A 60,948-nucleotide genomic window follows, 5' to 3' on the forward strand; every position below is an offset into this window, starting at 1 on the left:
TTATAAAAATAAAACAAACCATGTTTATGCATCTTATGTGCAGAAATCCAAAACCTTGTCCTTAAAGCTGTTTCAGGGTTTCAGAAAATTAAATAAATAAGTAGTCTCTACTTTAGCAAAACTGTTCCAATGTGGATTAATCTGGAACTGAATGTCACATTTAATCCTGCCAAGGTTTGGCAGGGCTCCAGGCAGAGAAAGATTTGCATTCCATCAAGAAAAGCAGCTTTGGGGGCTTAGGAACTAAAAGTCTTAGTGAGGCCCCACTTGAGTAGCTAGACAGTATTATTCCTCTGTGTGGGCTCCCAGAGCAAAAATGAGATGATGGTCACCCAGTCTGAGTCCCAAAGGTTGCTCCCCACCACATATACTCTCAACCTACCCTCATCATCCTTCAGGCAACGTTACTGCTAGAAACACCACCAGCTTGTGCAGCAACACGACTCAATTTATTCTGTGTGAAGATGTGACACATGATTAAAGATAAAAATGAGATTCAGTTCCTGCTTTCTGAGAGTTAGTGGACATAACCTTAAAATTGAAGCCAAAAGACCTGGGTTTAACACCAACCTCTGCCCTTCGAGGGCTCCATGATTTGGGCAAGTCAAATTGCTCCTCTGAACCTTTGTTTCTTCATGGGTAAATGACACAAAGATACTTGTCCCTGTGTATCCCACAGGGGACCCTTTGCGAGTCGTTATTAAAATGCAGTTTCCCACACTATTTGGACTACTATGGAACATGTAGTCCAAAAAAGCTTTAAACCCAATTTAAATGAGTATTTTAGTATATATCACAAAAAATAAAAATATGGCATAAAGTGTTTATAATCTTTCCCCTACATTACCTTGAATGCGTGAGTGGAAGCAGGATTCTGAATCCTTTGTGGTGTTTAGCCAAGGACCAAGAGAATGGCTATAAAAGATAAGAGGTTATCCTGGCCAGAGCTTCTGCGAGAGACCAGAAAAGGAACTGTAGCCTGTGAAAGGGGGTGCAGGAGAAGGCTATGATGGCAGAACTGCAATGAAACAATCCTAAGGATTTTGTGAGACCTTTGTTGTGTATTGTGTTCCCCACATGCTGGCCCTCTAAAAGACTTAATTATAAGTCTTATGTCAATCTGAGATGCTCTTGGAGTTTAAATTATATTTCTTTTGATTCCTCAAGTGACAAAACTGGACCTTGACACCAAGGCAAGCAGGCCCAGAAAACTTTTGATTGCATGTACTTAAAATAAAAATTAATGTGTTGAAAGCTGGGGCTCCTATGTACATACATGTAGGTCCAATAATAATAATAAAAACAATTTCTGACATTTATGTATACTTTATAATTTCCAAAACATTTTCACCCATCCAATATATTTTCATTCTATATATTAAGCAAAGTAGAAACTCTGTTCCATCTTCAGAGTTCAGTACTGAACAGAAAAGTCACTTTCCCTAAGCAGAGTTAACTGTAAGGTTTCCATGTCTAATTAAAACAGATAAGGGAAGCTGTGAGGTGTTTCACTGATGCGACAATGCTGGATAATTCCACCACCTAGTGAGATAAGGATGACTCTGACTTCAGTTACCATGGTCATGTTTCTGCAGTGACATGGTCCCATATAGACATGAATGTATGTTTATCCTTATTCATAAATATATACACGCAAGTATATTTCAGTTAACTAAATATAGTCCTATCTTGTTAGAGAGAGTGGTTTTGTCTCATGAGCTCTTGCTCTTCCAGCATCCGAGGATGATCAGTAAATGATCATCCTGTGTTCACAGGCTGTTAGATGAAAGTAAGCCTACATCTTATTAGCCACGTCTTCACACTAAGGTGAATAAGTTAAGGGAAAGTTGGGACTAGCCCTGTAGATAACTAGAGCTTTTATCCAGCCTTAAAAACAAGGCCTAGTCCCACCCCTGGTCCCCAGCCATGTCTGGGCCTCTGTAACAGGGCTCTTGCCAGCACGTCCCTCCCCACTCTCCAGAGAATAAAGTTTCTCTCATTACCTAAAGCTATTACCCTCCTTCCCATACACACGTACTTATGACACAGTCACATCTGAGCTCTGGCCCTCACTCTGTCTACATCAGCCTAATTTGTCTTTAAGTCACTCTTTGGTTTCTCAATGTGCCTTGAGAGAGCACAACAGCAGAGGCCAGTGTTTGTAAAGGCAATACAGTTATTGTAAGGAGAAAAAGGGAAAGGTTTAGGGTGTGACAGGGGACTGAAATCAGAATTGGCCGTAGGCTGTGTGCCCTTAGAATATAGAGGAATAAACATTATGGTCCCTGCAGACAGGCCAAGAAGGTATAGCTGGAAGCAGCGGGTGATGGACTAAGGCCCCAGACTGGAAATGGAATCTAAAATCACACTTACGTGAATGGTAGCCTATCCTCCCAGCTAGGATGGTGACTGACAAACTCTCATTATGTGTAGCCAGTTCTTGTCACTCCCTTAAAGTAAAGAGATTATAAAAGAAGAGCAAGAGAATCAACTGGGCAGAACTGGCACCACATATTGGGTGGAACCAAGTACAGAATGTGGTTGAGTACAAAATACAAACAATATTTTCCGTGTCTGTAGAAAAGTTGTTACAATTTGGGTCAGTGGAATAAGCAACCCTATTGGGTGAGAGTGTGACCTTCAGCTCCCCACACCTGGTGAGGATACCGTTTCCTTCTGCTCTCCTCGGAGTCTCCTACCCCCCAGTGTGGCAGGCACAGGATCTGAAAGCTCAGTCTCAGCTCCTTCCACTGCAACTCATAGTCACCTTCCAAATGAAAAGGCTTCTGCTCTAAATTACCCCCAGCCTCTGCGAGTGTTTGACTATGAGAGTCACTGCTCCTTGCTCTAATCCTGCATGTAGCAGGGACCACAAGAGAAGTGTCACCCACCAGCAGTGAGAGTGATGATGCTCTGTGCCACCAACTTCAGTATCATTTTTATATTTAAGGGAACATAGGAAGCTGGCATTATTTCTCAAGCTCCTCTCAAAAGAAAAGAAAATCTAGTAATTCTCTTATTAATCAGGGCAACAGGCTAATCATGGAATTTACCGAAATGACACTAGAATTGTCATTTATGAGAGACTGGTATTCTATGTGACCATATCAAACAAAGGAACTGGATAATTTTCAAATGTTTATTTGTTTTAGGGCTAGGCCAAGATCTAGAAAATATATAAGTGAAAACTCAGACCCATCTGAACTTGACATTTTTAGTTGATCTAATGACTGATTTCTATTCAATCCGCTAATTAAGAGACAGCAAAGAATTCAAAGTAATAAGGTTTCTTGTCTTTCAGAATGATTACAAGATTTCCAGACAATGTATTGAAAGGTATACAAATGGAGGCAGGCTTGGAAATGAGATAAAATAAGGGTGCTTGAAAGCCAAATTCAGATGTCGCACGACAATGTTTGGGTTAATAGCAGGGATGGAAAACAAAACAGCTCCTTGTGACCATACCAGTCTAAGAAAACAGCCAGGTCACAGGACTTATTTCAGCAGGCCCCGGAGCAATCAACAGCTGGGAATGTGCTGGGAACTTGGGAAGGAGCATCCTGGTGACACTGAAAGCTTAGCATGGGGGAGGTAAAGAGAGCCCCTGTGCTGCCCACCCAACTACAGAAATGGGATATCTGAGGAGAGGTCCGAATAGAAAAGTTGTCTTGATATGGTGGCACCTCTGCCTACCTCAAATTCTCTTACCCAAAAAGCCCCAAGCCCTCTCTGTTCCCCAGCCTCCCTGAGCCTGGCATCCAGGATTCACACTCAGAGAGGTCATGTATGTAGTATGGAGGAAAGCACGTGTGCTTTGGAAGCAGAGAGCCCTGTGTTCAGAATCCAGTAGTGCCTCTTTCTAGCTGTGACATTGATGAAGCCTCTCAATCTCTCTGAGTCAGACTGTCCTCATCTGTGAGGGAATCAGTGACATCCACTTTACAGAGGACCTAAAACAACCTAGCACTCAATAAATAGCCTTAGCTATTTGAATCTTCTCCTGTCTCAGGTGGCTCTCAAATCTCCTAGGCTATTTCAGTGCCCCTGCCACCCTGCGGGTACTGAGGAGTGGTTTGGGGTTCATTCCTCTCCTTCCCCTTATACGTACCCATTATGGCCCAAATGGTTGTTAAAGAATCACTTTCTGTTCACACTGGCCTCAAATCTCCCACACAAAGCTCCAGGGGCTGTGCGCACAGCTCAAGGAGTTTTCCCAAGATCCACCTCTGACCCTCTGTTTCAAACTTTCTGACTAACACCTGTTTGTATTTCCTAGGTTCTAGCCACTGCCACTATCTCAAATCTCAAATCTCCTGTTTCCTCCCTCGATCCCTCCGTCTCTTCTTTTTTTCTTTTTAAATTATCTTCCTTTCTTCAGTTTTGAATTATCTTCCTTTCTTCCTTCTTTGTCTCATTCTTCCTCCCTTTTTCCCTCTCTCCTTCTCTCTCTCTTTCTCCCTCTTTCTCTCACCCTCCCTCTCTCTCCTTGCCTTGTTTCTTCCAGTCAATGACTGTTTGCATGGCTTATCAAAATTTGATTTCATTTTACTCCCAAAGACATAGACATCACCCAATTTCCTTACTCCCAAATTCTTCACTTGGAGTCCTAAGAAGTCTTGCATTCAGTCAGACCCTGCTCCCTTACCACTAGACACTATAAGAGTTGACCATTGTAGTGGACATTTGATTTACTAAAGAAGGTAGGGGAGACCTTAGACATCTGCCTGCTCCAGTTCTAACTCACCAGCCCTCCCTTCAACCCCATAAACCAATTCACATCCCTCCAGTGCATCCTCTTCTGTTTAAGTTACCAGAATAGGCTCCTACTGCTTTCAACCAAAGAAGTCTCACTGCGTGAGCTAGAGAAGACAAAATACCCAGGTCAACAGGGAACAGGAGACATTGGCCCTAGGAGAACCCTATCTGACACTATTCCAGTTGCCCCAGTAAGAAATGATTAGTGTCTAGGCTAAGGCAGGAGGGGATGTATTAAAAAGCTAATGGGAAGGCAAGGACACTAGGATTGGATATGGAAGAGGAGCTCACCACCAGGATCCTGGTCAGGGTATTGCATGCAAGGGGGGCCCTAGCAAAGAAAACAGGTGTGGGAAAGGGAGATGACATGATCTTTTACAGGCACAGAAGGACAATCCACCTGCAGAGTATACAGGAAAAGACATTCAGGAGGCGATGGGTTGAATAATTCTGTAAGTCACCGCAAGAACAAATTATTCCCCAAAGATGTTAAGATGTTCCTGCCTGGCCTTCTGGAGAGCAGATCCCTAGTAGGGAACTTCAGGGCTGATGGTAGACATTGAATTAGAGTGAGATCGTAGAAACCCTAGAGGAGAAGTCTGAAAGCCTGGCCCCAGTATGGCTTCACACCGCCCTGTATCCTCAAAGGCAAGCCACTTACTGCTTCTAAGCATCAATCTGCCCATCTGTAGAATGGGGAGAGAATGCCTTCCTCACACCCCCATCATCCCATCAGGGGAATCATGAGTGTTAGAGGGCTTATCGGCCACTTACAGGAGTGGAGATTGAAACTGCAGCCAAGGCAGGTTGTAGGTGAGGATCGACCGCTTTAGTTCAGGATCAAGTCTGCAGGGATAAAGAGGAAGAAACTGAGGGCCCTGACACAGGCTTCTGTCACACCATTTTATTGGGTGTGGCCTACCCTGAGCAACCTAGCACAGACTACTTCTTTCTATTCTCAACCTAATGTGAAAGCCTCACTAAATATTTGCTCTGGCCTTCAAGTCTTTTGGATCCACTATTTTCCTCTCCAGATTTTCAGATTTAAATCCAAGCTGAGGAAAGTCTTGTTAAAGGCAGGTTTGTGCTGGTCCCTGGGATGGGACTGGGAATCAGACATGTTCAGGAGAGCAGCAAAGGCTCGTAGAGAACCAGGGATTTTCCCTTCTGAGGCTGATAGCCTGAGGCTGAAAAAAAGACTTCTCTGTGTCTGGGGGACTATGCAGTTCCCAGGCCCACACATAGCACGTGGGACTCTGTAGAAGTCACAGAACATGCAATAAAACAGGTGGCACCTATTCCTTCAGCCACTGGAAAAGATAGCAATTGACTAGACCAAAGTGAAGGCTGCAGGCATTCCACATGAATAAGAGGAATGATTGAACCCTGTCATCCCTGGAATGGTAGTGTTTCATGTGTGGTGTCCCATGTTCAGAACTACAGGAAATATCTTAGAAAATGGATGCATGTAACTCAGAACCAGCCTGAGCATCCCCCACAAGAACAATGGGTTCTTTGGTGATCAGGGACCAGTCTTAGGAGCATTGGCAGCCTAAGAGCTGTCAATGGTTTCTGGAACACTGAGGCTGAGAAACCCCAAATCACAACAGCAGCCGAACAAAAGAAAAGAGAGACTATCTAAACCAGAAGAGGGCAGCAGTCACTACACTGGACCACTGCACAGTTAGAGCTCAGTCCACATAGTCAATGCCCACTTACTTGACCTTTGACCTTGGAAAACTGACTTTGCCTTTCCCAGGCTCAGTTTTCTTCTCTCCTTAGGACTGAGATGTGTATAAATATTAACAAAGTGCTGACGCATGGTAAATGCTCAATAAGTCATAGCTTTTATTTTTCTGAGACATTATATTCTCTTCCTTTGTTTTTCCTCTCTAGAGGTATGGCCTTGCCCCACAACCTGCATCCCACACAGGAGCAAAAGCCTGAATAGATGAGGCTCTCTTCTCACCATTCTCAATGACCAGCTGGACTTACATAAGCACTTTATCTTTCCGAGGATGAGTTTCTCATCTGTCAGCAAGTGATGAAAATAGATGATGTGGAGGGCTGCTTCTTCTAAAAATCTATGGAACAGAAAATTCAGCATTACATGATTGTCGATACATGCTCATGTGCTTGTGTAGTCTCAGTGTACCAGGAGTTGCCCAGATGCTTTCATGGACAGATAACAGGAAGGGTTGCCTTAGCAATTTAGTGTTATTATTTAGATATTCCTACGATAAAGTCAGCTTCAGAATCTAAATTGCAACAGACTTCAGGCTGAACAACTCAGTTTAAGAGAGGAAGTCCTAGACACTCATTTCTGAAAAAAAATTTAAATAAACAAATTGTTCAAATAACATTAATGGAGATTTTATCCTACCCTGTTATTAGTATTTTGAAATGTTCAGAATAGAACAAAACTCAAAACATCCCTCAGTATCACTTCATTGTCATTTAGTCTTGCTCATTGATGATATTCACATTTCCATTAAAGCGTTCTTGCAATTCTTCTCCATGTTATCTTCCTCAATTTATGTTGTCTGCTTCTCTCTTTGGCTCTGTGACACATTCTGAAATTCAGTCTTTGTAAGAGTCTGTCTTGGGAAGCTTGATAAATAGTATTGGGCAAATCCATGGAGACATAGGCTCACATCATGAGACTGCTAGTAAGAATATACAATGGGGTAAAGACAGTCTCTTCAATAAATGGTATTGGAAAAACTGGACAGATACATGCAAGAAAATGAAACTAGACCGCTATCTTATACCATATAGAAAAATAAATTCAAAGTGAATTAAAGATTTAAATGTAAGACCTAAAACCATAAAATACCTAGAAGGCAGGAAATTCTGTGACATACCTCTTAGTAATATTTTTTGAGGCTATGTCTCCTCAGGCAAGAAAAACTAAAAAAAAAAAAACAAAGCTAATGAGACTGCTGTTTAACACAAGCATCAGCACATTTCACATGGCTCGGAGGAGGGCTCCCTTGCCACTCTTTCGTCCTAACACTGGCAGGTCCCACCATTTAAAAGACAACTTAGAATTATGTGCCCACAGCAAACAGAGAAGCTATGGGAGAAGATAGCTAAAAGTCAGCCTCTGTGGTTTTTACTGATGTAACATACCTAATTCCAACTCAGGAACTTCAATTCTCCAACACCAACTGGGAATTCAACAGCTTGTTTCAATTCTGATAGTAACTACCCAGAGCTAGGACAGACCACACAGATTGAGGGTTCAGTCTCACAAAACTGTCCCCACTTCAAATGCCAGCTGCAAATGGACTCCTCAGACAACCTTCACTTCTACCTAGCTGGCCAAAAATTCAAGGTTCCCAGAACTCTTCCTCATGTTTGATAATTTGCTGAGAAGATTCACAAAATGCAAGAAAGTGACTCTATTTATAAGTACAGTTTTATTATAAAGGATACGAATGAACAGCCAAATGGAAGAGATTCATAGGGAAAGGTATGGATTTAAAGTGTATAGAGCCTCCATACCAATTTCAGGGCATGCCACCTTCCCTGGACCTGGATGTGTTCAGCAGCCTGGAAGCTCTAATAACATCCTTGTTTCAGAGTTTTTAATTCATTTTTTGTTGTTGTTGTTGTTGTTGTTGTTAAGGTGGGCATGATTTATTAAATCATAGTCTTTGATGACTGAAGTCAATCTCCAGCCTCTCTCTCTTCCCAGGAGCTGGGGTGGGGGGTGCTGGGGAGGTGGTGTTGCCGAAAGTCCTAATCCTCTGGCAACCAGCTTCCATCCCAAAGTTCTCTAGGATCCTGCCTAGGGTCACCTCATCAGCAGGTATAGTCTAAAGGGGCTCATTTCGGTAATAAGAGGCACTCCCATCACTCAGGAAATTCCAAGGATTTTAAGACCTCTGTTCCAGGAACCAGGGACAAAGATCAAATACCTATTTTTTATTATACCACATCACCTGGTTGACTGAGAGAGGCTCTCACACTCCTTGAGCATCAGATTTTTGATTTGCAAACATCCTAAGACACCCCCCATCCTACCTAAAAGGTAGGCTGTGAGCATCCAGGAGAGTGTGAAAGGTGTCAAACAGGTGTGAGTTAAAACTCTTCACACACTGAGATTCTATTTCACATCCACTAGTGTTGCTAAAATCAGAACAGCCAGAGCATTCTCTTTCATGGCTGATAGGAGTATAGGTTGGCACACCCAAAAAGAGAATTGTTTGTTAGTTTCTATTAAGTTAAACATCCATCTACCCTATAACTCAGTCATTCCACTCTTGAATATTTACCACAAAAAATAAAAACCTATTTCTACAAAAGAGAATTGAATGTTCAGAGCAGCTTTCCTCTTAATGGTCAAAAAGAAAAGAAAAAAGAAAAAAAAAAAGAATGAACTACTTATACAAAAATTCAAATGGCTAAATCTTAAAATTTTAAGAAACCAGACACAAAAGTGTACATACATTATGGTTTCACTTATATTAAATCTAAAATTGTCAAAACTAATTTAGAGACAGAAGTAAGAACATGGTTGTTAGGTGATTGATTGGAGACGGATATTAGGAAGTTGTCTTGCAGACTCTTTGTTTTGTTTGCAGTGGTCATTATAGAATATGCATTGTTGACATAAGAAATGTTCAAACCTGTAGAGTATTTTAATGAGTTTATTTGAGCCAAACTGACAATTGCCAGGAAGCAAAATCTCAACAGACTGAGAAAATGCTCTGGAGAATGGTAGTTTTACAGCTTATTTTATACTTTAGAATCAAAGGAGGAGTTATAAGGGGGGTTACATGGCATCCATTGTTGGTAGAGTAAGGGGATGGAAGAAAGAAAAACAAGGAAATCTCTAGGATTGGATAAAAAGTAAAATGAAAAAACACATACTTCTTTTACATTGGTGGGTATAGGATAGTTAATAATTAACATTTACAGCACACAGAGATGGTATTCCAAGAACAAGATAATAGTGAGGTGTTCTACACGCTTGTTCTTGGTTCAGGGTGTGTGCCCTGCAGGGTCTAGAAAAAGGGATTATTCTGACATTTCAAAAGTATATTATCTTTTATGTAAAAAGATAACAGACAGGCTTACTTAAAGTAAAGAATTACCTTTGTCAAGGAAGCTACAGGCCCAGGATATGACTACCTATCATAACTCACTTTTAGTTAAATCTTTTTATGTTCAGACAATCCTGTGTGATTACATTCAGTTTCTGAGTTTGCGAAGACCACCATGCAGGCCACCCCTGAGCCTGTCAGGTTTAGTATGTGGCCTGTTTTTCATCTACAATATGATTATCAAAATTCTCCAAACTGAAAGCTTAAAATCTTTCACTTTGATCAAAACAATTTTTAAAAGCCCTCTCAGTAAGGATCATGGGACTAAGAACTGTATAGAGGTCTCTGGAAGAAAGAGGGGCTCCTGGGCTATAAAGGACAAATCCTGTCTAATCTTACAGGCTCAACTCTGAATTTCAGAGTCGAATTAGTTGTCCGAGACTTGCTTAGGGAGGGTTCCAATGCCTACGTGAACACGATTCTAACTGTATCTCTCCCTGAAGCCTACAGAGGAAGTGTCTATTAATAGTATTCCCTGAGTCATAATTCTTGCTTGTCTTCCCCAGTTATGAGCTCCCAAACCAGAAACTTTCAGGACACAGCAAAGTGCGTCATTCGTCTCTGTATCTTTCATACTTGGCTGGGCAAGCAGACCATAGGTGCGCTATAAATTATAAATTGTACTAAATTGCTAAATACCAAGGTCGGTTATGGATGACTCAGAAAACCCAACCTTGGTGCTAAAGGATCCAAATTGTCAACATGCATTAACTATACTAATCATATAATTATGCAGTTTCTACAGTCCGAGGTGGTAGGGGTAGAATAGTTTTCTCTTCATGCCATACACCAAAGAGACAGCGAGTGCAGACCACTAACTCAGAAGCTGTTTTCTAAGGAGGGCGGAGAAATGGGGCAGTCTCTCTGCCTCTCTCTGTGTGTATGTGTCTTTTTTTTTTTTTTTTTTTTTTTACACTTTCAGCACTTGGTCTTCCTAGGTGGTCTCCCATCCAAGTACTAACCAGGCCTGCCTGACCCTGCTTAGCTTCCAAGATCAAACAAGATTGGGCATGTTCAGGGTGGCATGGCCATAGACTCTCTCTCTGTCTCTCTCTAATGTTTTTTTCCATGCTGATGGGAAAAATCGCATACGTATTTTCTAAAGAGATCTATTAGGGGGAAAAAGAAAAAGCCACATGAAGTCTTTCACTCCATCCTCCTCACTTCCGCTTTCTCCAGCTTTCTTTCACACTGAAGCATAGGCTGTAGATAGAAGGGGTTTTATAACTTCTGCTTCAGACACATCCCTTAGGTAGGTCAGATTGAAATAACTTCATCTGTCTGAGCAAAGGGAGCAACACGTTAAAATCTCAAACTGTTTAGCCCTGTGCTCAGCCTCTTACTATTCAGAAATAGTAGTAGCTATGGTGATGATGACAGTGAGGTAAGGACAAGTAGAGATACAAATAAAGTTTTTCAATAGCATAGGAAATGAATGGCAAGTCTATCTGGATGGTCAGGGAAAGGCCCGTAGGATGAAGGGATGTTTAAGCTGGTGGGCAGAGGAAGAGACACAATGTAGAGGGTCAGAAAAATGTCTGGGCCAACTGAAAAGGGTGTGTGAGGTTGCCTGAGGGTTCAGAGCCCCTTTTGGAGAACAGTGGATTGGCCAAGAATCCAGAATCCTGGACCAAGAATCAGTTCACATTTGAGCTTGTACCAGCATTGTTGCTATGAACAGTTTTCAAGGCAAGCTACATTTTTGTTTTTATTACCCTCCCAGGAAGAGGTTCCTTCCCTTTTCAATGCCACATATTTGAAAGGAATATCAGAGATAAAGGACAACTGATTGCAAATAAAAATTCTTTCACAGTGATCTCTACAATGACAGACATAAATCTTATCAATTCCTTGGACTTCTCATATTGAAAAACCACAGAATGATTTCAAATGGCATTTCATCAAATTCCAGGGGCTTTTCAAAGCCACCTGCACTTTGTTTTTCATAAATGAAAAGGGTTCATGGATTAAAGATTGAATATTGAGTATCAATTCCATGGATAGCTTTCTCTAGACTGATATTTCAGGATGGTTTCTCCTTCAGGTTCTGACTCTGGAATATGCATCTAGCACTTACTTCCATCTGGATCCAAATCAGACTGCAGCTTTCCCAAGTGTGCACAACCCCCTCCTTATGAGCTAAGGAAATGATTTCTCTTCAGAGAGTCTATTCTAGCTGAGCTCTTTAGGTGAGCATGAAGGTTACTGGGGTCTGTTCTGACTCTATAAATGACACAGGAATCCTCCAGGAGACTGACTTCACTAGAAGGGGATAAGGGAAGCAGATCTTTCCATCTCCCTTCTTTTTCTTCCACTCATTAATTTCTCTGGCCTCTTCCAACTTCCTGCACTCTCGAAACACAGCTCATTCTGATGTGTACATCATTCTGATGTTCTCAGGACTTCTTTTGTTTGGTTAGTTTTGGTTTTTGTCTTTAATATTCTTTCCTTTTGAAGAGGAGATCTGGAGTCCCATGTTTCCTTCTGGAAAGCAGTCAACTGAAGCCAGATGATGTGTATGCTGAGCAGCAGGAGGGCTGTCAGACAAAACTCAGGCCTCAGGCTGTTCAAGCCACTCCAGGATGCGGACACAGAACAGAGTCCTTGACTTTATGTTTTGCGAGAATGAAGGTGGAAATGAAATTGGTGGTCAGATAATCTAGAACCCCACACAGAGAGTGTCCCTGGACTACATGCCCTGTGCTGGCCCACAGCTGGGGGTTGGCACTGGCTGCTGCAAATATGTCATATTACAATTGGGAAGGAATCACTGGAGTTGGAAGGAACTAGAGAACTGCAAGACAGGACCACTTTTTATAAGACATGAGATTCTGAACAGGAAACGAGAGTAGGACAAGACCGACTAGGCAGGACTTGTCATCAGAAACCAGAGAAGAAGCCATGTGCAAGCCAATGAGATTCAACTCCAAAGTCAATGGCCCTTTGTTACACTCTCAGTCAAGATGGAGAACAGCTGGGGTCAACTCATTTTGTCCTATGAGAGTTGATTGTTGATTGTTAAATTTTCAGGTCTTTTAAGAACTAGTTGTTAAACAAAGCCATCATTAAAAATTAAATTATATCCAAGTAAATAAATTACATAGTGAAATGTAATAAATATTAAAACTCATCATGGTCTAATTAATTTATTACATTTTACTCTTTTTTTCTGCTCTTGAAGTCATTTAGCATCCATTAAATTTGCACAAAGGAAATACCATGTAACAGTGTGTGCTATTGCATGTCTTTTCCAATTGTGCACTCAGGAACATCATGTGGTACCTTGAAATAAGCCATGGTGTGAATATTTACATGAAAAGAAGGCAAACACTACAAATAATGGCTTTTTCCCTAGACTGCTACTGTTAAATGTTAACCAGCCACCACACTATTGTTTCAGAACCTGTTGAGGGTCAACATATCCTTCAGGAACTATTGAAATTTGTGGGGAGTGACCCCCTCTAACTGTGTTGTGGCATCTAGAAGAGTAAGAGGAAGTAAGAGAGGCAGGGAGATTAGCTAGCGGTCACACAGAGGATAAACAGGCACGCCCTGGGGTTGACTACAGCCATAGGGGAGTAATAAAGAGGCAGATGAGTGAAAAAGAGGCCAGGGAAGTAAGAATGGCAGGGCTTATGTTGACTAGGAAGGGCTGAAGGGGAACTAGAAGCAAAAGTTAGCTCTGAGGTTTTAAGCCTGAATGATTAGTAGATGCTGATGTTATCAGCCAAGTTAAAAGTCTCAGAGGAGGCTTTAACAGAGGACCGGGATTGAGAAAAGATGAGTCTCTTTGCGCTATTTTGAAGTGGAAGTAACTGGTGGTGTCCCATGACCCTGAATACAGTTTTTCAACTAAGCAGAGATTAGAGAAAAGATGTCCATGTCCTTGGCTAGCAGCTCATCCCCCTGCTCAGCAAGTTTTCAACTGTGTTTTACAATCTCAGGGTGTCAGAGCTGAAAGGATGTTTGTGATCCTCAGACTCTCTCACTTCATTGTACAGATGAGATCACCATAGCCAGGGGTTTATGAGAAATATGCCGGCCACACAATCCTGACATGCCAAAAATAGGGGTGGGGCCAGGGTCTATTAGGGGTAGCACTTTCCAGTTCAGTAGGGGACCACTTGATTTGAAGTTAACATTAATAGGACTGTTGTGCTGGAGATGGGGTGACAAGTGAAGGTGAATTGGCAATTCCAGGGAGTTCTGGGATGGGGAGGAGGCATTAAAAGGAGAAGGCTGCTGAAAGGGGAATGCTGCTCAGCCTGAAGCAACTTTTACCTCTTCTCCAAATGTGCCTAGGCTCTGGGTCTTGACCATCCTGGGAAGGACAGCATGACTTTCTCATTCTGGCCCAGGACTAGGAAGGCAGAATAGCCTAGGTTCATTGGCAATAAAGAAAAAGAAGAGGGAACACCTGTCCAGGTACTGAGGGTTCTGGGACAGGGTCTAGGTAAAGTAAGGCAGGAGGCCAGAAAGAGTCCCAGACAAGAAAATGGGTGACTCCAAAGCAGAGGCTCCACAGCCATCAAGAGAGGCCCCTATTGTCCGGAGTGTAGCTCTTCTGAGACTATTATCCTGGTTTGGAGCATGAAAGTCCCCCATGTATATAGGGTCCAACTTGTCAATCAGGCAGCATGTGCATTGGAGAACATAGGGAACTAGACCCAGGAGGACAAGGTATATGTTCCGTGTCTGTTCCCTGCCAGCTCAAGACCAGCCTCAAATGAATAGTGTCATGTGCTTCTTTGTTTGGTATAAATGCCTTTTGTGTGCCAGGCATTGGGAATACTAGAGTAAGCAGCCCCACAAAGTCCCTGTCATAAGAGAATGTATATGCCAGTGAATGGTAAGCAGACATACAAATGAGAATACGTGTGGATGTAGCTATGATGAAACTAAAGAAGAATAATAGACTTGGGAAAATTCCATGTGCCCTTGTTAGCTCATTTATGAAATGGTGCTGATGCTGCCCCCAGCTCCACCCCAGGAGAGGACCATGGTGAAGCACAGGTAGGGCCTGCTAGAGTCTCAGGAAGACAGAGTGAGTGAGCTGAATTCAACCACAGATGCTGCTTCTCTCTTTTTAAATTGTAGTAAAATATACTTAAAATTTACTATTTTAACTATTTTAAGTGGTATTAAGTATACACACACTGTGGTACAATCATTACCACCACCCTTCTCTAAATATTTCTCATCATCCCAAACAGAAACTCTTCATCCATTAAACAGTAATTCCCCATTCTCTATGCTCTCTATTTTACTTTTGTCTGTATAAATCTATGTATTCTAGACACCTCATATAAATAGAATCATATAGTATCTGTCCTTTTGTGTCTGACTCATTTCACTTAGCTTCACATAGAAGTAGAATTTCTGGATCATAAGGTAATTCTATGTTTATCTTTTTGAAGGACTTCCAAGCTGTTTTCCAAAGTGATTGTACATTTTTCACTCCCACCAGCAACTGTACAAGGGTTCCAATTTCTCCACATCCTCGCCAATGACCATTATTTTTAATTTTTCTAGTAATAGCCATCCAAATGTATGTGAAGTAGTCTTTAGCTTTTTTCGATGTAATCACAATGAAATACTGTCAGATTGCATCCTGTGTGTGTTAATTACATGCCTCCATTGTTCTGTATACACCAGCATATTAGTCAATATCTCATGGACGATTTAAGGAATTGTCAAAGGTAATCTCAACAAATTTATAACTACCTCTGTGTTTCTTTCCATAGAAATAGAGATGACAGAGGACTGGCAGCCTGTCTGGAAAGCCTGGTAATGTGTCATGTGCAGACCTAGGAAGTCTAAAAGTCACTCCTGGCACTTTTCTTCCCTCTTCTACCCACCACAAACCAGTCTCAGAGAAGGACAGCAAGGGCGAGGGCAGTGGCAGTTCACTCAGGCATCACATTTATATTTATGGGCCATTGCTCCTTTTCAAAATGACTGGAACCAAGGCGGGTGGATAAAGAACAGCAGAAAATAATATAGGATCTGTAAACTGTCCCTAGCCAGACTCACCTGGTCTCCCACATCTGATCCTCAATGTATCTCAACTTCAATTAATAAATAACATGTGTCCTGGAGCAGGACATATTCACATGTGTAATGTATGTGTCAAAATCCAAGCAAGTTCTAATCAGAGGCCAACACTACAGATGTATAGCCCACCTAATTCATACACTGACACTCCGTGGTCTGAAAAATCAATGGGTAAGGAGGTGCTTTCCTGGCTAAAGTTACTTACACATCGTCGGATTTAGAACTCTTATAGAGGAGCACTTTTAGGGACTTCAGCAAGAACTAAGTGGAGATTGAGCAAAGATATGTGTCATTGGCTAGTAGTTCATCCCCTATTCAGGAAATTTTCATTTTGTTTTGCAATCTCAGGGTGTTTACAAGATAAGCATGCCCAAGGCCTGTCCCTTTAGTTGGCTTTGTGGACCTCACACTCCCACGAAGGCCCTTTAAGAGCAGTACCTGCTGTTCCTTAAATAAATGACTTATTTTGAGATTGTTGACAAATCCAGTGAAAGAAGCTGACACTTGAGTCTATCTGATCCATTTAGCAAGAACAAAGCATTTCCATGCCAATGCGTGGGCTCCAACATGAGACTCTCTTCAGTGGAATTATGAATATATCATTGTGCTGTGGTAGTCCCAAGGAGAGAAGTCAAACATGCTCATCACTCCACGCACATTATTTCGTCCTCACTTATTAGGTCCTGGCAGGCATCAGTCTCATTTTATGTTGGAGATGGTACTTTGTTTTCCTTGCTGTAGGGGCTACAGAAGGCATCCACTATCTGTGCTCTGTTGTGATTCGCAGTCCAAGGACTACAGCTGAAAGTGCACAGTACCCATAAGAAAGATATCATTTTCACAGGCTTCAATTTGCTAAAGAGGTCCAGGTTGAGAGGGAGCTGGGAAATTTGCAGAAGTGAGCACGAAGGAGAATTTCTCCTGAGTCTGGGCATGAGTTGGATTTCTTTCAGCAAGAAGCAGCAGCTATATCTTATTCTGTGCAATCTCACAGAGGTAAAAGTCCCTGTGTCAGCTTTGGCTGACAAACATCCTAAAACTCAGTGACTTAAAACACAACCACTTCTGATCTCACAATTCTGCAGTTTGGCTACATGGCTTTCTCTTCTGTTGCTGGGTCAGGCGGTCTGGGATGACCTCAGCTAGAACAGTTTTTCTCTATTCCTGTATTCCAGCAGAGTGGCTAGACTTGTTCCAGTGGTAGTTGGGTGGTGTCAGAGCAACAGAGAGAAAGAGAACGCACAGAAGCATATGAGGACTTGAGGCTCACAGGTGGCCCACCTTCACTTCCACCATGTGCTATTGGCCAAAGCAAGGCACAAGCCAGCCCAAATTCAAGGGGAAGGAAAGGAGTTACAAAGAGTGAGGACACAAGAGGGAGTGAAGGGTGTGGCCATTCTTATGCTCTACCACCAGCCTCATGACATGATACAGGTGATTCAGAAACACATGCTTTTAAGAATCCTATGGGTTGAACAAAACAATTCAGGGTAAAAAATATGTGGAATGAATGCCAGAGGGCCTCTTCTGAGTGTTTGGGCCATTTAAATCTCCTGAGACTTTTGTCAGCTCTGTGGAGAGATAGGTTCTCCAACTGGACAGAACATGTCTTCCTCCAGCTTAGTCATTAGAAGCTGGAGCAGCTATCTACTTTTAAAAAAATGTGGCAATTCTTATACTTGAGGGTTATAGACTAAAATCTGTACTGGCTCAAAATAAATGAAGTGACCTAGCAAGGATCAGAGAGACAAAATAACTTGCCTAGGATCACACAGCTAGTAAGAAGCCAAACCCTGAGTAGCCTGCCAACCCTCCCTTTATCAACCACATGACATAATATTCTGGGTGCCTATAGCTGAAGGAAAACAGTATGTCATTTTTGGTAGCCATGAAATGAAGCCTGGGGCTGACACCTGCAGAGAGAATAGCTTGTGAGATGGCTTGGTTGTCCATCAAGAAACCAAAAGTCCTAGGAGCTGGGCTTCTAGACACTGCTGCTTCATCCTCTTTCCCCAGACAGGAGCCTGGAAGGTACGTGTGTTGTCACACTTGCAATCACTAGTCCTTCATCTGAGGAGTAGTCAGATTTTCTGTTCCTTAGTTTCCACACATTACACAGAACAGAGCAGAAAGAGAAGAAAAATGAGAGAAATCATTTTGCAATCCATCAAAATATGAGTACTAGATTTTCATTCATCGATGACTGAAAAAAGAACTCTGACTAAAGCCAACATCAGATCAGTATCAGTCATTTCAGGGACACTTCCCAGGTCTCATATATTTGGGGCCCAAGCCTTTCTTCTGCTACAGGTTTCCTTGCTGGACACAAATAAGAGCCAGTTTAACAGAGGACAAAGGAAACTTCACCGAGCACTGCCATACACCAAGGCTAAACCATCTTGCTTTTCATCTTGCAATTAAACAGTGAGGTCCCCAGCCCACAGACAATGGGCCAAGCTGAGCCTCAAAAATTGTACACAGCCAGCAAGAGACAATACTGCTCCTATTAGACCTGGGTTTCAACTTGGCTGCACCTTAGTGGAATTACCTGAGGATTCCCGACTCCTACAATGCCCAGCTGGCCTCCCCAGGGACTGGTTTATGTCACTTAGCAGCTGCTCTTTTTTAGTTTGTTTCCCAGTTGATTTTAATGTGCAGTTGGGGTCAGTGGTTCTCTACATTACTTGCACATTAGCTTTAAAACAGGTACTGAGCCTCGGTCCCTCCCACAGATATTCTGACTAAAGTGGTCTGAGGTATTATCGGGCATCCTCCCCAGGTGATTTCTATGAGCACTCAAGTATAAGGCCTAATGTCTTAGATGACACTTCAGGAAAGAGTGAGGCTGGGTTTCTCAAAAAGGTCAAAGGACCCCGTCGCCTGGGCGCTTGTTACCCCACTGGGTTCTACCCACACCATTCTCCGGGGTCAGGATCTGTGGTTTCACCTGCCCCTCAAATACCTACACACACAGAGAACCTTGCAGCCTGTGCTCTGAAGCCCAGGCCAGTCTGTGTCTTGCACTAGAGCTGTCTCAGAGACTCCTTCCCTGCTAACCTAACTTCCCGCATCCCTGTCTGAGCTGTGAGCCCAGCTGGCTTCCCAGAAAACTCTGCCAGAGGCTTTTCAGTTCCTCATGGTCGATTTTCTGGGTGATTTTACTTTTGCAGGGCATTAGCAGCCTGACTTCAGAGGAAATTGAGCTTCTACTCTGGTAGGCTCCAGAGTGTCTTGGAAGCCCTGCCAGCCTAAGAAGCATCCCTCAATGGCTGAGCACAATGAAAAGAATGGCAGCCTAAAGCCGCCCTGAGGGACCAGTTCAGAACAAAAAATGAGGCAGGGAGGACAGCTATTCTGGAACAAGGGATCTCATCAGAGTTACCTGCAGGGCTGATTAAACCCCAGATTGCTGGGTCCCATCGAGGAGCATTCTTTGAGAACTACTGGCCCGAAGGCTACTACTTTCTACTTTTCCTACAGTTGCAGCTCTTCCTGTGAGGATTCTTTGAAAAGCTAAGTAAAATACCACAACTTCTGCTGCTCAGGTTCCCCACCCTAATATTCTATGGGAGTCAGAGTATTCAAAGGGAGAACGGACAGTGTAGCAGGCAGAATAATGCCCCCAACAATGTTCATGTCCTAATCTCTAGGACCTGTGAATGTTACTTTACATGGAAAAGGGGGATTAAGGTTGCAAATGGAATTAAGTTGCTAATGAGCTGACCTTAAGGGAAACATCCTGAATTATGCAGGGGGCCAATGTAATCACAGTGGAGCTACTTTCCCATTTGAGAGAGAATGAAGATGAAAGATGGAGAGATTCAAAGGTAAGAGAGACTCAACTACACTTGTGGCTTTGAAGATGGAAAAAACGGGGCCACAAACTAAGAAATATGGGCGAGGTTAGGATCTGTGGTTTCACTTGCCCCTCAAAAGCTGGGAACAGCTTCAGCTGACAGCCAGCAAGGAAAAGGGACTCTCAGTTCCACGGCCACAAGGAATGGAATTCTGCCACCAACCTGAATAAGCAAGGAAAGGTCCTTCCCCAGGGTCTCTAGAAAGGACCACAGCCCTGGAAGCACCTGGCTTTTAACTCAGTGATACCTGTGTAGGACTTCTGACCTCCAAAACTGTGAGATAATATATTTGTGTCATTTTAAGCCACTAAATCTATAGGAATTTTTTTCCAGGAACAAAAGGAAAATAATACAGAGAGGATGGAAGTAATAACTTTCAGACTTCCTGGTCCCCCACAAGTTAGTTTCCTGTTTCCTCTGGGCTTTTCACACTTCCCTGAAAGAGCCTTTCAACTGCCTGCCTAGGGACACAGGTCTGCCTGCTGCTGTTCTAGAGTCAGGGCGCAGAAAGGGCTGAAGAGCCCACAGTACAGCATTTGACTTTAATCCATATCTTCTGTCCTCTGCTTTGTCTAGGCTCCCAGGGCCTTACACATTGCCATTAAGTTCATCTCAAGAATAAACTTCTGATCTTCACTGATAAGGGAGAACAGGAAGGGCAGGGAGGAGAGGGGGGTGGGGTCCCCAGATGCAGTGGTGTGGGGGAAGGTCTTGAGGGTCCATCTGCCCTATTTATAGACTTTTAAATATGCCCCTTATTTTTATCCAAAAGCCTGACCCCTGCTCGTTGGTTTTTGGTGTCCCTGGGTACTGAGCCCCTTAAGGATTTGTAGAAGGAAGCACTTATCACTAACAGGAAAAATCCACTGCAGGTGAGTAGCTCAAACCTTCCCATGTTCTGCAAAGTCAGTTGTACTCCTCCATCCTCCTTCACTTGAATTCCCCTGTTGCCCCTTATCGTGCTTCCTTGGAGTGAACACTGTTTATATTCTCATCCTCTATTTGGGTGGGAGGAGACAAATGCTTATTACTAAATCAATACATTCATCCAGAAGCCCGTGTGATTTCAAAGATAAACGTCTTTTTCCAGTTATATTAAAAATATATACATATAATATATATGTTCTATATATACACACACATATATAATTAGGTTACAGATTAGCAATTGGGTGAAGATGGGTGAATAAACCGAGCCAAATTAATAAAACATGATTTTAGCAATTAGAGAAGTTACAAATGACTTTGGATGACTTCTGAACAAAATTCACAAACAGGATTTGCATTTTTTTTGGACACAGACTTAAACATCTTTCAAGAATGAATTTAAAACAAAGAGTCAAAATGTTCACAGACACTTATCATTTAAAGCACTGACATGAAGCAGGAAATTGCAGCTTCCCCTTCTAATTTCACACTAGCCCTAACATTCCAAGGTGTGTATGGTTTTCTGTGAGAGCACTCATCACTCACAGAGACCCTCATGAAGGAGCCTGTGTTCTTTCCACTGGGCCCCTCTTGGGGCTCTGATTGATGAGGAAATCCCTTCCTCACAGGAACAGCAGAGAAGGACCCTGTGCACGGAGACTCAAGACCTTTGACAAATATATTTTTCCTCCATATGCTGCAGTCCATTTCTTGGAACATTGGGGATTTCATCTTCTACATGTCGCAAACCTAGACAGGTATCTAGTCTCACCATGTCCCCTAAGAGGACTGATGTCAGAGACCAATTTTACAGAAATCTGTGGTCATCAAGAGGGCCAATTTTCCTATGTTTAATGTTTAAAACTCCCTGTGGCCACACACCATAAATCTGTGTCTTGACAGATCATCTCAAGAGACCAAGCTGCACCCCATCTGTTCAATGAGGCTTGCTCAGCAAAGCAGTTTGTGCCTGTGTCAGGCCCTTTCCAAACATGGCAATCCCTTACTTCTCAGTCTTCTCTCTCAAGGCACATTAATTGAAATGGAGTTCAGGGCTATAAAAACTTCAGCCTCAGGGATTCAGAAGGATCTCAAAAATCCAACTGCCACATTATAAACACAGAAAAATCAATGCCCTAGAAGCATGTTCAAGCTCACACTGACATTTAGAGGCAAGTTCGCTGTGCCCCCAGATCACCTGGCCTGAAGACAATTGCACCACTCCCTCTGCTGGAACCAGGGTAGCAAAATGACAGCAGCCAAAGCTCTTATCTAAGGTGTAGGGGTACAAGCCCAGACAGCTAGGTAGCCCCTCCTGCCCCCATTCCAACCCAGGCCAATGCTCTGCCTCCCTGTGAGTTAAAGATACACAGGAAAATTGTTAACACAAGCCAATATACTAACACAGGTCCTGCACAGATTCTGGGTAGCCCCTGTACCATAAGGGAGAAAATGTGGATTACACTGAACTCATGAGTTTGCCTGAAAATGTATCCACTGCTCCCCATTACTCTATTGGATATGTGGCTTTGCCTATCTCTTCCGTTTTGGGAAAATAGATCCCAAAGAACTAAAATATAAATAAAGCATCTCCTTGGATAAACCTCCATCATTCATTCAAGCTCCACCCTCCCTGAGTCCATTAATTGTACCAACTATTCAGAGAGACCAACATTAGCTTAGAGAATTCAAATATATACAATGTGGTGGATGCTGAGGCACTAGGAGGAAAGGTAATTAATTCTGTGTTGATCAAAAACTGTGGTGCCAGAGGGGAACTAGACTTATCAGGGGAGTTGGGGTAATCATTGCATAAGTGATATAGATGTCTAACCACTTTGCTATACACCTGAAACTAATATAAAATAATATTTAATGTCAACCATACTTGAATAAATAATTGAAAAAATAAAAAGTTTGAAAAAAAACCAGACGAGGAAGTTCTACTCACCTAGACTTTGAATAATAAGCATAATGGTGATGAGGAAGAGAGAACACTGGAAAAGAAAACAAGATACTAGAGAGAACAACACGAGGAAAGGCAACATGAAAGTATGTGTCTGGTTGGGATGAGTCTGAGAGCCCAGGCAGCCTAGAGAAAGAGAAGGGAAGAGATGAAGACTGGAGAGGTGGAGAGGTGGAGAGGTGGAGTGGGGCAGATCACACAGGGCCTGGGATTCTAAGCTAAGGAATTCAGACTTTCCTCTTTAGGCAGTGGGAAATCTTTGAAAGTATTTAGCTGGATGTAACTCGTAAAGATCTGCGATCTCCAAAGAACAACTTAGGCACACTATGAAGGGTTGACTGGAGAAGGGGTGAAATTGAAGGCTGAAAGATCTGGTTGTGGTAGTGATCTGAACAAGAAACAGTGAGGGCTAAACTCAAAGAAGTCTAGGGATAGCATACAAAAGGAGATGAAATGCAATTATAACATAGAATTGGCAGAAATAGAGAAAGAAGACCACACAAAATGTGGTAGTCAAAATCAATTTTGTTGTTTCTAGCTTTGGTGACTAGGGTAATAATTAGGCTAGTAGCCAGGATGTAAAACTCAGGGTGGGGGGTGGAAAGAATTGAGCTTAAGTTCAATTCTGGACATAAGGAGTTTGAAACAGATGCTCAATACACAGGTGGAAATCTAGCTCTGTAGCGAGGAAAAGGGGGCTGGAACCAAAGGGTTTCACCGAGAATGAGCCTCATACTGGTAATACACAAATTGTGGACTTAGAGAATAACCAGAAAGAGAGTGAGTGAAGAAAAGAGTGTTACAAATGATATACTAGTTAGCTATTGCTGAGTAACAGATTACCTGAAAACTTTGCAACCTGAAATAAATTTAGCTAGGTGGGTCTGGCTGAGGGTTTCTAGTAAGATTGTAGTCAAGTTGTCAGCTGAGGTTGCAGTCATCTGAGTTCAACTGGGATGGGAGGATCCACTTTTGAGCTCACACAAATAGGTGCTGTTGGCAGAAAGTGTTAGTTCCTCACTACACGGGTCTCTCAGTAGGTTTCCTCAAGACATGGCAACTGGCTTCCCTTCAGAGAAAGTAGCCTAACATGGGGATTGATATACTACCACTGGCTTCCCTTCAGAGAAAGTAGCCTAACATGGGGATTGATATACTACCACTTCTGCTATATGCAGTCACACAGACCAACCCTGTACAATGTGGGAGGAAACCACACAAAGTGTGAATGCCAGGAGGGGGCATCATTGAAACCATTTGGAGGCAGCCAACCACAAGAGCACCACTAAAAAATCAACAAAGACAGAGGAGTCAATAAAGGACACACAGAAGAAAGAAAGAATGTAAGCCCTGATGAATGTGGAATGATTAACAAAGAATAATATCACAGGGATATTTCTAGAAGTAAGGAGCAGTTAAGTTTCAAATGCTAAAAAGTCCAAGAAATGGAGCCAAACAAGCTGAATGAGGACAGAAATTAGGCCACTGGATCTGGCGGTCAGCTGCCAGGCCAACATGGTCACAGTGATGTGGAAGCAGGTAGAAATCACATTTTAGTAAATGAATAAATGAACAGAAATGAAGAAATAATGGAAGAGAGTGATAAATTCAGGCCTCTTTCAAAAGTCTAGATAGTAAAGGGAAGGGAGACTGTGATTTGCAGAGGAAAGCAGTATGTTGCAGACAAAGCTTTGCTCTTGGCTATAAATGAGTAGAGGAAAGAAGTGGAAGGAAACGTTGGAAGACATTGGTCCCAGGATACATACAAGGACAGAGATTGAAAGCACATTAGAAGGAAAGAACAGATGAGGGGGAAGGTGCAGTTAGGAGGAACACAGAGGGTTTGGAGGGCACAAGCCTGAGTCTTCATTTTCTTCTGAATATGCTGAGATGAGGGGTAAGGTGACATGGGGATCCAGAGGGGTCAAAGGCTGAAGGCTTAGATCAGCTCAAGGTATTTGTTTCCAGGGCCCAAAACTTACTTTGAGTTATGCCCGTGAGCTTCCTACTATTTGTTCAAGTTTCCTCACCCCCAACAGATGAAGATTAGCATATACCCACATTGCACCTTTTCCTGCCTTCTCAAGCCATCCTGGGCATCTGGAATTTTTGTGCTGCTATTAATGGTACACAATTTATGGCCATCCCATAAGGCAAGCAGTGTCTGTGAAGCATCCATTTATAGCAACACGCAGAAGATCTAGGCAAGGCCAGGGAGAGCTGCGGCTCATTCTTTGTGGGCATGCATTCCATGAACCACCATCAGAAGACAGTGGAGAGCTCCTCCGAGTCCACCACTGCCTCCTTGAGTCTAGGAGCTATGAAAAACCAACACCCAGTTTGTACTTGAAGTTCTCCTGGATGATCTGCCCCAGAGCTACTGGGATGGTCTCTTGTCACTGGGCAGATTTATGATGGAGGCACCTAGAAAACTAAAGGGTCCAACAGAGTGGGCAGAGCAGAGGCTGCTGGACTCACGGTCCCCTCATTTCTATTTAGTGTGAGCTTGAACAAATGCATTTAACCAAGTATGGCTCTGCTTCTTCATCTGTAAATGTGAATACAGAGAAGAATAGGGGTGTATATCTAGCACGCATGGTACTTGGAATCCAGTTATCGTTGAGCAAACACTAATTACGATAATTGTCACTGACATCACTAGTTTTTACAGCCCTGGGGACAGGATATTTTATTACCAAGTGGTTTAGATTACAGTAAATTTATTGAGTCAACCTACCTTCCTATGGCTATAGCACAGAGACTCTGTCTGGATGGTGTACTACAAAATGAAATAATACAGTAAATAAAGCTGTGAGTAAGCCCTGTTATCCCAAAGAACAGCCCTTGTTCTCCATGAGGTTGGGGCTGGGCTGTGCCCCTCAATTTGGAGTGTTATGGCTCAATGGGTGGAATCCTATAGTAACAAAACCTACATAGGATTGGCCACAGTGCACTCAGTTTTCTGTATTCAGTTATAATATCAGCTCCCATTTCCTAACATCTGCTCTAAACTGGTACTTTTGATACAGTATTTCTAACTCAGTAAGACACCTTATAAAACCATTTTACAGATGATGAGGTAAAGACTAAGAGAAAGTAAGGGATGTTCCAGGCCACAGGACTGTTAACTACAAGTTAAGCCTGCCCCTCTTTCCTCTCCCCACACTGCTTCTCTGCCCTGGCCTGGCATCAGGAGATCATGGTAGAAAACCCGAGCTCCCTTCTTTTGTCTTCTAGGTGGTATCCCTGGCACTTTTAAGAGAACTTGTCTGAATTCTTTCAGGAATCATAACCATCTAGAATCACAGACTCCGAGGTCTGAGTCATCCAGTCAGAATTACCCACAGTGCCAGCCCCCTCCCCCACCTCTACATACTTATAGAACTCCTGGGAGCTCACAACCTCCCACAACAGCCCATCCTATCAATAGGGAAGAGATCGTTAGAACCGCTTCCCCTTTTTTGAGCTAACAGTTTCCCCTCATAACTTCTCCTCACTATTGTAAGTTTGGACTCTTCAGGATGCACTATTGTAAGTTTGGACTCTTCAGGATATTGTACTTTCTGTGTGTCATATCCATCCACGCCACCCTCACCGTCTAGAGCAGCATGGCCCCTGGCACCCTGCTTCCTGTACCACTGTAATCTGAGACTCCTCTTTTGTCACTCAAAGTGCTTTTCTACCCTCTTCATGCAGCCATCCACAGTTCTCTCTTTTTCCTTCCATCCTTCCTCCATCTCAGCTTTTTACAAGCTTCCTGGGCATCCACAGATTTCTCTAAGAAATGCCCCTCCCTTCTTCCCCTGGACCCATTAGTGACTGCAAGGTCAGACTTGCATGTCTGAGAGCTTCACCACCTACTCAGTCAGCTTCTATTTTAGGGTCTCTGGCCCCTGGTTCTTGGCAATCTCTTCTCTGAATTCTGAGAGGTCTGAGTAATTTGTCTGCACAGCCAGATGTCTCCTTTCCCCAGAGAGCTCCACAAATGACTGAATGGTAGTAAGAGGAGTTGTGAACTCTGCTGGAGTTTTTGCCGGTTCTTCAAAAGGGGCCCTTTCTGGGATTCCTCATTGTTTTTGCAGTGAGCCCTACTCTCCTTCCACCATCAGACCCATACTGCCCTCTTCCATCCACTTAAGGGGCAGTGCAAGTGAAGTAGGAGCACCCTCAGGTGTTAAAAAACATCCCTAATCCTCAGCCTCTTTAGTTTTCAGTCTCCCCCCCACCCCCTGCCCCGCTCCTATCTTGGGCACAGTGCATAGGAAAGAGCTTTCTGAGGAAAAGACTTTGGCAGAATTCAGTTCAGGCACCACCCACCAAGAAATGCATTCAACCGTAATGACACTTAAGTCAACCAGCTTAACAATAAGGAACAGGTAAATTAGCAGCTCCATAACCACATCTAATGTCTGGTGTTGCTCCCCATCTCACTGGGCAGACTCCATGTACTGGTCATGCCCTTTGTCTTTGCCTCCTCATCCCCTTATTCTGGGATAGCTGCCCCTCTAAACACAGGGGAATCCAAAGGGAGGAGCACAGCCTGTCCTCAAGCCCCTTATTAAAAGTAAGGGATACTTTCTCATATGTGACCAACACATGACCTTCTGGGCTATTTGACAAGAATTGGGTCTCACCATTATTCCTAAACCAAAGTCACTAGTAAGGGGAGACTATAAACAGGACAAGTGAGCAGAACAGACCCCACCACCCAAGACCTGGAAGGGCTCCATGCCTTCGGAGCCTGCAGGATTCAGGTACACAACAAAAGCAGCTGCTATAAGCAAGGGTGAAGCAAATGATACCGGGGGCCAGCCAGAGATTCCCAAGGAACTCAGAGAGAACAGCTTCCTACAGGAAGTAGAGCCACAGGCTGCTGACAATTGGCCCCCAACAGCTCCATCTGTGCAGCAGAGACCCAGGCCACAAAATTTGGTGGAGCGGGTTTAGGTGTTAAGATCTATGAACAATTTGAAAGTTTGAAGTTGATAAACACAGCCTGCTGTTAAACACAATCAGCTAACCCAAGAAATAAACATGTCAAATCATATATTTTTACACTTATTCTTAAAAATCACGTGAACACAGAGGTTCTTAAACTCATTTGAGGTTGGGAGATAAAAAATAATGGCAGTCTTTATGGAATGCTATGAAATCTCGATCAAATTAATCAATCTAATCAGAATAATTTTAATAGCAAAAAGTATCTATTTACTATCTGAGGATGTATATATCCTCACCAAAAATAAAAATAAAAAAATAAGCAAGACAGATTATGTCTGAGTTTTTGAGTTTTCCCCTTTGATTAGAATTTGGTCTTCTGTTTGTTTGTTTTGTTTCCCTAATTTGTTTTCTTGTTTGTTGTCTATCCTATGTGAGTGAAGGGGTAAGATTTCAGAAAAAATGCCTGGAAGGAAAGCTAAAACTTGACATCATTTACTCTCTTACATCAATTAGTACATTAAAAATTAGTGAAAGCCCACAAATGCCAAATTTTAGAGGCTGGGCTTCTTGGAGAAGCTCTCAGAACATTCTTTGAGAACCACCAGTCCAGCCAAACTTTCTCATTTATTTTCAGCAAAAGTTACTAAGGCTCCCAAATACCTGTGTGTTTTTCCAAGGTCACCAGTTAATTATTGACACAGCATCTCCTCTCCCAAAGAATCATAATGATTCCCTTATCACATGTCAGAATCCATGTCAGGAATAAAGGAAGATTCCTGTATAGCGTAGGCCTGTGCTAAGTATGTCTGGTCAGAGTCCAAACCTACTACAGACTCAAAAGCTTTCTAATCCACCTATATTCAAAAGAATAGAAGCTCGGAATTCACTTCAAAAGTTGTTTCTGCTGGTGATTTAAAGACACATCCCTCTCTCACATATGCACGAACAGACTTGCATTCCCACTGTCACCTCTAGACACTGACTCTCCGGATCCCACCAGACTGAGGTCGGTGTGACTGTCCCGGAGCTGCCCAGTAAGGAAGGGCCAGGGAGGAGGGCAGGCTCCCTCCTCCCAGCCAGAAACAGTTAATTGCCAGATCCTGGCTGCCTGCCTTCAATGCAGCCCTAATAGGCCTGATCTCAGGCGGCCACTGGGACTGCAGAGACTGCAGGTCAGGCCCTGGCTGCGCAGAATAGTGGGGACATTCCTCCAAGGTAATGATTAAGCTGAGAGCCTGACAAGGGCACAGGCAGCCAAGCCAGGAAGGTGAGTCCTATTCACACCTCGGCCAGGCTGCGGTGGCCAGTACTGGTTTGGGAAGGCAGGGCCCCGGGACACTGGGGCCCTGAGCCGGCAGCCAGAACCTCCCACTGCACAGAAGCATTTGAGAGCATCTCAGGCCAGAGCCTCTATTGCTTGCCCTACTGAGACCCTGCACTTGCCCTTGGCATCATGAAGCTGCAGGTGTTCTGGACTGGGCTGGAATACACCTGCCGGCTCCTAGGCATCACCACTGCTGCAGGTAAGACCCCACCTCCCTCCTATAGTCCCCCTGCACACTGGATAAAGCAGACAAGGCTGCCCAAGTGGTGGAAGCTGGCTGGCAGACACATCTGACCACAATGCCCTTCACATTTCTTCCCAAGACCCCAAGAAACACTGCTCTGCAGGGCAGCAGCTGGTACAGTGGGGTAAGCCTGGGACTGGGAACCAGGGGGCCCGGTGCCGAATCTGTTTGGTAACCTACCATCTGTGTGATCTTGGGAGCCCTCAGCATCCTCATCTTAGAAATGAGTGGAGGAGGAGTGTGCCCCACCTCCGGGAGGGCTTTTGTGAGATGGGTATGGAGGTTGAAGATGAAAGCATAAAAGGCTGATGCCTCATTGTAGAGTTATGAAAATGGAGCACATCTTGCTTTACTCAGACCACAGCTTCAGTTTTTGGAGATAGACTTCCCAGCACTCAGGCAGGCTGAGCTAGAAGGCTGGTCATGGAGATCTCCAGCTTCCCTTAATGTACCGTGGGATTAGGGGGAAAATGATTCCCTGTGGTGGGTTCCTCTTTCTCATCTGCCTGATAATGGGGCTGCTTAACTTGCCAGGAAGATAGACAGATGAAGCAGAACCAGTGTGACCACAATCCTGAGTGCTGCCTGCTCACTTTCCTATTGCAAATCCTGACCCTTAGTTCCATGCCCCCATGGCCAGGATCAGTGTGGAGGAAGTAAGCAGGCAGTATTCCGAGCCCTTAACTCTGAGCCCCATTGTCTCTTAGGGACAAGAAGGAGATAAGTCCTTCCCTGCAACTAGACTAAATCATATGCATGGATCTTAGTGGGTGCAAATGGCCCCCAGCTCAGACTCAAGTAGCGCTGCTTCCAGCCCCAGCCCTGTCACTTGCCAATGTGTGACTTTGGGAGAACCACCTGGGCCCTAGGGATTGAACTTTCTAGTTCATGTAATGGAGATCATTGGACCTGCTGGCCAGGTGTTTTGGAGGATCAAGAATGCACAAACCGATCATAGCTAGGTGGAGCTGGAGATGAAAACTTCTTGGAAGAAGCTCCATGACAGACTTCAGAGTTTAAAAGGACCCATGTCATTCCCAGGCACCAGGCCAGTCTCACTGGTAAACTGGCTAGTGGGCTCTGATGCATGTAGGCCCTGAGTTAGTACAGAAAGGACTATTCAAGATGGCCCAATCCCACACCCTCCTGTTACAAGATTGAACATCTGAGCTCAAATAGGGACAGTGACCTTGCCCAAAGTCATGTTTCAGGTCAGAGAAACAGCCAGACTAGAGCCTTGATCCCTTGACTTTCAAAAAGGCTGGGATTCTGGCCAAAGAGCTCCCTGCTTTGCAGGCTAGAAAGCACTACCCAGCAGGTAACAGGAAGGGTCTGAAATTGCTTTGTTGGAAGCCCTGAGTAAATGACCTGGTGGGAGAGATAGCTCCAGCCTCTGTCAAAAGAACCTTGTCTCCTACATGTGTGGGAATGACAACCAAGGCCCCAAACTACCCATCTCGGGGAGGGGAAGGTCACCCTAAGAATTGTTTCCATGTCTGGGTTCAAATCCTGGTTTATGATTGTCGATGTTGACTCCACCTGCCCTCCTATAAGCCTCGGTTTCCAAAAGTGGATGCACACCATTTCCGGCTATCAGATGTTATGGTGACAGTCCCCCTGCCACACTCTACCCAGAGATGAGGACTGCCTTCTATCTAGAAACTGTTTTAAGATATATTTATTCTTACAATGGATTATCTAAAGAGAGTTTAAGTCTGATTCATCTTAGTAGAAGGATCTGCAGCCATACACACACACACACACACGCACACACACGCACACACGCACACACACACGCGCGCGCACGCGCTTTCCCAGCCAGGGAGGTCATGCAAGTGAGTGAAGCCAGCTAAGTGTAAGACTATGGAGAGAAGTGGGTTTGTGATGACCTGGAAACCTTATGACAGATTTAAAGTGAGAAACATCTTAATTTCAGAAACATCTCTAGCTGGGTGCAGTCTATCCATGGCCTGTTTATTTCTATTTGGTTGTAGCAATGCTCTGTCTGTGTTCATTCTGTGGTGTGGGGCTGGACAAAGGGGTAAGACAGCATGGCCTGTGGGACCACTGGTCATCCTAATGATGCTTTATCCAGAGGGGGCTGGGTAGAGATGGGGAGATGAGCTCAGCCAGCAACTGTGGGCTTTGCCATCCTGGTGAATTTTCCTTGTACCTTTGGAACTTCTAACAACCACGGATGCTGTCTGCAGAGGGGAAGGAGGAGGCCAGTGGGAAGAAGGAGGGGAAGGGGGAGGAGGATGGGAGCTGCCTGGTTCCTGTAGGTGACTCTCTGGGTGACTCTGGATTACATACTATTCCTAGATTTTGTAAAACCACACTTCTCTCCACTGTGGAATCAGGGGCTACAGTACATCTCCCAAAGACTCCGCAAATTAATAGCCTCTATCTCAAACCTTATTTCCTTTCTAGCAGTGATGTCCCTGTAAATGAGGCCTGGACTTCTAAACAGAGATTTCAACAAAAATGAGGCTTAAGGGAACAGGAATTTGCAAATCTGACACACTGGAAACAGGCCAGGAGTTCAGTGATGCTGGAAAAAATTCGAGATACGCCCAAGAGCACCAAAGTCTCTCTCTCTAGCTTTCTACTTGCTCCCAACACTCTAGAAAGACCCAGCAAGATTATTGGAAAGTCTCGCCATTAGGAGGTAACTTGTGGCCTTGGATCCTATATCAAAACCAAGTAAGAGGCCTGTCCTCAGCAATAACAGCCCCCCTTTGCAGCACTATCATGGTCATCCTCATTCACATTATATGTAGGGGGAAACTGAGGCTTGGTGGGGTGAAGCAACTTGTTCAAGGTCTCACAACCAAGAAGTAGGGAGGCAATATTTGAACTGATGGTGTTCCACTCCTGAGATTCAACTGTTAGTCGATGTGCCCTCCACATAAATCAGGCTAAGGAACATGTATTTCCATATTCGGGTGACCCCAGGATGTGGGATGCAAAACATACAGAAGGTAGCAATGAACCCTAATTAAGGACACCCATCAGTCTATCCTAGCACCCCTGTCAAAAGTCAGCCTGACCATGCATGAGCTCAAGCAGGTGGGGCCATGGTGAGGATGGATATAGTTACAATGAAGCATAGTCAAGAATGATCAAACACTTTCTAATATTTGATTCAGCTGTTCATTCTGTCTCTGAATGATTGCCATGCATGCTTTGACTAATACTACCATGACTGTCCTGCCTGGACTTCCTCCAGGGACAAATCTGTTCACATATCCAGAGGAAACTATCACAGTAGGACTTTCCATTTATGGGTCCAGAGGTGCATGACTGAAAACATGCTATAAAGTCATTATCTCGCTAAAGCTTTGAGAGCCAAAGGCTGAGTTTAGTCCCATTTTACAAGTGAGGAAACTGAGGCTTAAAATGCATAGGTAGATTTGCAGAGGTCCATTCCAGTAGCCAGCAAGTTGGGTATTAGAGCTCCAGTCTGCCCACTCACAGAGCTATGATAGGTGGAAACTTTGGAGCCTATAGGTAAACAGTTCCAGAGAGAAAGACACCACACAGCCAACTAGGATATTAGCTGGGATTAAGACAAGGCCATTTTGAGCAAGTCTTGCTTGTCAGGGTAATGTGCTATTTCCCTTAAATCAATTACTTTGGATCAACCTGGGATCACTTAGGAGTTTGTTTTGTTCCAGTTTTTGACCCATTAACCTCTCCTCTACATTAAGGACAGAGCCACATTCCCAGCAGCCCTATTCCTGCCACACTCTTTTCAAAATGCTTCTGAGGCAACCATCTTGGGCTCTCCATGCTAATTTCTACCCTTCTTAAATGTACGTCCCTATAGCCATCTCCTGACATAGAATCTTCATGCACTCCAACGCACCCACAGGTGGATTTATTATCCACATTATTCTCAGATCCTCCAAGTGGATGTTGACTCTTTTCCTTTTACAATCTGATTTTCCTAATAAGTAAATAGAATATCTATCATCCTACCACAGACAGATAATATAATTTTGTTCAAGCATTTCTTCTTTACTTCTTTGTGTCTATGTTCTCTTTCTTAGATTAAGATCAAGAAATCTCTTACTCCACTTAGGATTCATTTATTCAGCAAACATTTGCAGAGTTCCCACATTATACAATGTATACAATATATTAGGATGGCAATACCACTGCCTAGAAAAGCACGTGGTCTGACCAGAGAGATAAGCTAGAAAATATACATTTTGGCATCAAGCACTATTCTATAGTTTTTGGGAGTAGGAATTTGTGTTCTTCTCTACCTTAGGCATGTTACCTAACCACTTTAAACATCAATTTTCTCATCTATGAAATAGAAATAACAACTGTATCTACCCTTTGGGGTTGTGAACATTCAATGAAACAATAACTAAAGCAGGAAAATGTCTGGTACATAGATTCTTATTCATTCTGGTTTATTTTATAGGAACACATAGAACACAGGAACTGCTCAGCATAAGTGAAGGGTTCTTCTCACAGGATGGACAAAGAAGGGAGATCAGAGAAAAGGAACAAGGCAATATACGACCTTTAAGCAGGAAAGGGAGGAGAGGCTACAGTGTGAAAGGTCTTACACTGAGTAACATTTTCTGTCATATTTTGAGCTTGGGTCATTAAGATCAACCCACAGGAACTTGTTTATTTCTATACCACTTGTAGGAAGGATTTCTATACCAACAAGAAGAAATACGGTAGCCTCATTTTATTTTACATGGGCTGACAGTTCTTTTAAAGTTGACCTTAATTCTGTATAACCATCTGGAGCAGGTCATTATCCAAAAGGAATGAAGTAAAATACAAGTGACTGACATTGGGGAGTGGCAGTTCTCTTGGGGCTTTTCCCTGAGCCTTCCTAGCTTTCCATAAGCAAAGTAGGTCAAATGAAGAAACATAGCCTGTGTGGCATGGAGAGAGAACACCTGGAGGCATGGTCACTGTTTCCTGGCACTGGGAAAGCTGCCACGTGGAAGAATGAGCAGTTGTATTCTCTTTGAATGCAAGATAGAATAAGAAGCAAATATCTTAGCCTAAAATCAAGACATAGAAGGAATACTCCCCATGGGTCCTCATAAGCAGAAAGCCATTCTGTGCTGGAGGCAATATTCTCAATAGTATCAGTGAACACTTCAAGTCTTCAGAGTCCTTCCATATAAACAAAGTCACCACCAAAAAGTAGTGTATCAGCCCAAATGGTTTCACAGGTTAATTCTATAACATTCAAGAAAGAAATAATATCTATTCTATACAACTCTTCAAGAAATTTGAAAAGGTAGAAATGTTTCTCAACTCATTCTACAAAACTAGCATTACTCCAGTAGCAAAACTAGACAGACATCAGAAGAAAATTAGTATTATCCATCAACATAGACAGAAAAATTCTAAACCAAAATTAAAAATTCTAAACCAAAATTAAAATAAAAATATATAAAAATGATAATATATTATAGAGTTTATCTCAGAATTGCAAGGTTCTTTAATATTTGAAAATAAATTAATATAACTGACCATATTAACAAACTAAAACGAAAAGCCATATTACTCTCTAAATAGATACAGAAAAAACATTTAATAAAATTCATTATTTCATGATAAAAACTATCATCAAATTAGTAATAGAAGGTAACACCATCAGTCTAAAAAGAGCATCTACGAAAAGCCTACAGCTTCTTAAAAGTAAAACACTAAACACTTTTCTCCTAAAATTGGTAACAAAACAAGAATGTCCACTCTCATCATTTCTATTCAACATTATACCAGAGGTTCTAGCCAGTTTAATAAAGCAAAAAAAAAAAGAAAAAAGAAAAAAAGAAAAAAAAAAAGAAAGAAAGAAAAAGAAAAAAAAAAGAAAAAGAAACAGAATGCAAACAGACTGGCAAGAAAGAAGAAAAACTTGTCATTCACAGATGACATGATTGTCTTGAAAAAGCTTATGCAATATACCAGTAAAACTCCTAGAACTAATAAAGGGTTTTTGCAAGATTACAGAACACAAGATCACTATACAACAATTAATTGTATTTCTATATATTATCAAAAAGTAATTAGAAAAAATAAATTTTTATTATAATTCATAATAGCATAAACAATATAAATCTGACAAAAATGTATATGCTGGAAACAAAAAATATTGCTGAGAGGTAGTAAAGAAGACTTAAATACATAAAAATATATTTTGTTCATGGGTCAAAAGGTTCAATATCATTGAGATGTCAATTCTCCCCTCAAAATTGCCCTGTAGTCTGACTGCAATCTCAGTCAAAATCCTAGTGGGAATTTTTTTCTAAAAATTGACAGGCTGTTTCTAAAATTTGCCTAGAAATCCAAAAGCCATAATATAACCAAAACAACTTTTTAAACAAAGAGTAAAGTTAAATTTAACACTACCTGATTTTAAGACTTATTATAAAGTTATTATTATAGAATTCAAGACAATGCATTTTGACACAAAGACAAATTGATTAATGGTACACAACAGAGCCCAGAAATAGACCTAGACATATGAACAACAGAATTTTGACTTAAATAAAAGGCAATTTTGTGTAAAGAGGATAACTTTCTCAATAAACGATACTGAACAACTGAGCATCCACTTATCAAAAAATGAAATTCTATCTGTACTTTGTACCATATACCAAAAAAAAAAAAAAAAAAAGGCTCAAAATGGATTGTAGACCTAAAGGTAAAAACTAAAGCTATGACACTTCTAGACAGTTGAATAAAAACTCAGTGATGGGTTAGGCAGAGATTTCTTAGATACAATGCCAAATTTTAATCCATAGAACAACTTGATAAATTGCACACCATCAAAATTTAAAAACTTTGCTCTTCAAACTATAATTTTAAGAGGATAAAAAAAAAAACAAGTCAACAAGGAAACACTATGGCAAATAAGTACATGAAAAAGTTTCATGTCATTAGTCATGAAAATGCCCATCAAAACCGCAATGAGATACTACTACATGCTTTTAGAATGACTAAATGTAAAAAGACTCACCATGCCAAATGAGAGCATACCAGTTTACAGATTTCACATCTGTGCTTGCATAGTGCCCAAAGCAAGTCACATTGCTGAGCCCAGATTCAAGGGTTAGGGAAACAGGCTCCACTGTGAAGTCACATAAAGAGTATGGATACCCAAAGGGGTGAAGGTTTGGGGACATCACTGCAATTTACCACAAGGACTTCTACAGGACCATACAAAATTGATGACTTCACTTGTCAACTTTAGTCTATGGCTCTAATAGAGAATGAGTGGACTCTCTCACTTTTGGGAAACTGTCCCCAAACAGGTTTGTGAGAGTTATTGGAGGTTATTAAATGCCACACTATACTTTCTGATCAAGTCTCACATTTTCTCTAATACAGCACAGTACCCCCATACCTTTCGTTCACCCACACTCTAGGACCAGAGTTTCAGGATGCCCAGAAGATGCTCAGAAAGTAGCTGCCTTTCCCAGATCTATACCACAGCCTTGGTCCAGAATCTCAGATCCTGCTAAGCCTGAACTAGAACATAGTTCAAGGAGGCAACTCAGAAGAAAACCCTGTGAAGAAAATACCGTGAGAGGATCAGACCCAGCCCAGAGTGGAGGGACAAAAACTAGAGGGAAGGGGACATGATGAGGAAGCCAGGTTTGTCCACAAATTCTTGAGGAGGAAGACTTGGCTCTAACCTGTGCCATGCAAGAAGCCTCCCTGGGGACTGTGCAGGGACATGAGATGGAGGGGTGCAGATTACTGTGCTAGGGTGGGCTTGTCATGTGGTTCTTTTGGGCTAGGACAAGGGGTAATGAGATTCCAAGGGATAGATAATGAGGAGGGATAGAATGACAGGCCACTTAGCAGTGTAAAAGCAGTATAGCACTTATCTGCCAGCACCTCTCCCACCTGCAGCTCGGAGAATAACACGGCCGAGATTCAGAGTGTTCTGGGGACAAGTCTTTCTTGCCCCTAGAGAATTTGTTATAATGAAACTCTGATTCTTGGGACATGTATGACATTTGTCTCCCTGTGTCCATGTCAAATGTCAGCTCCTCCGACTTCATGCTGACCGCTGGGCAAAGACCTCAGTGTCATTTGTTGGGGTGAGTTGCTGATAAAGGCCACCCATCTAATACTGAACTAGAGCCTTGTAAAGGCAGAGATTCCAGTCAAGCTACTCCAATGTATGGCATGTGGTGAGACCCCTGGAGAGGCAACTGAGCTGGCACACCCAAGGAGCTTCTAAACCCAAATGCTTCTGGTCACCTGTGACCATCTCACGCCTCTGCTTTCATTCCCCAGAAAAAGGTGAAAGACTATCATGTGATAGCAGGGCATGCCTTTCTCCTCTGTGCCTCAGAAACCTTGTCTGGGCCCCCAGAAAGAGCAACTCTCCCCTTTCCTGGGCACCTTGAAGTGCAAAGAGGTAAACAGTGTCACCTAGGCACACCATCAGAAGCCCCAATCAGAACTTTGCTTCAAGCCAGACCAACAAAGAAACTAGAAGAGGGAGAGGCCAGAAGCACTCTGAGCAGAGTCCTATACCTCAGCCACCACCTCGTGTCTGCCAGGCAATTTTAACCAAATATCACCGAAGCTTCCTATCCCTTCTGCCTGAGGTCAGGAAGCTCTCTGAAGTATCAGTCTGAATATGTCACTTAGCTGCCTCAAAATATTCAAGGCTCCCCTGCCCAACCTATGGAGTCTGGTATTTAAAGACCTACAGTTCTGGCCCCAGTCCACAGTTACTGCCCATGCCCCCTCTATATGCCCCTGCTCCAAAAGAAATAACTTGTTGTTATGATGGCAAGGAGGAGGGTCTTTCTGCAGTGTTTTGCACCTCCACTCGCACATATACTTTCTGCCTGCTTTCCCAACCAACTTTGCTTCAATCTTTATAAAATCTTTCCTGATAATCCCCAGGAATGGCCCTTCTCTCTCTGGCCCCCAGAGCACTTAGGTAAACCTCTCTTACAGCCTGAGTCGCTATATTTCTCTCAGTCCATATCACATCTCTTCCCCTAAACTAAGCAAATCCTAGATAGGAGCCTGATGCCTGACTCAAGCCCACTTGTTGGGCTTGACCCCAAATCACCCCAATGGGAAGCTACACAAGACTAGATGAAAGCACAGTCTAGGAAGAGCTGCCAGGAGACACCAAGGAGTGTAGCCAGATAGCTCCAGGACAGAGGGAGGATTGTGGGTCAAGGCTAAAAGCAGATAGATGCAGGGGACAGAAGAAAGGACTTCATGGTGGTCTGCATTGTTGCAACATCACATGGTCTGCCTCTGAGAATATGAGCCCCAGAACTGGGAAGATCAAGTGGAAATCAGGTTACCCTTGGCCCCAGTGCCAAAGGGCCTTAGAGCTCCCATGAGAATCCCACTGGATCCCCTTAAGGGATCTCCTCATCTGATGACCCATACCCAGCCTCCATTGCCCTTCCCTCCTCTTCTAGCCCAAGGGCACCCTTCTGTCCCCAGGTTTGCAGTTTCCAGCATGGCTGCAGTTGTTTGAGAGCTTTTGCGTGGTAATACCATTTCCATTCATGCAAAATGGGCTAGCTGGAGCTTGAGAAAGCTGCCAGGGCCTGAGTAAGGAAGGAGCTCATGTATACTGGCCACCTGACACTCACAGTTAGAAAAACCTGCGTTTCGGATTGGTCACTTTTCTCCAATCCAAGCAACAACTCTGTGAGGTATAACTTATTTTCCCTATTCCACAGATGAAAACCCCAACTCAGATGTGTTAAGTACTTACCTGTATTATCAAGACACACAGAACTGGAATTCCAGCTTAGCTATTTCATTTCTCTGTTGTTACTTTGATTTTCTTTTAACTGCAAACCAGCCCTGGCTCTAGAGTATTCCTCTAACTCTCCTTTAACTATTGACCCTTTGTATCAGTCAAAAGGTTCCTTGATAGCTTTCCACAGGCCACGTGAATACAAGTCAGGGAAAGGGGCCGAGTTCCCAAGAAACTTTCCTGCCACCTGCTGGTTGTCCACCACAAGCTCATGCAAATCTACAAAGACTATGATGTGAATAAAGCCCCTGCCAAAAATTACCACGCATTTCATTGAGCAACTGTGATGTGCTTGGTGTCAATTTGCTTATTTGTAATGAGGAAACTGAGGCTCAGAGAGATTGAGTGACTCGGCTATTAACTAGCAAATGTGAGACTGAAATGCAGGATCTGACCTAGGTATCCACAGTTGGTTGGTTTATTCGTTTTGCTTACACTCTTTGTACTTCAGTTTCCTCCTCTGTAAAATGAGAATAGCACAGTGCTTTCACACAGGACCATTGTGATATTTAAATGAGTTAATAAAAGTTAAGTGTTGAGAACAGGACAGGATACATACTGAAAATTAAATGAGCAGTTGCCTACAATACACACTCACACACATACACACACCACCACCACACAACATAGACATACACTAGTAGACAGAGAAAACCAAGAAACTGCCCACCACCTGGAGCTAGAATTTTCAAGTTTGATCTGTAGGTCCTTTACATACTGGCATATGTGTGTTCTTATAAGAACAACACCAAGTCACTGAGCCTTATTTTCCTCCCTGTAAAAAATGGAGGATAGAACTCCTGTGTCACAGAGCTGCCATAAGGAGCCAGGATGTGTGTGACCATTGTGTGTAAACTATTAAGTGCTCTACAGGTTGAACTGACACTGAGAAGGGATGTGTGGCTGACTTGCATCCCTGGTCCCTGACTTGGGATGAACCAGCGAGCAGTTGGTACCTACAGAGGATAGAGACACAGTGTCCTCCACTGCTCTCAAGCACAGGGGAGAGCTGAAAGCCTCTATCACTGAGAATCAAAGAGCTCTGTCCCCTTCACCCTGAAGCACTTCCACAATCCCCCCAGATGTGAGGAGTTCCACATTGTTTTAGGATACAGCATTTCTGCAGTGGGCAAAGAGCTCAGGTCATCCAGAGCTAGAAGCTTATACAGTATCTCTTGCCAGAGAAGAGAGGCATCAGGCCCAGGGAAACAGCCCATGAATATCAGAGATGAAGGACCACTCATAGCCAAATTCAACAGTCCAGCCTGACATTTTTGACTTTCTGAGGAGACAAAGTGAAGCCACAATGGCAAATAACAGGGTGTGTCATCTGAACCCAAAGAGAGAAATGCAGGATATTTGAGGTGTGAGCAATTAGAGCCAGAAATAAGTCTGATTAGTGGGCCAACATGGTCCTGGAGGAAGGTCTCCTGGGACATTCCAGTGCTGTTTGTGGAATGTTTCTAACCGTGAGTGGATGGGGTCAGAGCCATAGCTGGTTGAGTAAAAAACTGTGAGAGCAAGGACGTCCCTGTGAGGAGATGACGGGGAGCCAGCAAGTCTGGAAAGGTTGGTCCAAGACAAAATTTACCCTGGACAAATGGAAAGTCAAGTGTTTGAGCTCAAGCATTTGAGCATCAACTGCCAAGAAAGGGCAGGAAGAGAGATGAGGTCGAGAAGCATCCCATGTTAGAGGAAAACCCCATGGGCTTAATCAACACTGGGTCAAAAGTAATGAGCCAAAGGTGAGTGATGCAGCTGCCAAATCGGCAAGTGAAAAAAGTCATGGAAACAGCAAGAACAGGCAGGTCCCACCCATGGCCAAGCACTGAAGCCCAGACACACAGCACACATGGGCGTGGGCCAGCAGGGTGGTGAGAACCCTTGAGGCCAAGACACATAGACAGCTGTGGAGCAGAGCATTTGGTGGCCTGTTAGCATGGGCTGTCTTTGGGGGCACTCAGGTGTAGTGGTATGACTAATGCATGCAGAGAAGGACAGAGTTGGTGCTCTGAAGAGACTATACAAAAAGACCTCTCGGGTTTTGCCTGTAACTACTCTGGTTTTTAGAAACCAATTCAGAAGGCCTCTGCTTTCTTGTATCTTCCCAGCCACCAATCCTTGTGCCATACACCTTGTGCCTCCATCCCCAGGTAGAAGGCTCACTCCATGGCCAAGAAGCCCTCCTCAGGGAAGTGCTATGGCTGGAGAACCTGAACCATTCTCTCCTCTCTCCTTCCCCTCTTAGTGTTGATCAGCGTGGGCACTGAGACCTTCTTCCAGGGGCAGTTCAAAAGCCTGGCTTTCTACCTGCTGTGAGTACATGTGACTGTGTCCCTTCCTGCCTGCATATTCTGTTCCACCTAATCCTAAGGCTATTTGCTCAGACTAACCCAGGGCAGCCTGCCTTTTCAGATGTTAAATACATCCTGTCCAGATGTGAAAGGAGTAGAGGAGGCCTTAGGATATTTCCTGCTTTGGAAGAGCTTTAGACAGACAATCCCATAAATTAACCAATTATCCTATCATCCATCCACCTACCCATACAACCTCTCATCTATTCATCCACCCACCCATCCATCCACCCATTCATCCATCTACCTACCCATTTATCTCTTCAATAACTCCTTTATTCAGCAAATATTGCCTAAGATCTTGTTTTAGAGAGAAAGGAATCAGCTCAAAGGGCCATAAGTTTGAAACCATTTCCATGCCAAGCACAGTTAAAATATTTTATTTACATTATGTTCTTTAACCCTGACAGCACTGTAGAAGTGAATATTGCTCTAGATTTGCAGAAGAGAACATTCAGCAGGAGTAAGCAGCTCAGCCCACATAAGTATGAGCAGGGCTCATACTCATTGACCCAGTTCATTTAGTTCCCCAGCCCCTGTCCTTTCTTTTCTACCAACTGCCTTTGCAAATGCCCCCTGGTGGGAAGGAGGTCACTATGCAGTGGTGTCCCAGAGTGGGAAGAAAGCCTGGTGTCTGTCGGCTATGACCACCCAGTTTCTCAGTTGCACAATCTTGAGAAACACATGAACCCCTGTCTGCCTATGGAATCACCAGGCTACATCCTTCTCTCCCCTACTCTCCCTCCCCCTGTCCATTTTCATCATGGTGGCCTTGTCTGCATCCTAAGGATCCCCATGTCTCAGACAAGTTCTTTGGTGTGCCAAGTGGATCACACACACCATCTTTCAACCACATTCCAACCTCCAAGTGCACCCCACACAGCCACATCAGCCACGTAGAAACACAGGTCTCTCTGATGACCTGTGAGAGTTGCCACAGCCTCCAGTCCACACTCTTTTGTCATCTTCTGACATCCACTTTATTCTTTGTCACTCACTCATATCACATCACCTCTAAGCCTCTGCTCATCCTGTGGAGTGAGCACCCTGGGTGCCTTTCCAACCACTTTGGACTTCCCAAAGCCTGATATTTCTTCCTGGCATTCTGCTCTGGGACACTTGCCCAGCTGGCTAAAGTGACTTCTTGCTCTGAGCATTCTCCATGTATTACTTAGCCTACCCCAGCTGCTATACCCTGTCTCCCTAGAATCCAGAAGCAGGCCTGGGCCTTCTTCCTCTCTATATGTTTGCCTAGTTCACCCATGAACATCACTTTGGGTAAGACCTGGGAGTTATCATCCTACTGTAACAGGTCAGGTCTGTGTTCAGTTAATGTTGACTGCTTTCTCCCTATCACCCTTCCTCTTCCTGACTCTTCTGCCTGTCTTGAGGGGACACTATGCCCATCTGGTCACTCTGTGATCCAGTCCTAGAAAATGTTATTTCCACCAGCAGGTCCCCTCACCTCACTGTGAACTACTTTATATATTCCACACATGCCCTGCTCTCTAACCTCGTGGAATTGGCACCCACAGCCAACCTTGCTCATCCCTCCTACACTCATGCCTGCTAATTCCTCAAGGGCCATCTAAATGTGCAATGTCCTGCCTCCTTCCCTCCTTTAACCCCTTCTTCCTCCCATATTCCCTTACACACATATGATTTCCCCCCTACAGATCTTGGACTCCTACTACTGTGTTCCCTCATACTTGGAGCATTCATGAATTGTAGCGCATAACCATATATGATTCTCACTGCCTTCTCTGTGTCCCCTGGACCAAGCAGGGGCCATGGTCAAAAGCAGACACCAGTAAGAACTGACCTGTCATTAGCTTTCCCTTTATTCTTCTCCACTTCTTTCCATACTTGCTTCCTCTCCCATCTTCCTTCTTTCCATAAGAGACTTCCTCTTTCTCTTCACTGCCTTCCTCACACTTATCCAAAAACAGTGACCATGCTATTGGCTGAAGGCTATTACCATTTAAAAGCTAAGGAGTAAGAGTTAGGAAGACACTGGAATCATAGAGAGAGTGGGAGAAATTAAAGATTAAGTACTAAATGATGAAAGAGAGAGAATGAGAGAGACTAACATGTATATAATGAGCATTATGTGCCAAACATATTTGAAGGACTTTACAAAAATAAACTCGTTTAGTCCTTATAACAATTTATTGTTGAAGCACTATAATTACTTTCAGTTTACAACTGAAGAAACTGAGGGACAGAGCAGCCAAGCCCCTTGCCCATGGTCACATAGCTGATTAGTAGCAGGGGAGATTCCCAGGGCCCCAAGAAAACCCTGACTCCCAAGTCACCTTTCCCTGCAAGGTAGCATCTCCCCTCACTCATTCATTTACTCCAATGCAAGTCCATGGATTGCTTAACAATAAGCTTTTCCCAGAGTGGGTGTGGGCTACATAGAGAATTAGAGAGAGAACTACCTAAGGGAGTTCACAAACTGGTGGCTCCAGTCACACAGTACAACATGAAGAAGCAAGAGACCACTAGACAGACAAGAGGAGGAAGGTTGAGTCCTTCCAAGAGAGATCCACCTATGGCCCTGTGGCACCTGATAGGCTTCCTGTGTAGTCAAAGGAATATGGAAGCTCATCTAGGGCTTTAAGAGACATGCTAAAAAATTTCAATTTTACAGGCCAGAGACAGGCTCCAATAAACAAACAAACAAACAAACAAACAAAAAAACGTAAGTTCCAATCCCAAAGATTCTGATATAGAAAGTCTGGAACTGGCCCAGGAATCTTTGATTTTACATATTCCTCCTGATTGGAGGGTCCCTGGACTACACTTGGAGCATGAGGAGGCATTTAAAAATTCTAGATTGGGAGGAATATGATCGGATTCAGGTATCAGAAGGAGCCCCTGGGGCAGCCTGGCAGTGACAGAGTGGAAGGCCTGGTGATAGGAGGTGAGGACCAGGGAGCCAGGGAGGCCAAAAGAGGGAAAGAGGTACAGGTGTCCAGGGGGCAATGTCCAAACTCAGGCAATACAGATGAGGCCAGAGAGAATGGAACCAATTCTAAGGCTATTTAAGTAAAGTGATCAGATTCTCCTGGTGAATTTTTTGGATGATGAGACAAAAGGGAGAAGTAAAGTGTTCAGGAATGGATCCAACTGTAAGGCTTTCACAATCGGGCAGTGGGTGTCCATCCTGGTGACAGTGGGTAGAGGGACTTGCCTGCCAGTGTCCACACAGGGATGCTGTAGTCAAAGTGGTCTTTCCTGCTGGCCTGCAGTTTCCTCCTCAACTATCTGTGGGCCCCAGACCCTAACCCCCTCCACCACCACAAACAAACCTAGTGCAGGCCCTGGCATATAGACAGCTCATGAGGGTTGCTGGTTGGGTGACAGGATTAAGTAAGTTAGTAGTCTTTAGATGCCCAAGAAGCCAAGATGTTGTGAGAGGAATGACCACAGGAAAGCAAAGGAAGAATCACTTGTCTCCATCATAGATTTATAGGAGCTGCTGTCTCCGTGTGTGAAGGGGCCTACTTTGTGGCTCATCTGCTGGCAATATGCTTCCGGTAAGTAGCCTCCACTACCAAGGGATTCTTGCAACTTCTAGGGGGCAGAGGAGGGAAAAGTCCTGGACTTAAAGGGGGCATTTTACCAGCTCTGGACCCCTCCACTCCCAGGCAGGGTCTGGTCACAAAAGAATGACCAGCAGGGGGCACCAGAGAGCCACGGCAGTTGAGTGTGGAAGGAGGGCCGTGGTCTGGATTAGAGCTCCCCAAAACTAGCCTGGGCAGGATGCAGCTGTGCAGATCCCTGTTCCAGGCCAATTCAGAAGGTGAAAGAGATAAACCTAAAGGCAAGTGCTTTTCTCCTTCAAAAGCTGAAGGCAATAATCTTGAGGAAACCTGCTGAATACTAGGCCTCTGCCAGGCTCACTGTGCATGCCAATTAAGAAAGAAGCCCCTCTGGGCCAATGCTATTTCGTGCCTAATCAAGACTCTGTGAGCATGGTGAAGCTGGATTTTAGCCCACTCACCCACCTAGCCAGGCCCATGTGCAGTGTACATTCCACACAACCATCCCAGCTATGTAGCCCCATATTGCATACCTCCAATCCACTGTGGACTTCCCAGTAGATCTCTGAGTCTCCTATTCTCCTTTATACTGCCTTTGCAGCTCTTCTGAAGGGGCTCAGGCATGACCCCTGACTTTAGAACCCTAAGTAAGAACTCCTACCCCTGGGGGTGTTTAGCCAGAGGCCACTGCTAAGAACATAGCCACCATAGGATACTATCTCAGCCTCCTATGGCTTCATGTATTGTTGGGGCTTTCCTGAGTCATTTCCTGCTTCTTACGAATTCTGAATGACTTCCTTCTAGGTGTCAGCCCGGGTCCCTGGCTTACAGAGCAAGGGAGAAGGCCCACTGGCTGGGCTGCTTTCAGAAGTTCCTGGCCTACATGCTGCTGTCCTTGGCCTGCTTTCTCCATCCTGTCCTGGTCTGGCATGTGACCATCCCAGGTAGGAGCTCCAAGAGATAGTTGAGGCAAGCAGTCCCCACCACAGGTGGGCTCTGGATAGGAGGAGCTGAATCTTCCTCTCCTCGGCCTGCAGTGACACTGACTACAAGGTCCCCACTGGCCCAGTGCGCTCTCTGGTTTAGGTTGTGGTGATGAGGACCTGTCAGACATCGTCCATACTAATTAAGTGGCAGGAATGTCCCAAGAAGGGCATCTTTCCTGTAGATGTTTAGAGGCTGCGCCTCCAAAAGAGACTTGGTCTTTCCTCCAATGGATGTGTGTAAACTGAGCTTTCAGAGAGTATAAATAAGATGGCCATTCCTCTGCCCAAACCCATCTGTATCTCCCTAGTGCCTACTGATTCAGATCCAAACTGTTCAGCCTGATTTGGGAGACACATTATGATGGGGCCCAAAAAACCCTCACAGCCACAATGTCTTCTCCAGTTTCATCACATAGACCCTACAGGTCAGCCCAGTTCCTAATCAATGCTCCTACCTCTGAGTGTTGTCCATGATGTTTTCTGCTAATACCCTCCACCCAGCTGTGAAACCTGTGTCCTTCTCACAACCCATCTGAAATGCCAGGAAGCCAACTTCCCAGGGAGACAAGATTGAAAGGCAGAGCCTCCTTTCCCTTCCTGTGGTTTCTCTTAATGTACGTGTCATAACCTCTCAAAGCCACTCCATGTGGCCCGCCAATGGACTCTTGGGCAGGATTCAGCACTGCAGAGACCTAAGCAAGCCACAACCTCCCATTCCTTAAAAAGTGAGAGAGTCATAGGAGTCTCTGGGCCTGGCAGAAAGAACAGCTACCATCCCTCCTTCTTCTGGACAGAGCAGGGCTCCCAGCACAGCAAGTCTCAGCCTAGGACAGAGGGTCCTCATTCCTGGAGTCTGTGTAAGGGGCCAGGAGTGGGGCCAGTGCTACGCCAGCCCCACCCAAGGGTATCTGTACTTCCCTCTGTGTTTATTGGGGAGACTGAACCGAAGGAGTCCCCTACTTCTGGGATGGGGATGGGATTCAGCAGATGAGGCCTTGTATCTAAGACAGAGTCCAAACCCATTGAAGGTATCACAGGTCCATCTCCAATAAGTCATTCTGAGAGGGACACTGAGCATGGTGACAGAGTTTAGGGAGCACCAGGGTCAGCTGTCAATAGGAAGGGAGCCTCGGGCACAGTGTCCTCTAGCTAATGGTCAAGGTAAGGGCCCTAGCATGGCACTGGCCCTGCTGACATGCCTCAGCTGGGCATTAGGCCTGCCACCTGAGTCTGATGTGGTTGTGTGAGGAAAAGTTAGGTGAGAAGGCTATAGCACAGGTGGCCTGAGCGTAGCCAGGAGTGCTGCAGTGACCTTTTGGAACAGTGGGCCTGTATAGCCTCTGGCTTTTCTGCAGGACATATCCTGCATCCTGACCTCCCAGATCTCTTCCAGGTTCCATGCTCATCATCACTGGCCTGGCCTATTTCCTGCTGAGCAAGCGGAAGAAGAACAAAGCTGCCCCTGAGGTACTAGCCGCTCCAGAGCAGTACACAGACCCCTCTAGCAGCGCCATTAGCACCACCGGTTCTGGGGACACTGAGCAAACCTACACTTTCCACGAAGCCCTCAAGGAGGGGCCCAGCTCCCTCTTCATCCACATGAAGAGCATTCTGAAGGGAACTAGGAAGCCCAGTGCTCTCCAGTGCCCAGATTCCCTGACAGAGCTGACTCTGGAGCCAGCTGAATCTCTGGCCAAGAAGAAGCAGGTACACTTTGAAGATAATGTGGTCAGGATCATCCCAGCCCTCACTGAAGGCCTGGAAGATGAGGACAGTGAGCCAGAGGAAACCACCTCTGACACCACCCCTATCATCCCTCCACCCCAAACTCCGCTCTTCCTGTCTTCTCTCACAGGCACTGGCCTCTACTGAACTGCTTGCTCCAGCCTAGGGGACACTCAGTGAGGGGTCTGCATGGATCGATGGCCCTGTGTGGAGTTTCTTGATATCCGTGGGCCCTCTAGGGAGCACAGAGTCATCGCAGGTCAGCTCTTCAATGGGTAACTAGATATCCTGTGATGACTGGGCCTCTGGGGCCATCAAGCAGCATGTCCGGTCTTGCAGAAGCCTTGAGGGAAGTACACATGAAGCCCATGCTGCCTCAAGCCTGCATAAGTTCCTCCTTCTTGATAGAGAGTGGAGAAATCCTTGTGCTTTTTCCCAAAGAGACCATCACACTCACTTCACACAAGGCTGCCTCAGCCCCAGGAGAAGCCAACAGGCTTCTTCTGCTCCTGACACAGAGACCAGCACTTAGCAAGGACTTGGCCTGTCCCATCTCTGAGGCAAAATCTCAGTTCTGAAGGCCCAGGGATGCACTAGAAACTTACACATGTCAAAAGCAGGTGTTGAAGGTAGCCATGGGTCCTGACCCCTAACCGATATTGCTCAGAATGGGAAGAACAGTCCAGGCTGCAGGCCCACAGAGGGTGGAGCAGTGCCCAGCAGTGAGCTGCATTCTGTCTGCTCTGGAGCTGGTGCTGGGCAGCAAGGAGTCACAGAGCTGCTCAGGGAAACAATGCTGTTCTGTGCTCACTGTGGGGAGAGTCGGGCCAGATGAGAGACACTCATTCCAGAAGCATCACTGAGATCTCCCTGCATCCCTCCCACATGAACTTTTCCAGGATTCCAAGTAGATGATGTAACCTAAAGGATCCTGTAAACCAAAGTCAACCTTCAGCAGTGAATGCCACAGCACAGGACACAGTGTGTACTATTATATGGAGGGACCATGGAGGTGATGCCCTGAAGACTCACACAGCACAGAGAAGTGGCTTTGCCATGCTTAGATGCCTGGTAGCAGAACAACAACAACAAAAAATGTTTGTTTGAAATTGAAAGAAGGGGAGAGGAAGGGTAAGGAAAGGAGAAAAGTGAGAAGGCAGGCTAGCTCTCTGTCATGAGGCCATGAAAGTGACAATTAACCCAGATTGAGCAAAGAAATTCCCATCAACTATTCCTTAATTAAAGGACTTGCAATATAGTTTTTATTTCTAAAAAGTATCTCTGGTCATGGGATTGTTGCAAGGAAGAGCATACACTTCTTCACAAGCAATCTTAATTAATGAGCAATCCGAAAAAACAGTTACATGACTCCCTAGTTCGTGTGTGTGAGCAAACACAACAGTTCTACAAAACTTACTTCGGGGCACATACTTTAAGGTCTAGATAGGAAATGTGTGTTCATTTTTGTACCCTTTCGACATCCCCTACAAGGTATTTTGCAAAAGTATAGAAATAGCCAACCAGAAGCTAGTATCATTTTGGTACCTAAATTTAGCGTGTCTCAGATAAGCAGGCTTCTTTCTTTAGTAACCCACTTCTTACATAAAACCAGATGAAAAAAGGGCAAACACATTCCCAAAAGTCCTCCATGGGGAAATCAGTAAAGCTGTTTCTTTACCTGCCACTGAGGAGAGACTTCAGGATCTGTGAGTCACAATCAGGGGAGAGTGAATAATATGGAATATGGGTATGGATAGGTGGGAATTGTGCCCAATTCCTAATGGGGAGGTGTCCTCGGCAGAACACCTGTGCAAAAATTGCAAGAAGGAAGGAACCCAGGGTCTTGCGCTTGTCATGTGAAGAAGAGGGATGGGCACAGCACAGGCACGGCCAGCCTCTGTGGACCCTAATGTTCGCACTCCATTCTTAGAACCCCAGCCTGCAGAGCTGGATAGATGACCAGGTTGCAAGAAGCACATCTGAAAATGTAATGTCAAAGCTGTCAGATTCTATTTAACATATATTTCTGTAAATCCAAGTGCTAGAGCATTGTTTTGTAGGTGTCTTAGAGATGAGGGAGCATTGAGGTGACCTGAAGTGCATGTGATTCTGAGACATAGACCTCTGTCAGAGGATCATAAGCAGATGGCATCATATGTCTCCATTTGATTCTCAGCCCAAGACAACTAAATTCTTATCTACTGATATCCTGCACAGATGCCATAATGGCCCTTATCTCTGCTGAGGACAGAACAGAAGGGTTGACACTGTTGTAGCCTGTCCCACTTTCTCAGCGGAAAGCGGAGCAGACATTTTGTAGATGTGAAACAGAACAATTGGAAGTAGAAAGAAAACTGGGCTGGGAATCATGAAATCTGCCACTAAATGCTGATTGATCTTGGCCGTCCTGTCTGGTTTCAGTTTCCCCTATTGCACAGAAATAACAGAATTTGTCTCAGGATTGATGTGAACACTCAACCAAGAAAGGTGGAGAAAGTGCTCTTCAGATTACAGATCACCCAAGTGAGTGTGAATGCACTTTCCTATTGTTTTGGGGGCCTTACAGTGAGAAAGCCCTAAAGTAAGGAAGCACTGAGGAAACACCATTAGCACTTGTCTCTTCGGCTTCTTTCTCAGCTCTAGAATCCAGTGCTTGAGCCTAAGGAGGGTGTTTAGGGAGCCACCGCAGACCCCCAAATGTGAAGAGCCATGTTCTAGAGGTCACCTAGTATAATGGGTCTCTAAGGGATTTTCTTTTTAGTTTTTAAAATCTGTATTGAGATATAATTCACATATCATAAAATTCACCAATTTAAATGGTTTTTAGTATATTCATAATCAAGTTCACCATAATCTAAGTTCCCAACATTTTCATCACCACCTCCCAAAATAAAACATTAGCAGTCACTTTCTCCCCTACCCTAACCCCACCCTAAGCAATCACTAATCTATTTTCTGTTTTTATAAATTTTCTTTCTGGACATTTCATATAAATGGAATCATATAAGCCGTGGTCTTTTGTGACTTGCTTTGTTCACTTCGCATAATGTTTTCAAGATTCATTCATGTTGTAATGTATTTTTATTTCATTCTTTTTAGTAGTTGAATAATATTCCATCATATGGATATACTATATTATGTTCTATTCATCTGTTGATGGGCATTTGGGTTGTTTCTACTTTGTGCTTATTATGAATAATGCTGCTATGAACATTCATGTAAAGTTTTTGGGTAAACATATATTTTCATTTCTCTCAGATATATACCTACGGATGGAATTGCTAGGTTAAATGGTAACCTAATGTTTAATTTCTTGAGAAACTATTGACTGTTTTCCAAAGGGGCTGTATCATTTTACATTCTCACTAACAATGTATGAGTGTTCTGACTTTTCCATATCCTTGCCAACACTTATTATTGTGTGTCTTTTTTATACACTCATCCATTTATTATGGTTTGGTATGTATTTCTATAATTGCTAATGGTGCTGAGACTCTTTTCATGTAATTATTGACTATTTTTTTGTATATCTTCTTTAGAAATGTCTACTCAAATGCTTTGTAGCTTTGTAGTAAGTACATTTTGAAACCACGAAGTGTAAACCCCCAACTTTGTTCTTTTTTCAAGAGGTCCCTCATACTTCCATATAAATTTTAGGATCAGTTTGTCAATATCTGCAACAAAGCAAACTGGAACTTTGATAGTAATTTCACTGACTCTCTAGATCACTTTTGGAAGTATTCCTACTTAACACTATTAAATCCTCCAATCCATGAGTATAGGGTGACTTTCCATTTATTTAGATCATCATTAATTTCTTTCAATAATGTTTTATAGTTTTCTATGTACAAATCTTGCACTTATTTTGTTAAAAATTATTCCTAAGTATTCTATTTTCTTATTTTTTTTTTGTAAATGGAAGAGGTTTCCTTTTTTCCCCAGCTTTATTGAGATATGATTGACAAATAAATTACATATATTTAAGTGCACAATGCAATAATTTGATATATGTATATATTGTGAAATTATTTTCACAGTCAAGTTAATTAACGTATCTATCACGTAACATAGCAAGCTTTATTTAACACTTCATTTCAGATGCTAGTATGTAGAAATACAACTAGTTCTTGTATATTGATCTCATATCTTACAAACTTGCTGAACTTCCTTATTTTTTAAATTTCAATTATATATTGCAGTATTATCATCTCTTGTCACAATGTTTTATATTAGCTCCTCAGACCTTGTATATCTTATAGCTGAAAGTTTGTACCCTTTTATGAACCTCTCCAAATTTTCCTACCCCTCAGCCCCTGGCAGCTCCTTTTCTACTTTCTATATCTTAGAGTTAGACTTTTCTATTTCTACTTTTTATTTTTAATTCTAAGAGTTAGATTTTTTTGTTGGTGGGGCAGGAGTTCCACATTGTGTGATACTATGCAGTACTTGTCTTGCTCTATCTGAGTTATTTCACTTAGCACTGTGCCCTTAAGCTTCATCCATGTTGCAAATGTCAGGGTTTCCTTCTTTCTTATGGTTGAATAATATTCCATTGTATGTATATATATCACATCTTCTCTACCCATTCATCCATTGACCAACTTAGGTTGTTTCTATATTTTGGCTATTGTGAATAATGCTGCAATGATAGTGCAGCTATCCCTTTGATATTCTGTTTTCATTTCCTTTGGATATAGACCCAGGAATGTAATTGTTGGATCACATGTGAGTTTTATTTTTGTTTGTTTGAGGATTCTCTGTATTGTTTTTCCTAATGGCTGCATCAATTTGTATTCCTATTGATAGTGTAAAACAGTTCTCTTTTCTTCACATCCTCACCCACACTTGATTTTTCTTATCTTTTTGATAATAGCCATTATAACAGGTGTGAGGTGATATCTCATTGTGATTTTGATTTGCATTTTCAAGATGATTATGTTTCATGTACCTGTTGGCCATTTGTATGTCTTCTTTGGAAAAATGTCTATTCAGTTTCTCTGCCCAGTTTTTAATCGGATTATTTGTATTTTGCTATTGAGTTATATGATTTCTTTATATAGTCTGGATACTAACCCTTTATCAGATACGCGATTTGCAAATATTTTCTCACATTCTGTATATTGCCTTTTTATTTTGTTAATTGCTTGCTTTACTGTGCAGAAGCTTTTTTTGTTTGATGTTGTCTCACTTGTTTATTTTTGCTTTTGTTGCCTTTGCTTTTCATGTCAAATCCAAAAAAATCATCACCAAGACTAATGTCAAAAGGTTTACTTATCCCCTATGTTCTCTTCAATTCTACCAGTTTTTGTTTAATGTGTTTAGGACTCTAATGTTAGATACATGTATGTTTTTAATTGTATATTTTCTTGATGTATTGACTATAATTATGAAATATCCCTTTTATCTTTAGTAATATTTTTTGTTTTAAAGTAGATTTTTTTTCTGACATTACTCTATCCACTACGGCTCTCTTATGATTACTGTTTGCCTGGTATATATTTTTCACCTTTTACTTTCAACCTATTTGTATCTTTGAAACCGAAGTGTTTTTCTCATAGGCAAGATACAGTTCAATCTTGTTGTGTTATCCAATCTGGTCACGTCTACTTTTGTTTACATTGTTGAATTCATTTACATTTAATGTTATTGATATGATTTATATCTCCTATGTTGCTCATTGTTTTCTATATTTCTCATGTATTTTTTGTTGCTCTATGTCTCCTTTACTGGCTTCTTTTGTATTATGTACATATTTTCCAGTGAAAAAATTTAATTCCCTTAATATTTTTTTAAATTATGTTTTTAATGAATTTCTTAGTGGTTGTCTTAGGAATTACAATATGAAGTTTAAATTATCAAAATTTAGTTTACATTTATATTAATTCCATTGAAATAGAGAAATGTTATTTCTATATATCTCCATTCTGTCCTCACTTTTTATGATATTATTTATACATATGGCCTATAAATGTTACAAACCCAATAATACATTGTTGTAATTATTACTTTTTGCAATCTTAATGTCTCTTAAAGAAGCTGAGAGAAGGTTGTTATAGTAACCTTCCTAGTTGCCATTTTGGTTCTCTTCATTTCTTTTTTTAAGTTTAAATTATACCATCTGGTCATTTCCTTATTTCAAAATAACTTTGTTTCCATCTGCCTTTTTTGTGCTGTGATTGTCATTGCCTGAAGAACTTCTTTTCATATTTCTTATTAGGCAGATCTGCCGGCAACAAATTCTCTCAGATTTTGTTTGTATGAGAATATCTTTATTTGATTTAGTTTTGGAAAGATAATTTTGCTGGATATAATGTTCTTGGTTGATAATTTTATTGTGCGTGTCTGTATGTGTGTGTGTGTGTGTGTGTGTGTGTGTGTGTGTGTGTTAACTTTTAGCACTTTAAATATATCCTCACACTACCTTCTGGCCTCCATTGTTTCTGATAAGAAGTCAGTCGTTATTCTTATTGAGTTTCTCTTGAACAGGATGAGTTATTTTCTCTTATAGCTTTCAAGATTCTCTCTTTGTTTTTACCTTTTAACATTTTGACTATGATCTGACTAAATCTCTTTGAATTCTTCTACTTGGAATTTTTTAACCTTCATGGGTATATAAATTAATATTTTTCATTAAACTTATGAATTGTTCAGTCATTATTTCCTAGAATATTTATTCTTCCCCCTTTTCTCTCTCCTTCCCTTCTGGTAGTCTCATTATGCATATGTTGGTGTACTCTAGTCTGAGGCTCTGTTCATTTTTCTTCATTAATTTTCTTCTCTGCTCTGATTGCATAATCTCCATTAATCTATCTTCAAGTTTGTTTATTCTTTTCTCCACTATGTCAAATCTGTTGAGTCGAGTGAATTTTTCATTTTGCTTATTGTACTTTTGACTCTAGAAATTCCATTTGCTTTTTTTAAAACAATTTATCTCTTTGTTTTATTTACTTTATTCATTCTTATTCTCTATTTGGTAAGACATCATTGTGCTTTCCTCTAATTCTTTAAACATGGTTTCCTTTAGTTCTTTGAACATACTTATTAAAGCTGCTTTGAAGGTTTTTGTCAGCCAAATCCCACTTTTGGCCACCTCAAACACTGTGTCTATTGCCTACTTTTATCTACTGTTTATCACATGTTCTTTCTTTGTATATCTCTAAAATGGACATTTTAAATGATATATAGTAGCTGCTCTAGATATTGGTGCTCCTCTCACCCATGCCTGTGTCTCTTCTTATTTATTAACTTGTTTGTTTACTGACTGGCTATACTAATTCTCTAAGGTCAATAAATGTTTCCCAATATTCAGTCTCCAGTATTCTGATCAATATTTTTTCCTTGCATTTAATTTTTTTAGCATGGTTGCCTAGGCGTTTCCCCTGCATCAACAAAAGCCACTTATTTGTCAAAACTTGTGATTAAGGCCTTTGACTTAGCCCTTACCATTGTGTGTGTGTGTGTGTGTGTGTGAGAGAGAGAGAGAGAGAGAGAGAGAGAGAGAGAGAGAGAGAGAGAGAGATTGAGATTTGGAGATTTCTAGTATGGTTACAGAAATTTTGATTTTTCCCCACATTCAGCCAGAGACTAGTAGATTAGATATTTCCTCTCTGATCACTCCTGAGGGCATAGCCTTAGGCACATGAAACTGTATGCCGGAATATCAGGGATTTTTGTGATTTTATTTTTAAGTCTGAATTTCTGGGTGTTGTCCTGGTCCAGCATTTGGTCAGAGTGCTTAAGCTCTTTGTGCCAGTAAGATATATATCCTTTGTTGATTAATCTGTGTTTGGACTGGGGATGTTTTCAAGTCTGCCTCATATACTGCTGATTGCTTGTGAGTTGGGTGCTGTGTGATACATGGACACAACCTTTCTGGCCCCCACAGATGACTGTGATCCTAAGAAGACTCTTCTTAGCTGTCTCTACCCAGTTCTCTAGTAAATTTCTGGTTATTCTGCCCTTTTGCTTGTTGCTACCAATACCATGGAGTTATGAGTATCATTGTAATTACTCTCCACCAAAATCTTCATTGTTTTCAACAACTCCCTGATGCGGGAAATTCTCCACATTCTGGTCTAAGTAAAATCAGTCCCTTCAAACAGAGCTTTGAGCTCTTCATCCTTACTGGCTTCTTTTTCCCTGGGCAGAACCTCTGCAGCACTGCACAAAACCAGAAATGGGGGAAAATATCTGCTTCCCTGGAATGATACCCCAACTCTACAAGTAGGACAGGGATGGGGGAATAACCCCTACTATTCTCAGCTTGTCCCTCCCAGCATGGAATCTCTATCCTAGGAGTGAGCTGGGGTAGGCATTTGAGGCCCAGGTATTCTCAGCCTGCTGTGCGTGGAGTAGAGCTTCTGCTGTGAGGGCTCAGTGGGAGAAGGGGATTTCAGTCATCTTAATTATGCCGCCTAGAATAGTGGATGAGAAACACTAACCTCTTGCCCCTCTAGGGGCAAATTTGTACCTAAACTGAGAGCCGGAAAGAGAAGGAGCCCCTGTGTTACTGACCACACCTGCCCAGAGTAGAGTGCCTGGAGTAATTTCCAAGAGATGAAGCTGAGAGGAAGTGAGGGAATGGGTCGTGGTTCAAATGCCATAGACGTCCCTGTTCTTACCAAAGTCAAATAGATTTTTAATGAATGTTTCTTCCATTTCCTATATGCCCTTAGGACAACTTCTAGAGATTTTAAATGATTGATATTTAAAATTTTCTTAAATAGCTGTTTTGTTGGAAAGAGGGTTCCTTGAGCTCCTCGCACTGCCAGTCCAGAAGTCTTGCCCCCACCTTTTTTTTTTTTGCCACAACCATGAAGAAATGTAGTATACTAGTGAGAATTTTATGACAAGTACACAAGACCCAGGCTTGAGCCCTAGATCTGTTCTTCACCAGCTGTGTGGCCAGAGCTCATGTAACCTCTCTAAGCTTCCATTTGTAAAGAGGGATAATAATAGTACCTACCTCTAAGAATCGACTGAGGGTGAAATATGATGATATAAATAAAGTAGAGCACCTGGTAGCTGTCAAGGACTCAGTAAACATGAGCCTCCTGGTCTTCCTGGTCTTTGAATGCTCTTTTCTTGAACATGGGAGCCTATAGCCACTGTGGGATCTTTTGCTCCTTTCTTATCAGTTCTGCTGAGATGCAGATCTCTCTGCAGGTTGCACATTACTCTTGCCAAGTCCCATCTACTCCATTCACCTCAGCCAGGACAGAATTCCATGCCAACAGTGCATTTGGCCCAGGAACAGACTTGAACCTCTTTTCCTGGGGTGTTAACCATCCCACACCTCACTGATCTCTCTGCCTGCAAAAAAATTTCTCACTTCCTCTGTAAACTGGTCAGTCATCCAGCCTACATCTTCCCCTCAAAGCCCTGGGCTCAGCTGGAGTCAAGAGCTGCTGGCTGGCCAGTGGACAGCCATCTGTCTGACCACGTGGAGAGTAGAGGAAACATAACACTCTTGGGAGACGAGGGACTGTCCTCATCGACGGGACACAGGCTACACTCATAGGGTTTGTATAAGGTTATCTTATCATTGTCCCAAGAGGAAGGAAGAACTGATAAGTCAAGACCTTTACACAGGAGAGAAGTGGAATTCAGAGGGACTAAATTTTATTTAAGTGTGACATTATGCTCTGAGTTTTTTACATTGTGACAAGGGTGAGTAAACAACTTCACAGAAAGAAGAATCCAGGAGGCTAAGAATATGGTTTCACTTGGCTCTGCTGAGATCTGGGCCTTGGGTCATTCCTCATATGCAGCCTAAGGGAATAAGGTCACCTCTAAAGGATCTGCCAAATCTGAGTCACAGGGAAGAGACACCCAGCTGTGCACATTAACAGGTAGCATTTGCCCAAACTACAGAGCAAACCCAAGGAAAATCTAATACTGACTCTGAAGAGAGGTTGTGAGATTTTTTTTAATAGTATGAACTTCTAAGAAATGTGCATAGTCTCAGGATAGTGATCTGGGAAAGTGGGGAGCACTAGAATGGAGCAAATATTCTGAGAGGATACAGGGGCCCATCCAATGGAATACTTACCACCTAATGAATATTGAAAGCCTTTGTGAGTCTCAAATCAAATTTCTCCTTCAAAGAGAGGATAACAAGTAAAGTGAATGAGCAATGCCTATGATTATTCATTTGTCTCTACACAGCTGCTTCTGTCTGAGGCTTCATGTGGCCCAGAGTAGGGGTGAGGGTGCCACTAGCTTTAGTTTTACTTCATTTTCAGTTTCCAGGAAACTCAACGAGATGTTTGTAGGCTGAATCTTGGGTTCCTCTTTTCAGAGTGGAACATCTTCCTTTATTTTAAGCCAGAGCACCAATATAAACTTCGAGAATAGGTTGCCAGGGACAAGAGTCAAATTAACTCAACAAGTATTCATTAAGAACCTACTGGTGATCCAGGCTCCCTGAAAGGTGCTGGGCTGGAGGGGTGAGTCAGGCATGTTCTATGATCTCATAGATGAACCATTAAGTATGGCTGACATGAGGCAGGTATAACTGTTACAATGAAATGGCAAACTATGTGCCATGAGAGATGAATTCAGAGAGAAATCTAGGAAAGTACATTTGTGTTAAGCTTCGAAAGTAAGACTAGAATATTATCAGGTATGTAATTGTCTATCCCAGGACAAGGGAAGCATGGCCAAATCCATCAGAGTCTGAAGCCAGCAAATATATTCTCCTCACATAACAAAGAAGACTTTTGTGCAGTAGAAAAAGCATAAGGCAAAGAGACATATCAACAACAATGACAATAACAACTGGTAGAACTGAGACCTGAGTGGACCAGACTTTTGGTGATTTGCAGGTTCCATCTCCTCTAGTTTTCACAACCTATGAGGCAGGGTCTGTCATTATCATATTTATAGGTAGGAAGCCATAGAATGGGAAATTTAGTAACTTGAACATTGGCACAGTATTCATTCTAGGTTTCTGGGATTTTTAATGCCAGTCTAAGACTGGCCACAGACCTCTCCAGCACTTGGCTTTGGCCACACTACTTCCCCTGGACCTCTCTTTTCATCTTTTGAATGAGAAGGGTGTTGACCAGATGACCCTAAGGTCCCTTCCAACTAAGTCATCCTGGATTCTAATTTTTCTCAGAGATAAATAGAGAGAAGGCAAGGGACACGGAGAGATAAAGGATGTAAGAGAATGGGGAAAGCTAACTTAGTTGAGGTAAGGCAGAAGACCAGCTCCCCCTTTGTTTTTGAGTGTGTTTTTCATTTTTCACTCTTGTGCTCATATGTTCAGGCGCAGCTTCTGCTCTGAGAACTAAGCATCCCCACCCCTATACATGTATAGTCTAATTAGGCCTGCTGAGCTCTCCCACATTCAGCATGATCAACCTGTTGTGCTGTTCATATTGCCAGAGGCTTGATGCCTTTTGGATTTTCCCTGGATTGATGATGGGCCTGAGCAGATCTGGACCCAACTAAGCCTGGGAGCTGTGCCAAGCCCTCTACATAGCTGGCCTTCAAACCCAGGATAAAAATCTCAGCCTCGGCAGGGTCTCTTCTGACCTTATTCAGGTAAGAGGTGACTAAGTAAATGTCACTTTGACACTTAGGAAGACAGCATAAATATCAGGGCAAGCCCTCCAGTTTCATTCTTGGGCCCAAGTCTCCTGCTGCTCCTGCTTGCTGCATTCCAGTCTTGAGCTTATAAAGTTTAGCAGAGAGAGACCAGCCAGAGCTCCACTACTAAGGCCTCCCCAGCAGCTGACAGGGATCTTTTCTGGCCCCAGGCCCCTGCAACCATTTTTCATTTCCCCACCAGCATTTTCAGTTCCTATTTTTCTGCCTTGGGTGACTTGGCTGCTCATGGTCTCACTACTTTTCTCTAGCTGGGGTACTCTTCCAGTTGCCCAGAGCCTCATACATGGGGCTCAATAGAGGAAACTGCTCTCTCGAATACTCTCCTGCATGTTCCCATCCTTCTCCCCATTCAGACCCTGCTCACTCATCACAAGGCAGTGACTTTGCTCCCCTTGGAATGGGTCCACCTTATTCCCTGGGACTCTGCAGTTAGAACCGGTGTTACTGGGCTTCTTTCCAGAGGCACCATTGAGTCCTTGCTTGCTGGTAGACCCCGAGTTTTCATGGCTGATCTACCTTCCTCCCCTTGGCCATCCTCTGCAGCATTCATACCCAAGGTCTGGCCAATGAGAATTGAGGGGAAATGGCCCAGTGATTTCTGGGAAAGGTTTCCTTGCTACTAAAATGAGTCTCACTAGAGCACACTCTTCTTTTTCTTCTATTGCATTGTGGTCATGTTTGCCAATAAATATAGGAACCGTTTGAAAATACCTGGGTGAACTTAACCAATATGCTTAAGATGACAGAGCACAGAGGTGGAAACAACCAGGGTCTTTGAAGATGTCTTTTGAGACGTTGACTTAACCAACTTTGGAAGTACCCATTCCTGGGGATTTTTATTGTGTAAGATAAACAACGACGACAACAACAACAAAACTCCCTTTGAGTTTTTATTCCTCATAGCTAAAAGCATCCCATCCCTTTGTCAAGTTTGGCAGAGATAAAAAGTCTGATATCACCCCAAACTCTCCCTTTACTTGTAGTCCAAATCAGGCTCTCTGCCTGTTTTTGTAAATAAAGTTTTATTGCTTCTCGGCTTTTTGGCCAAGATCAAGTGTATATAAAGTTTTACTGGAACACAGCCATGCCATCCGCTTACAAATTGCCTATGGCTGCTTTTGCTTGAGTAGTGGCAAGAGAGATAAAAATAATTACTATCAAGCCAACCCCCAATGGAGACCCAGTTGGCCAACAGAGAAGCAACAGTTCCTCAAAAATTGCCATAGATAATATAGATGCTTTCAAAGAAGCACTGTTACATTCTGTAGAGTCCTGGGATGCCTAGTATCAGGCCACACCCTTCCAGAGTCTCTCCTGAGAGGGCCATGAGGAAGTACAAGCCGTTGGTCAACTCACTTGTGATGACTGATTTTATGTGTCGACTTGACTAAGGTAAAATACCAGTTGTTTGATCAAACGCCAGTCAAGACATTGTGAGGTATTTTTTAGATGTGGTTAACATTTAAACCAGTAGACTTTCAGTAAAACAGGTTATCCTCCATAATGTAGTAGGACATCAACCAATCAGTTGGAGGCCTTAAGCGAATAGACAGAGATTTCCCAATGAAGGAATAATTCTGCCTCAAGATTCAGCACACAATCTTGCCTGAGTTTCCAGCTAGTTGGTTTGCAGATTTCAAACTCAAGACTGCAATTTCAGTTCTTACCTGAATCTCAAGCCTGTTGGCCATCCTAAAAGATTTTGGACCTGTCAGCCCCCATAACCCCATAATTAAATGAACCA

At 43.1% G+C, this 60,948-nt stretch overlaps 1 protein-coding gene and 1 long non-coding RNA gene across 2 annotated transcripts; one reads left to right on the plus strand and one right to left on the minus strand.

Annotated features, from left to right (window-relative positions):
• Window positions 1–5,475: 5,475 nt before the first annotated feature.
• LOC118603947 lies at window positions 5,476–45,674 on the minus strand. Its single transcript, XR_004951493.1, has 3 exons — window positions 45,411–45,674; window positions 6,751–6,839; window positions 5,476–5,601 (listed from the first exon to the last, which is right to left on the minus strand). It is a non-coding gene; the product is annotated as an uncharacterized LOC118603947 (long non-coding RNA).
• TMEM72 (transmembrane protein 72) lies at window positions 28,660–48,846 on the plus strand. The gene is made up of 5 exons (XM_016137621.2): window positions 28,660–29,134; window positions 41,224–41,290; window positions 44,800–44,871; window positions 45,682–45,821; window positions 47,257–48,846. Exons 1-5 carry the CDS (start codon window positions 29,065–29,067, stop codon window positions 47,733–47,735), a joined length of 828 nt encoding a protein of 275 aa, XP_015993107.1. The 5' UTR covers window positions 28,660–29,064; the 3' UTR covers window positions 47,736–48,846.
• The last annotated feature ends 12,102 nt before the right edge of the window (window positions 48,847–60,948 follow it).

Source organism: Rousettus aegyptiacus, unplaced genomic scaffold, assembly GCF_014176215.1.
Source record: "Rousettus aegyptiacus isolate mRouAeg1 unplaced genomic scaffold, mRouAeg1.p scaffold_m13_p_6, whole genome shotgun sequence".
In the NCBI taxonomy this organism is placed as follows: Eukaryota; Metazoa; Chordata; class Mammalia; order Chiroptera; family Pteropodidae; genus Rousettus; species Rousettus aegyptiacus.

Coding starts and splice junctions, on each gene's coding strand:
- TMEM72 (XM_016137621.2), top strand. CDS start 29,065: ATGAAGCTGCAGGTGTTCTGGACTGGGCTGGAATACACCTGCCGGCTC. Junction 29,135..41,223: donor AGGCATCACCACTGCTGCAG/GTAAGACCCCAC, acceptor TTCCCCTCTTAG/TGTTGATCAGCGTGGGCACT. Junction 45,822..47,256: donor CTGGCATGTGACCATCCCAG/GTAGGAGCTCCA, acceptor GATCTCTTCCAG/GTTCCATGCTCATCATCACT.